Raw genomic sequence first — 71,078 nt, 5'->3', positions numbered from 1 at the left:
AATAATACGGATGAGTGTAAAAGCAAGGAGAAAGATGAATCTAGTGAAGATATTAGTGAGAAAACAGAGAACAAGATATTGGAAGTTAAAGTTGATGGTGAAGGTGATATTGATCAGTTTCTTAAAGTGCCTGTGGAAAAGAATATTATATCAGCAGAGCATTTTGTTTGGGACTAATGATGAAAGCGACTCAGGGAGCATTGTTGGTAGTTCACTAGCAATGGGCATGACCCATCATTTCCCGTCATCCATTGCAGTGATCGTAATGACAAGGGCAGATCGTGTTAAGAAAAAAAAGGCTGAAATGTTTGTTACACCGCCGAGTACAACGCCAAAACGTAGGAGAAACACAGGCAAAGAGGTTTTAGCATCGCTCATTGACACTGTAACGGTGGAATCGGTAAAATACAGTTAATTTATTTGTTTGTTGCTAACCATGTTTCTATTTTTTTTCTTATGTTCCTAAATCTATTTCCCATGTAGGAAGACACCAGCACAACTAAAATATGAAGGAATGCTGTTGAGGATATGATGAATGAATTTAGAGAAAAAGTAGATTTTTGTGGAAATAAAGAAGCAACAGATGAAGAGCGAAAGATGTTAACAGAGTATCTTTCTCGAGATAAGTTGGAGTATGTTAATCTTATATGTGGTTACTTTTTTTTGAAATATTATTCATTTCTAGTGTAATATAAAATAAATTTTCGTATTTTGTAGTGTTGTTGTGTGGGAGGAAGATCATGTGGTACTCGGTGGGCTCGAATTATGTGGTTTTTTATTTCGTAATCCAGTTAGAGGGGAAATTATTGATTGTTACATGAGAATAATGAAAAAGCAAAGTCACAAGAAAGGATTTGAAATTTTCTGCATGGACACTGGTGTTCAGGTTTTTGTTATTCTTTGACCTTACAATTGATTTATTTAATTTTTAAGAATTATGACTCTATTTCTACATGTAGAGAGAAGTGCTTGATAAACTGGAACGACACAGGAACAATCGAACACTGCGAAATGGTGAGTATGAGGATTTTGTTGGAAAACTGGCTTCTGTAACAAGAAACCAACTGCAAGATCTGAATGAAAATTTATTTAAAAGATGCAAATATATTATTTTTCCCTTGAACTATGGATGGTACTGGTTTCTGTTAATCTATTCAGCTATAGAAGGTCAATTCAAGGTGATGAACCCAAAGCCTCATCCATCTTCTTTTGGGACAACAAAAATTTATGTGAGTTTCATCATTTGTATTTCAATAGCTGATAAAATTTAAATTTTAAAGCATAACCTATATTTGCAGGCATGATTTTTAGCTGGATACATGATGCATTTCTTGGGTTTCAACATTGGTGTCGTCACGGTAACTAAGAAAAAGTGTCGTCATCAAGGTGAGACCCTCGACTGTGGTGTTTACACCTGTTTGTGGATTGAGTGTCTGGCGCATGACGATGATGAAATGTGGAATTATGAAAGAGAAGTGAAAATGGACACTTATCGGGCACACATGGCAGCCGTTATTTTGTCGGGTGAAAATGGAATTATAAAAAGTAGTCTTCGCTAATTTATCCCATGTGATTATGGTTGTTGGTGGAAAACATGTTTAGGTTGTGAGTTGGTGTATCTGTGGATATTTTGACTTTGATAAACTTTGTTTGCTATTTAAGTGTGTATGCTTATTATTTTGGAAAGTGGATGTTTTTGTTGTTGAAATCTGGAAAATAGGTAATGTTGGTTATATATGATATGTAGTCATAAGTGGTTTTGAATTATTTTGAGTTAATTTAGTTTGAAACCTGGAAAAATGCTGATATGAATATAATTTATTTTTCATAATAGAAATAGTGCATAACTTACATAGGGTGTCTTTGAAATGAAACATTTTATGGTGCATACATGCATTATCAAATGAATATATAAGTATAGGGAGACTTATAGCCAAGTTATTCACAAATAATACAATCTTGAGTATAATTTTTGATAAATTGAGCGTCTAGTACATAATAGGTTGTGTATGAACTTATGAAGCAACCACACATTTAGTTTACCGTTTAGTTAGTAAGTAGGTAGGAAAATAAGTTGCTATTATATTTCACTACCAAGGAGATGCCAAGAGCAAGTATATTATTGGTACAAAATAATAAAATTTTAGTATATATTGTAAAATTTTAAGTATGAATTTTTTAGATTGAATATTATTTTAAGAAAATTTAAGTACAAAGATCCGGTGGCACCTCCTTCATGATCTTGATGCAAATTTACATGTAATTAGAAACTAAGTAGGAAAATAAATTGCTACCATTACTATTTCACTATAAATTGCAACTAAAGTATACTATTATTATCTCACTACTAAGGAAATGCCAAGAGCAAGCAGATTATTAGTACAAAATAGTAAACTTTCAGTATACATTGTAAAAAATTAAGTATGAATTACCTTAGATTAAATATTATCTTAAGCAATTTGAGTATAAAGTAATGGCGGCACCTCCTTTATGATCTTGATGCAAACTCACATGTAATCAAGCAGCAAAGTAGGAGAATAAGTTGTTACCATTACTTTTTCACTAATAAGAAAATGCCAAGAGCAAGCGTATTATTGGTACAAAATAGTAAAAATTCAGTATATATTATGAAAATTTAAGTATGAATTATTTTAGATTGAATATTACTTAAGAAATTTGAGTATAAAGCTACAATGACACCTCATTCATGATCTTAATGCAAACTCACATGTAATCGAGCACCTAAGTAGGAAAATAAGCTGCTACCATTAATATTTCACTACCAAGAAAATGCCAAGAGCAAGCGGATTATTAGTATAAAATAGTAACATTTCAGTATACATTGTGAAAATGTAAGTATGAATTGTTTCAGATTGAGTATTTATTTTAAGAAATTTGATTATAAAGTTCAATTGACACCTCCTTCATGATCTTGATGCAAACTCACATGTAATCTAGCAACTAAGTAGGAAAACAAGTTACTACTATTACATATTTCACTACCAAGAAAATGTCAAGAGCAAGCGGATTATTAGTATAAAATAGTAACATTTTAGTATACATTGTGAAAATGTAAGTATGAATTATTTCAGATTGAGTATTATTTTAAGAAATTTGAGTATAAAGTTCAATTAACACCTCTTTCATGATCTTGATGTAAATTCACATATAATTAGTAACTAAGTAGGAACATAAGTTGCTACCATTATTATCTAACTACCAAGGAAATGCTAAGAGCAAGTAGATTATTAGTACAAAATAGTAAAATTTTAGCATACATTGTAAAAATTTAATTATGAATTATTTTAGATTAAGTATTATTTCAAGAAATTTGAGTAAAAGGTGGCACCTCCTTCATGATTTTAATGCAAAGTCACATGTAATTAAGCAACCAAGTAGAAAAACAAGTTGATATTATTACTATTTTACTATCAAGAAAATGTCAAAAGCAAGCGAATTATTGGTACACAATGATATTATTTTAGTATACATTGTGAAAATTCAAGTATGAATTGTTTTAGATTTAGTATTATTTTAAGAAAGTTTACTATAATATTCCAGTGGCGTCTCCTTCATCATGTCGACTCAACCTCACATGTAATTAACAACCAATAGGAAAATAAGTTGTTACCATTACTATTTCACTATTATGAAATGCCAAAGGCAAGCAGATTATTAGTATAAAATACTAATATTTCAGTATACATTGTGAAAATTTAAGTTTGAATTATTTTAGATTGAGTATTATTTTAAGAAATTTGAGTATAAGGTTCCAATGACACCTTCTTCATGATCTTAATACAAACTCACATGTAATCGAGCAACTAAGTAGGAAAATAAGTTGCTACAATTTCTATTTCACTGCCAAGAAAATACCAAGAGCAAGCGGATTATTAAAACCAAAATAGTATAATTTCAGTATACATTGTGTAAATTTAATTATGAATTGTTTAAGATTGAGTATTATTTTAAGAAATTCGAGTATAATGTTCCTGTGGCGTCTCTTTCATCATTTGTTTTAGATTGAGTATTATTTTAAAAAATTTAAGTATAAAGTTCCGGTGTCACCTCTTTTATGATCTTGATGCAAACTCAATTATGAATATAAGTATAAAATAGTAAAATTTCAGTATATAATGTGAAAATATAAGTATGAATTATTTTAGATTGAGTATTATTTCAAGGAATTTGAGTATAAAGTTCCAGTGGCGTCTCCTTCATCATCTCGAGTCAACCTCATATGTAATTTAGCAACTAAGTAAGAAAATAAGTTGCTACCATTACTATTTCACTACGAAGAAATTGTCAAAAGCAAGTGGATTATTGGTATAAAATAGTAAAATTTCAATATACATTGTGACCATTTAAGTACGAATTATTTTAGATCGTGTATTATTTTAAGAAATTCGAGTATAATATTCTAGAGGCTTCTCCTTCATCATCTAGCAGCAACCTCACATGTAATTAGTAACTAAGTAGGAAAATAAGTTATTACCATAATAATTTTACTACCATCATTATGCCAAGGGCAAGTAAATTATTGGTACAGAATAGTAAATTTTTAGTATACATTGTGAAAAATTGAGTATGAATTGTTTTAGATTGTGTATTATTTTAAGAAATTTAAGTATAAAGTTCTAGTGGCACCTCCATCATGATCTTGTTGCAACCTCACATATAATTAGTAACTAAGTAGCAAAACAAGTTGCTACCATTATTATTTCACTATCATTATTTACTGATGAAATTTTGACAAGATCCTATTACACATGTTACTATATCCACAAATGACTTGGAAATAAAGAGTATACTAAACATTTAATTTCATGACTGAACTAGAAAATACACCGACACAACAACAATAAATACAAGTCACTTACTAAAAGTATGAAATATAGATATCACACCATTCTCAAACATCAACTACTAATAAGCTCACCTTTCATAAATAGTACGTAGGAGTCACTGACTTAATAGAATACAATAACAAAAAAGGACCATCAACGCAACAACCGACCACGAATACTATCGCTAGATCGAGTACACCTTCTTGTCGATGCATCCTCGCTTCTTCTTTGTTCTATCATCCCCCTTTTCTTGTACATTGGAAAACATATTAGTTGTTTTTAGAACAACCATAATCTTTAGTTCAAATATATGAGTACATGCTCCTTAAAGAAATTTCAGCAATTTACTTGTAAATCAAACAGTTTCACACTATTTCACAAAACAAAAGCAGAGTTAGTTAATGGCTTCTTTACAACTGCGTCGGTTATGGCCTCGCCTGTAACGACCACCCTTCTTACTACTACTCTCTAAGGGTGACCGTTACTTAACTACTAACTCTACTTAACCGGTATGATCGAAATCATGAGGAGTCTCTATCGAAAAATTTCGGCAGCATCTCCCCTGTACCGGTGACCATAAACTGAGGTATATATATAGTATACATCATCTCTCCCATAGTCCTGACATCACACACCATCCACGCCACCTTGTCGCCTTCCTTTGCTATATCTTTTCCTTTCTTTTATTTGTAGTAAGATGAAATGCAAACTATAAGTAAAATTGCTTAGTAAGCGCTATCTAACTCACAAAACTCGAATATGCATGTAACTGGAAGAAGTCTAAAACTGAATGCTCAGAAAGAAATACTACTCATACTCATCTAACAGCAAAGGAAACAAAGCATACTGGAATGCTAAACATGTAAAGCAAATCTAAACAAACATGCTAGTATAAAATAAAACTAAACTTGCTGGATTTTAAACTTATGTGAAGCTTGTTTTACTTGTTTAAAAACTTACACTTTAATACTTCGAAATAATAAGTTTAACTGAACTGATACATAAGTTGAGTTAAACTGATGCTAGGCTAATGCTGAATCTGAACTGTATTCGCGTAACTGATTTGTGAAGTTTTGAAAACTATTTTCATAATAGATAAAAATAATAATCAAATTGCTGATGGGCCTAGCAACTGTACTTGCTATGTGCGCATCCCTAACTAGACCCGAGGTAGCTAGTCCCCAATCTAGTAGGGTTTACTAGGTTATCTAAGCCTAGGGACGACTATGGGAGCCCAACCCAAGGACAACTGAGAGTCCAGCATACTAGGTTATCTAAACCTAGGGACGACTATGGGAGCCCAACCCAAGGACAACTGAGAGTCCAACACAGTGCCACTGATAAAAGTAAAATACTGATTTATAAGCTGATTTATCTTATCTTGCTCTTGCTAGGTTATCTGAACCTAGAGCTAGGTTATCTGAACCTAGGGGCGACTATGAGAGCCCACCCATTGGACCGTAGTCCCATATAAACTGAAGCAAAACTAAGCATGCTATATATAAGAATTGTAGATTAATTAAAAAGAGAAAATCTGCACTATAAGCTTAATTAAAATCTATAAATCTAATTAAGCTACTAGAGATCTAATTGGATCTTCCAATGCTAAACCATCAAAATTTGCAATGCTAAACAAATCAAAATCTGTAATGCTACACATAGCTATTCTACCCTAAGAATTTGTTAAAGCTTGATACCTATGTAAAGCTTATACTTTTATAGAGCAATAGCGATCCTTAAGCATGTTACAACATGATCTACACTGGAATACTAAGCCAAAATCACAAACTGAAAACTAAATCTGCATACTATGCTACACAATCAAAGTCCTGTATACATGACTCGTTATATCAAGGATTAACTCTACCATAATTTGTCCGAACCTTTAGAAAACTTTAGCTATTTAATGATACGGAAATATCAAGGATTGACTCTACCATAATCTGTCCGAACCTTTATTGCATCAAGAGAAAACAAATTCAATCAACATTGATGCCACTACCTTAGCCTTCCACAGAAATGGATCATAAACCATCAAAGAACAGATCAGGATCACATAGAAAACCGCCGAACCACAATTGAACGGAGAAAAGCAGAGCTCGTCAAATTGACTCAATCAATACCATCACAATTCCAAAGAGAAAGATCAAAACTACAAATCCTAAATCCTGATTTGAAGTACCAGCCACACCAGAAAGATCAACCCAACTTCTGCACTTAACCCGTATCCCATAACAGTTCAGGAAAACAAAACCAACCTAGTAAATCAAAACTGAATCCATCCAACCGAAACAAAATCATTATGGGCAACTAGACATCTGGTAAGAGGAATCACAACTAGATCAATTCTATTCAACATTTTCCATGAACAACAGAAGAATGAGGCATCTTTTATCACAGCTTAAAACCCATCGTTCTGTTCAAACCTTCAAAAATAGGAGGAAGAAGCAAAACTCCGTCAAAACTAGCCGTATCTACTAAGTGTTAGGACCTTCGGATGGCTAGAGAGGGGGGGTGTGAATAGCCTCCTCTAAAAAACTCAATTAATCTCCTCACAAAAGTTTGTTAGCACAGCGGAAATAAGCAAAAGGAAAACTGATGCAAGGAAAAGAAACAACCCACACTAACACAACAAGGATGTACGAGGTTCGGGGATAACTTGCCCCTACTCCTCGGCGTATCCGTAAGGTGGATGATCCCTTGATCTTTCGGTATATCACACCTCGGATAGATTCTGGCTAAGTATTTCTCCTTCTCGGTGGAGTAACCTCTCCACAAAGTCTTAGAAAAGATTTGAAACGAAGCACAAGACTTACAGAGTTTAGTGGCTAAAAGGAATGAACAATAAACTTACAGTCACGATGAAAGCAAAGCGCAAAGACAGAAGAAGTTCCTCAGCAAAGAGCTCAAAAACACAGCACTCTTGCTTGATCGACAAAGAGTTTTTTTTTTTGAAAATCCTCACTCAAACCTCTCTTCTTCTTCTTATTCCTCTGCTTTCTCACTGTCTTCAGCCAGAACCGAATCACTGTCACCTGTATCGAATCACTGCGACCAACTCAGGCGTCGCCAATCACTCTTCCTCCTCATCTGGTTCTCTGAACTCACACCAATATCATCCATGGTCTTCACTGGTGTCTCTGAGCTCGAACCAATAAGCAAGAGTCAAGCTGTTGCCAACTGATCGCAGCCAGTGAACGTTGACGCTCCAATTGCACCATTTGCAGCGAAACACAGCAGAAAGAGCACTTGGTCTTATTCTTCTGATGGAGCTTAATTTGAATTTAAGCATTGGCACGACACCTGCAACTTGTAACTCAAAAATCTTACAGCAGATGGTTAGATCAGATGAATCAGAAATCGCAGAGAAACAGCAGAAGACAAACGACATCGTTGTGGATCGGTCAACAGACCGATCCATAGCCCTCTGGACCGATCAGGACACATCCTGATCGGTCTGGGATGATGCTGATCAGTCTGTGGACCGATCAGCCTATAGGTGGATCGGTCCACAGACCGATCCCCTATTGTCCTGAATCCCATCGCTTCTTACTGATCGGTCACCAGACCGATCAGATAACCCACAGAGAGCTACTGTGTGGTTACTGATCGGTCACGAGACCGATCAGATAACTAAGGTATCACTGGATCGGTCGACAGACCGATCCAGACAGCCAAAGTATCACTGGATCGGTCAACAGACCGATCCAATGCCTCTGTTGATTTTAGAGCTTCCCAGCCCTAAACCCTAACGTCTTCCTGGTCCAGAGAACGAGTTACCGAGCCCTCTCTGACCTAGTCTGGAGAACAAGCTACCGAGCCCTCTCCGACTTCCACGTCCGGGTCAGAGAACGAGCTACCGAGCCCTCTCTGACCTAGTTTGGAGAACGAGCTGCCGAGCCCTCTCCAACTTCGTCCGGTCCAGAGAACGAGCTACCGAGCCCTCTCTGACCTAGTCCAGAGAACGAGCTGTCGAGCCCTCTCCGACTTGGTCCGGTCCAGAGAACGAGCTACCGAGCCCTCACTAACCTAGTCCGGAGAACGAACTGCCGAGCCCTCTCCGACTTCATCCGGTCCAGAGAACGAGCTACCGAGCCCTCTCTGACCTAGTCCGGAGAACGAGCTACCGAGCCCTCTCCGACTTCGCGTGCCAAGTATCCGTACTTGGACTTTTCCTCTCCACATGATCAACCTTGATCATTAATTAGTCTGAGTTTAATTAATATCTGATACAAACTTAAATCAGTGTCAACATCAAAACAATAACCAGGTCAGACTGTATTAACAATCTCCCCCTTTTTGTTTTTTGACAACACGATTTAAGTTTAGATAAGAAATGTTCATATTTCCCTAATTTTAGGGGAATCAAGATCCTCCCCCTAAGACAGATACAACACCATGTAAGGATAGGGGAATCAAGATCCTCCCCCTAAAACCAAACTTTCATTTATCTCTAAACTTAGTTATCTTCTCCCCCTTTGTCAAACACCGAAAAGGTGCGAATTAGGTAAGAAAACGTTAAAGGACTCCCCCTTAACCCATACTGTCTTTTTCTTAATCCACCTAGAATGCCCTCTAAGTGTATTATAAGACAGTGAAAAAGAAATAAGAGACATACAAGACATGACATATGAACAACATATTAATAGCCAATAGGAAGTGAAACATAAATAAAAACAAGAAAATGAGCAGCATAAATATATGAAATCAGCAAGTATCCAGGTTAGACATAAGTATCCAACAAAAAACATCCAAAACATAGATAATCAGAATGACAGCATAGAACAATGTGTATCAATCAACCTTCTCATCATGAGGAGCATCAGCATCATCAGCTGGAGGAGTGGGTCCCTGAGGTGGCATGTCGCTGCTCGAGGATGGATAGCCCGGGAAATACTGCGGAGGTGGGTATCTGGCCATCCATCCCATAATCGCCTGATGTGTCGCCAACTGCTGACTGCGTAGATCATCGTAGCGCTGGTCAATCCGAATGCGCAACCCGTGGAGCTCAGCAATCAGCAGCTCATCGTGCTGATCAATGCGGCTCTCCAGCTCGGAGATCTGCCAGCGCAGATCAGGATCTGCCTCTCCATCGTCAGCAGCAGCAGGAGGAGGAGCAGCAACAGGAGCAGCCGCAACCTGTCGTGGAGGTGCCCATGGTAACTCACCTAGTGCTCTCCCATCCTTCCACCGAACCTCCCCATTCTGTCCTATGATGCCAGATTGGGAAAATGCCCGTTTCCCAAGTCTGCAGTCCTGCCTAACCATCTTGACTATTCTACCCTTGGAGACATCAATCTGAAGGGTCTCGAGCCAATCTATAATTATATGCCCATAAGGCATATAAACAGTGAAACTGTTTGACTCACTATAGGAGATGATCGAAGAATAGATGCTAGACATGATGTCAAAGTCGAGACGCCGACGCAATCCATAAAGCATCAGGCAATGATATGGTCGAATCTCAGACAAGGGTTTAGATGTGATTGACAGAAGGCAGTTTGTGACAATCTTAAAGAGAATGTAATCTGGGGTAGATAATCTCAAGGCTGCAAAAGTAAGAAAATCAATATCTAACTCATCTAGTCCACCCGGCCTAGGATGTCCAAAGAAATACTCATAAATGGAGTCAGATGAGATATCAAAGGGAGAAGGTAAGGGGTCTGGTAAGTCAGGATATATGGAAAAGACATTTCCTGAACACCTACGGCAAGCTAGATAATCAAAGAAGGTTGAGAAATTGAAATCAAGAGTCTGCTTAGCAACTTTTGTTTTATAACTTACATCATTAGTTTGATGAAGATTGTTATAAAACTCAGATACTAAGTCATAATTGATATCTCGTTCTAAATAGACAAGTGAATCAAGTTTGTAATAGGCAATGATTTCTGACACAGATGGACAGAATTCATCTATGAATTTTCGATCCACAGACCTACAAGGAAGCAGTTTAAAGGTTCTTTGTTTAAAGGCTTGCTCAAAGTGATGATTTGGAAATCTTCCAGAAACAGATGGTTGAGGTCGGGAGGGAGCCTTAGATTTAGACTTCTCAGCTGATGACTTAGAAGTTCCCTCACCAACTTGTTTCTTCCTAAGGTTTAACAATGTGATACAATGGGGCAAATAAGTGAGCACTGGAGCCACCAACAACCGAAAGCCAAAACAACATGCACAGATACGGTGAGAAATGAAACTGAAATGCCAAGGTGAGTAGTTCTAGGGAAGTATGGAGTTACCTTGGTGCCATTGAAGTATCTTTTTGCTAGGGCTTCGGCGTGCAAAGAGAAGAGAAGAGTTGAGGTGTAGGAAAGTGTTGGCTAGGGCTTCAGCGTGAAAGGAGAAGAGAAAGGATCGGGAAGATTTAAGAGAGATCGGCTAGGGTCCAGGTGTTGAAGTGATCGGACGGTTGTCCGATCAGGAGATATCAGAACCTTCCTGATCGGTCACCAGTCCGATCAGGGAACCTCCTGATCGGTCTCTGGACCGATCAGGGAACCTCCTGATCGGTCTGTAGACCGATCAAAAAATGATCAGTAGCCCTATCTACGTACCAGACTGACCTGATTGGTCCCCGGACCGCTCAGGGAACTCCTGATCGGTCTGTAGACCGATCAGTAGGCTTCCTGGCGTACAAAACGAACCTGATCGGTCCCTGGACCGATCAGATTACAAACAGAAGGGTTTGGAGAGATTTTTAGATCGGTCGACAAACCGATCCACCTTCTCCTGATCGGGATGTAGACCGATCAGTGTCTGATACTGAAGTTTCTCCAGTAATTTCAATAACTGAAATTCGTAGAGGTGTTCGATAATTCGTAGAAGTTTCTCCAGTAAAACTTCCAAATTTAGTACCTAGAACCTGAAGAATCTACAAGTATAACTATTTCCTAAAGATTATGGTCTGAAATTGTTTATAGCATGAAAGTTTCAGACATTTAGAAAAACAGATAACTCAAGGCTTGAAAACTGAAATTTTCGACCTTGTTATGTTCAGTTTCAAGTTTGTCAAAATATAACCAAAATGCTATCATTATTTCAAGTACTTGTCCTAGTTTCAATCAAAATCATGAAAAGTATCGATCAAAGGTATCAAACAATCCATCAACCAAAGTTACATAATTTCTAGGTAAAGGTCCAACCAAGTTTCCTTGGTTGGAATATATGAGTAAGATCTAGGAACTAAATACACATGAATTATGTAATGGTCTTCCCCATACTCAATTTATGTCTCTTCAACTTAATTATTCAAGGGATGCATGATACATTTTGAATAATTCGGCTGATCCTAGCATCTCACCTCATTTCTAGCAAACAAAAATAATTTGTTAAACCTTATAGTTTGTGTGAGATGTTCCCAAGTTGCCCAAATTAATTTCCCTTTTTTTTTTCTTATCGTTTTAATTGTCCTTATTGATCACGACGTGGTCCTAATGACCTATTGAGCCAAACACATTCCCAATTCTCTCCTCAAATGACTAAATTCATTTTCCGGAAGAGGTTTGGTGAAAATATCGGCTAGGTTTGACTTTGACTCAACATATGTGAGTGCAATGTCTCCCCTAGTTACGTGATCTCTAATGAAGTGATGACGCACTTCAATATGTTTGGTCCTTGAATGATGGACTGAATTTTTTGTTAGGTTTATTGTGCTGATGTTATCACACAACACTTGCACTCCCTTATATGAAAGCCCATAATCTTCTAGGGTGTGGATCATCCACAACAATTGTGATACACTCTCTCCCATGACAATGTATTCAGCCTCGGTTGTGGAGAGAGCAACGCAATGTTGCTTCCGACTTGACCAACTAACCAATGATGAACCTAAAAATTGGCAACCCCCACTAGTGCTTTTCCGATCCAATTTGCACCCAGCATAATCGGAGTCGGTATAACCTATCAAATCAAAAGACTCAGTACGAGGGTACCAGAGACCTACTCTAATTGTGCCCTTAAGGTATCTCAGAATTCTCTTAACTGCAATTAAATGAGATTCCTTGGCACATACTTGATATCTAGCGCACATGCCCACAGCAAAAAGTATGTCCGATCGACTAGCTGTGAGATATAGAAGACTACCGATCATGCTTCTGTATTGCGTTAGATCAACTGGTTTTCCATTTTCATCATTGTCAAGGCGAGTGTTCGTCGCCATTGGAGTGGATACTTCCTTAGAGTCACTCATTTTGAATTTCTTGAGCATCTCTTGAGTGTATTTTGTTTGATGGACATAAATACTATCTCGAGTTTGTTTGATTTCAAATCCAAGGAAGAATGTCAATTCTCCCACCAGACTCATCTCAAACTCACTTTCCATGTGAGTGATAAATTCATTCAAATAGTCCTTATTATTTGAGCCACAAATTATGTCATCGACATACACCTGGGCTACAAATATGTTTTCACCATCTCTACGCAGAAATAGTGTTGAGTCTATTTGACCTCTTACAAAACCCTTTTCTAGTAAGTAAGTTGACAACCTTTCGTACCATGCTCGAGGTGCTTGTTTAAGCCCATAAAGAGCTTTCTTGAGCTTGTACACGTGGTTTGGAGCTTCGGTATTCACAAACATTGGTGGTTGTTCAACATAGACCTCTTCTTTAATGAAACCATTTAAGAAGGCCGATTTAACGTCCATTTGATAGAGCTTGAAGCCTCTATGTGCAGCAAAATCTATCATTAAGCGAATGGACTCTAATCGAGCCATGGGAGCATAAGTCTCATCATAATCGAGGCCTTCGACTTGACTATAGCCCTTGGCTACAAGTCTTGCCTTGTTTCTTACGACTTCTCCCTTTTGGTTTAACTTATTTTTGAAGACCCATTTGGTTCCAATAATGGTGGTCTTCTTAGGTCTAGGAACTAAGTCCCACACTTGACTCCTTTCAAATTGACCTAACTCATCTTGCATAGCTATGATCCAATCAGGATAGTGCAATGCCTCATCAACTAATTTTGGTTCGATTTCTGAGATCAAGGTGACCTCATTAGACTCATTTCTAAAGAATGATCTAGTCCTAACCCCTTGTTGAATGTCTCCCACAATCTGGTCTTGGGGATGACTAGAGGCTATCCTAGATTGCCTTGGTGTAGGCGGTGCCTCATGAGTGGTCTCACTAGACACAGGCAAGGGCTCAGTATCAGGCAAAGGATCAGACTGAGCCCTCTCTTGCCTTTGCTCATCATCATCGGAGTCAATTTCGACTCTTTCTATGTTTTGATCATTTAAACTTAGTTTTCTAAGTTCAAATTGAATTTCTCCTACATCCCTTGATTGATCATTTGATTTAGGAATTTCTTCAAATGCTACATCCGAGGACTCTTCAATCAATTTAGTCCTATTGTTGTAGACTCGATAGGCTTTGCTGATGAGAGAGTACCCGACTAGTATCCCTTCGTCAGCCTTAGCCGTGAACTTTCCAAGATGATCCTTGGTGTTCAAGATAAACACCTTACAACCAAACACCCTAAGATGTTTAATTGTAGGGGGTCTCCCAAACCAAAGTTCATGGGGAGTCTTTCCTAAAAACCTATGTATCAAGACTCGGTTTTGCACATAGCAAGCGGTATTTACAGCTTCAACCCATAAGTAGCTCGGTAGTGAGTACTCATTGAGCATGCTTCGTGCAGCCTCTTGCAAGACTCGGTTCTTTCTCTCCACAACCCCATTTTGTTGTGGGGTCCTTGGAGTAGAGAACTCATGCCTATATCCTTTTTCTTAACAAAATTCTAAAAATCTATGGTTTTGAAATTCTCCACCATGATCACTTCTAATTGTTTTAATTGTTGTTGATTTTTCATTTTCAGTTCTTCTACAAAAAGAAACAAAAACATCTATGGTTTGATCCTTATTTTTCAAAAAGAAAGTCCATGTATATCTAGTAAAATCATCAATGATCACTAAGCAGTATCTACTTCCATTCAATGAAATAACATTACTGCAATCAAACAAATCTATATGCAATAAATCTAAAGCAGTAGATGTACTTACAGCGCTTTTACCTTTATGAGACGCTTTTGTATGCTTACCCTTTTGACATGCATCACATAATTTTGTCTTTTGGTACTTGATGCTTGGTAAGTCTCGCACTAATCCTTTGTTGGCCAGCTTTCGAATATTCTTCATGTTTACGTGGGCCAACCTCCTATGCCACAGCCATGATTCTTCTTCTTTTGACATGAAACACTTAGTAGAGGCATTAGTAGCACTTTTAAAAAATACTTGATAAATGTTATCTACTCTTGTGCCTACTAGTACCGTGTCAAGTGTGTCAATGTGTTTGACCAGACATTGACTTGAATGAAACTCAATTGTGTAACCTGTATCACACAATTGGCTGACACTTAGGAGATTAAAGGTCATCCCCTTGACTAGAAGGACATTTTTGATTTGGAGACATTCAGATATATGAATATCTCCAACTCCTATAACCTTAAGGCTACCATTATTACCAAAAGACACATTACCTCTATTTTTATTTTGAAGGGTAGTAAAGAGTGACTTGTCCTCGGTCATGTGCTTGGAGCATCCACTATCAACAAACCAAGTTGATAGATGCTCCCCCTTGACAAATGCCTACAAGACACGAAAGATAGATGTTTTAGGTACCTAAATCTTGGGACCTAATGCATCTACAATGAAAGACCTAGGAACCCATGCCTTGGTCACACCCTTCCTAGTCTCATGAACCGTAGAAGCATATGATCTATGAAATTGGCTTCTAGACACTAGGGAAATGAAACTAGACTCCTTAGGTTGATATCCTAACCCATCCTTGTTGTAGACCGCCCTTTGGGCATTTAGAATCATATCTAAGGTCTTAGAGCTAGTTGAGAATTTCTCAAGCATTTTCTTGAGTTTCTCAACTTCACTCTTTAAGGCTTTATTTTCATCCTCAAGAAGCTCTTGATGTAGGTCATCAACCTCATCTTCCCTAAGAGTCTTCAAGTGTTCTACTTCATCTTTTAATGATTTGATTTCAGTTTTTGATTTCTTAAGCAAAGTAGATAAATGTGCAATAGTTTTATAGAATTTTTCTAAGTGAGGAGAAGTTACCTCTTCATCATCCGAAGATGATGAAGCCGCGGCTGATGTATCACTTCCGGAATCCGATTCCGCCCTTGCCATGAGCGCTAATTGACGAGTGCTTTTCTCCTTCTTCTCTTCCTCCGATGAGCTTGAGGAGGATTCATCCCAAGTAGCTTTGAGAGCTTTCTTCTTCTTGGCCCTTTCCTCCTTCTTCTTGAGTTTTGGACACTCGCTCCGATAGTATCCTTTCTTGCTACACTCATAATACGTAACATTAGTCTTATCAACATTTTGATCAATAGATTTACCTTTCCCTTTGTATCTCCGGCTCCTTCTCATGATTCTCCTTACGAAGTTGGCCATCTCGCTTGATGATGATCCACCTTCATCATCAGACTCGGAGGAGGATAAGGATGTAGGAATCTCTTTCTCCTTCTTCTTTTCTTTCTTCCTTCTTCCATCCTTGCTCTTTTCTCCTACAACTAAGTCAATACCTTTTTCTTTTTGACCCTTGTTAGCAAGTTCATGAAGTTCCATTTCACAAAAGAATTCATCTAATTTAACAATTGAAAGGTCCTTGGAGACCTTGTAGGCATCTACCATAGATGACCACAAGGCATTCCTCGGAAAGGCTTTGAGAGCGTACCTTACAAGATCACGATTCTCTACGCGTTCATCTACGGAATGAAGACCATTGATGATCTCTTTGAACCTTCCGTGTAGTTCACTTACCGTTTCGTTCTCCTTCATGGTGAGATTTTGTAGTTGGTTTAGGAACAAGTCTCTCTTGGCGATCCGAGAGTCTCGGGTTCCATCTTGGAGCTCGATGAGCTTGTTCCACAAATCTCTTGCGCTCACAAATGGACCTACCTTGACAAGTTGATCTTTGGCTATCCCACATTGTAGAGTGACCATCGCCTTGGCATCGGCTTGTCCTTTGCGAGTTTGCTCGGCGGACCACCTTGACGACTCTAGTTCCTTACCTTCTTCGTCCTTCGGAGGTGTGAACTCTTCCTTGACCGAGAACCACATGGAGATGTCGATCTTGAGATAATACTCCATACGACTCTTCCAATATTGGAAGTCCGCTCCGTCGAAGTAGGGTGGACGATTGGTGCTAAAACCTTCCTTCATAGCCATCTTCTTGCTCTTTATGGTGTTAATCCGGATGAAGAGCGCCTTGCTCTGATACCACTTGTTAGGACCTTCGGATGGCTAGAGAGGGGGGGTGTGAATAGCCTCCTCTAAAAAACTCAATTAATCTCCTCACAAAAGTTTGTTAACACAGCGGAAATAAGCAAAAGGAAAACTGATGCAAGGAAAAGAAACAACCCACCACTAACACAACAAGGATGTACGAGGTTCGGGGATAACTTGCCCCTACTCCTCGGCGTATCCGTAAGGTGGATGATCCCTTGATCTTTAGGTAGATCACACACCGGACAGATTCCTGCTAAGTATTTCTCCTTCTCGGTGGAGTAACCTCTCCACAAAGTCTCAGAAAAGATTTAAAATGAAGCACAAGACTTACAGAGTTTAGTGGCTAAAAGGAATGAACAATAAACTTACAGTCACGATGAAAGCAAAGCGCAAAGACAGAAGAAGTTCCTCAGCAAAGAGCTCAAAAACACAGCACTCTTGCTTGATCGACAGAGAGTTTTTTTTTTGAAAATCCTCACTCAAACCTCTCTTCTTCCTTCTTCTTATTCCTCTGCTTTCTCACTGTCTTCAGCCAGAGCCGAATCACTGTCACCTGTATCGAATCACTGCGACCAACTCAGGCGTCGCCAATCACTCTTCCTCCTCATCTGGTTCTCTGAACTCACACCAATACCATCCATGGTCTTCACTGGTGTCTCTGAGCTCGAACCAATAAGCAAGAGTCAAGCTGTTGCCAACTGATCGCAGCCAGTGAACGTTGACGCTCCAATTGCACCATTTGCAGCGAAACACAGCAGAAAGAGCACTTGGTCTTATTCTTCTGATGGAGCTTAATTTGAATTTAAGCATTGGCACGACACCTGCAACCTGTAACTCAAAAAGCTTACAGCAGATGGTTAGATCAGATGAATCAGAAATCGCAGAGAAACAGCAGAAGACAAACGACATCGTTGTGGATCGGTCAACAGACCGATCCATAGCCCTTTGGACCGATCTGGACACATCCTGATCGGTCTGGGATGATACTGATCGGTCTGTGGACCGATCAGCCTATAGGTGGATCGGTCCACAGACTGATCCTCCTATTGTTCTGAATCACATCGCTTCTTACTGATCGGTCACCAGACCGATCAGATAACCCACAGAGAGCTACTGTGTGGTTACTGATCGGTCACGAGACCGATCAGATAACTAAGGTATCACTGGATCGGTCGACAGACCGATCCAGACAGCCAAAGTATCACTGGATCGGTCAACAGACCGATCCAATGCCTCTGTTGATTTTAGAGCTTCCCAGCCCTAAACCCTAACGTCTTCCTGGTCCAGAGAACGAGCTACCGAGCCCTCTCTGACCTAGTCTGGAGAACAAGCTACCGAGCCCTCTCCAACTTCCACGTCCGGGTCAGAGAACGAGCTACCGAGCCCTCTCTGACCTAGTCTGGAGAACGAGCTGCCGATCCCTCTCCAACTTCGTCCGGTCCAGAGAACGAGCTACCGAGCCCTCTCTGACCTTGTCCGGAGAACGAGCTGCCGAGCCCTCTCCGACTTCGTCCGGTCCAGAGAACGAGCTACCGAGCCATCTCTGACCTAGTCCGGAGAACGAGCTACCGAGCCCTCATCGACTTCGCGTGCCAAGTATCCGTACTTGGACTTTTCCTCTCCACATGATCAACCTTGATCATTAATCAGTCTGAGTTTAATTAATATCTGATACAAACTTAAATCAGTGTCAATATCAAAATAATAGCCAGGTCAGACTGTATTAACACTAAGAACTTAGGTCTAAAATCCTGAAGTTCATTAAGCAAAGGAAGAACATTACCATCAAGAAACCCCGTCCAGAAAACTTGCCACCTAAAGCCGAACAGTGCAACAAATCGATCAAACACAAATGCCCAAATCTAAACATGTCTAAATCTGATGTACTTAATCATAAAGGTGAAAGAGTTCAAACTACATGCTCAAGCTTATACAAATCATCCCCTTTCTCCCTTTGAAATACCCGGCAGCAAGCACACTGTTGCCTACCTCATGCTTAACAAACAAACAAACCTTAATTCCCCTCTTTGAGGTGCACGACAACATCAATTCAACCAGAAATAACTAAACTACATGCTCAAAGTTTATTTAAAACCTCTTCTCATCTCCCTGATGAATTCGACGGCAGAAACAAAAAGGAATTGCTACTGGAAACCCAAAATCTGAATTGTTTCTCATGCTCATTGCCTAGAACAGCAAAATCCGAAGCAAGCAACCACAAGATAAACAAACAAGCAAACCCTATTTCCTTTCATTGAAGCACACGGCAGAAATCTCAAGACTAAAAATTTACAACATACATCGAATTCAAGAGAACAAGATCCGAAACCACTCCTACCGCAGGTGAGAAGCAACTTACCTTGCGTTCTTGGGTTTACTACCGAAGGAGAAAGGTAGCTCTAGGGTTTCGGGTAACTCAAGCTCTCGGTCCCTTCTTATGCTCACGGCCTCTCCTCGATGAGAGGACCACCACCTCGTGAAGAAACCCTCGGAGAACACCCTCGCCGGCCGCTGGAGACGTGCTTGCTTGCTGCTGCGGTTTCGCCCGAGAACAGCCGTCGCGCGCGCACGAGAGGGAGAAAGGAATTCGGTTTCCGGCAAATCAAGCCCTAAGTTCCCCTTTTATAACTTCAATATTCTGTTAACTACCTTAAATAAATTTGCTACCCTCTTCTAAACAGATCCGGTCGCTTGGATTCTTGGTCAGCCGTGCTTTGACCGGGTCAGAGGTCGCGGGTTTGATTCCTCAACCGAACCCTTTTTCTCCTATTTAATTCCTATTTACTAACCACTGCTTAAATAATTTTTTCTCCTTCTTTAATTAGCAATGCTCGCTGGAACACTTCGTCAGCCGAATTCGCTTAAGGCTTGGCTCGGGCGGAGGTGTCGGGTTCGAATCTCGGCTTGAATATTTTTTTGTTGAAACTTCTTTCGTTTAGTAAAAATACCAAACGACCTCCAAAAATTGTATAAAAATACTCTAAAAATTTCTAAAAATCTCTAGAATATTTTTATAGCATTTTCAAATATTTTTAACCACTATTAGAACTCGTAATGAGGAATTTTGGATCGTTACATCGCCCATGACATCGACCACACTTTGTCACACGTTTTTTGACTTGTGAAGGTATCCTTTGAGTTCTTCTTCTGCCTGGTTGGCTTCGAACATCAGGAGCATTGATTACAAATGGGTGCTCGGGATTAGACTCATACATGTGACATGTAGGGATTGGATTTAAGATTCCTCTGTAGCTTTAACGATACAACTCTATCTTAAAGTATTTGTCACAGAAATCATATAATGACAATGACTTTGACTCTATTGCTGCACATGCATGTTTGCATGGAAACCTATTAACCTGCCATGCTCTGCACGAACAAGTCATAGCAGACAAATCAATAGCAAATGATTTATCCCCATCCACAACCTCAAAACTCCAGCCACATGCCTTACGTAGTTTTAAGCTGCGAGATTCAACATATGTTTTTGCAAGAGCATTCTCCTTTGATGGACTCAATCTTTTAACCATCCCCATTGTTGCTTCACGTCGTCTGTGCATCATGTCCATAATTTGACTGCGTATATGGTCCACCATGGGCACAATAGGAAGAAACCGTGCTATTTTAACCCAATTATTCCAAGATTTGGCTATGTTATTATTCATGACACCCCAACGATTTCCTAGAAAACATGCATTTGCCCAACTTTCTGGACACGAAGATACTATGAAATCTTTAGCAAGTGGCATTGACCGTATTATATTGTTAATATGTTCTTGAAACTCTTATCTCGATAGGGCATATGCAGCTTTCTTGAAAAGAGATGACCAATATTTTTTGTTATGAAGTGGGTAGCTTCGCATGACCTACATTCAAATAAAAAAAAAGAATATAAACTAGTATGCACAAAGTAATATCTAAAAAGTAATGTTTCCTAACAGAAGTATACCATTAGACAAACCTGCTTCAGAAATTATCTACCAAATGCCTTAAACAGTAGGCATGATGACTGCCTGGGAATACTAACTGAATAGCCTTGATTATCCCAGGATGTCTGTCAGAGAAAAAGGTAAACTCATGGAACCCAATAAAGCGATGTGAAAACAGAGCACTTTTAAGTTGGAAACAAAACCATCCCCAATTATCATCATTTTCAGCATCTACAACTGAGTATGCTAATGTGAAAAGATCATCATTAGCATCCTTTTCCACAACAACCAAAATACATCCCTTGTATTTATTCTTTATGTGAGTGCCATCCAAGAAAACCAAGGGCCTACATCCATTGATAAAACCAGTTGCACATGCGTTGAAACAGATGAATAATCGTTTAAAGTTATTACTACAATGATCAATTTCACACTCGACAAAACTTCCAGGATTAGTTTCTTTGATAGCACTACAATACCATCTTAATCTATCATACGCCCCCTCCTCTACACCATGAATGTCATGCATTGTCAATTCCTTCCCTTTCCAAACCTTGTTGTAATTAAGCTCGACCCCATAATCTCTATGAATATCTTTCAACATCATGCATGGTCGATGCGAGGGCTCTCCCCTCAATCTGTCCATCACAATATTAGAAACCCAGGCAACATCAGCTTTAGGATGTCCTCTACTACGAAGATTGTCATCTCCACAAGTATGAATTAGATTGCATTTTCTAATGCCAAAAAGTTTGTCAGCTTTATGTCTTGAAGCATATATTCTCCAAGAACAGTTGCTTGTGCTACAGACAAGAATAACTTTCTTATTATCATTCTTTTTATACAAAAATGACCGTTTCGTAGCAACTGCATAATTTTTAGCACATTTTCAAAATTCTGCAGCATCCTTGAATATTTGGCCCTCTCCACGGATGCAATGACTCCAAACGTCTATGGAATTTCTTACCAAACCCACTTCAAGATGGTCATCATTACTAGTCTGTGTCTCTTCTTCAGTTTCAAACCTTATCAATTTAACAGTGAGTATAATATCATTGTACGCATAAAACAATTTTAGTTAACCTACTATCTATATACCAAAACACACAGCATTAAATTCTTAAATAATTATCAAAGACTTATTAATGAAACTGAAATGTGTACAATACAACATGTGGATGCGTATGAAATCTAAACAATAGGATATCATTTTTTAACTATTTTAAGTAGTTCAATATTTTGTTGATCTCTCATTTTTCACCTTTTAATAAATTATTAATGCAACGTAAATGGAATATAGTCATGTTCTATTTAATAGTTCAAATGATCCAATGTCTTCAAAACTAAAACTCACGCATGATCAAGATTCACAAGAAGCACACCCATAACATATCTCCATGAAACATATGATAAAAAAATGATAAATAACTAAACAAGATATCATCAGCAATTGCAACCTACAAATGAAATATCAAGCAAAGCAAAAAAAAAAAAATAATAAATTTCATCATCATCAATATCAACCCAATTCCTATGGAAAAAAAAATCAAGGTAGAAATTTTTTACCTTTCAAGATTGTGGGAACCCATATCATCTTTTTTCACTGCTCTCATATTAATTATTGTCAATCTCATAGACGTGTAAAGATGTGTCATAATACGGACGTCATCATCTTCATTCAATGTCACATACATATTCTGATGTGGAGCTAGATATTGCAAGATCACATTTTGTGGAGCAATCTCCTCACATTTTCTTCCAAGATTAAGAAACAACTCCATTAGACTGAAGCCATTAAAAATTGAAATCATATAGAGGTCTTCTTTATACTTGCAACTACCCAGAAATGAAAAATTCGAAGATCCTGATCCAGATTCCATTTCTCCAAGAAATTGAACAAAAACCTGCGTCACCTAAGTGGTTGAGAAATTGCATTAGAAAACATTATACAATTTCATAATCAAATCATAACATAATATCAATTACAAAATAAATTGAGAAATGATATACAATTTCATAACACATCATAAATGAGGAACAATATACTCATTCAAATATTATCGGCCTTTATTCTTATATAACATTAGAAAATTGTCTTTAGGAAGTGGAACACACAATGTAATTTCTCAAATTCTATAACCTCTATTAGTTGGTTCTATATGCTTGCTCTCTCTAAAATAAAAATCTCCAATACAAAGTGTTCCATATTTTGGAAAAAGAATCTATTTAATATACCCATTGCAGTATCACATTCTTGCTAAGTATCCCTTTGCCCAACCTCCCAAAGTGGTTATCCTCATGCAAATTCCTTCCAGCAAGAAAGCACTGAATAATGATTAAAAAAATATAATAAATCAAAGTGGTTTGCATAGATTCTTAATCCAAAACATGTCATCATTAATTTAGTGGGCACCAAAATATAATAAATCATCACCAATAGCACAAAATTTTGCACAAATAGTACAATGACATGTTGAAAATCGAGAAGCCAACAAATTCGAACAATAACTTACATCAAACAAATAATGAACTGTGGATATCAAACAAAATGCGACTAATCAATCAAAAAATTATAAAAAGTGAAGAATCAAGGTGACTAGTTGGAAGCAACGAGATCGGACTAATAAGAGGCTTAATGCAAGGTGAAGAAACTTCGACTATCTGTTTCGGCGCCTGCTTCAGTCTCCTCATCGGAGTGTTTGGTCGGTCACTGAATCTCAGTGTTTAGGATTTTGCATGATCGCGGATTTTCTATGGATTTGTTTGGTTAGGGTTTTTCGAATGGAGATCATGTTTGAAGAAGAAATAGGGGAGAGGTAAAGTAATTAATGGGGGTAAATTTGTAAATTGATATATCATGGAGTGAAACTAATTTCTTACATAAAGTTAATCTCTCTTAAAACATTTATTATTCAGTTGAAGAATTTATAGGTTCATAATAGTTAGATACCTCATTTATCTATAAAAAGGATACTAAAATGTAAAAAATTACCACCAAATAGCACGAAAATATTGTACAAATCACACAATGACCTGCTAAAAATCGAGAAGCCAAAAAATTTGAACAATAACCAACAACAAACAAATAATGTAATGTGAAAATCGAACAAAATAAGATTAATCGATCAAAAACTACAAATAGCGAAGAAACCTACTATTTTTTGAGGTGATTGACTGACTTCAACTTTGTTTCTTTCGTCGTTTGCTTCAGTCTCCTCGTCGTTTTCTTTACATTGTCATCGGTGGGATTGGCAGACAAATGACTTTGTTTGGTTAGAGTTAGAGCTTTTCCTTCATAGAGATGGACTGATAGATGTGGTTGGGAAAATGGGGGAGAGGTGAGGATTGACGTGCTTGGTTAGGGTTAGGGCTTTTCTTTTGTTATGTCCGATGGATGTGGCTGGTAAAGAAATGGGGAAGAGGAAAAGAATTAATGAGGGGGTAAATTTGTAAATCCATGTATTAAGGAGTTAAAAAAAATTTGGGGAGTGTAAAATAAATTTTGTTTAAAGAGGGAGTGGACATAAAGAAACATTCATGAGGGTAAATGAAGAGTGTAAATTCATTTATCTATAGTTTACCCTTTTTTTAATCTGTTATGTAAAATTTTTTTTATCCTAGTTGATTGCTACACAATCAATAAGGGTAAATGAAGAGGGTAAAATAGATATGTGATTAGATCATTTTTAAAAATTAAAAACATGATTTGTTTAATTAACAAAATTATATACTAAAACTTTAGGGGTTAGCCTGTGATATCTTCCTCTTTTAAAAAAAAATTGTTTGATTTCTGAATTCAAGAGGGTAAAAATTCAAATCTACAAGACTAAAAATTTCATATCAATTTTTACATTTTTTTTTTGAAAAAATGAATCTTATAAAAAAGCACAATTCTTTCATTTGAATTCCAATTCATTTTTTTAAAAAAAATTACAAATCGTGTAGAGGCGAAATTAGCGTAGAAGTTAATAAAGGATCCCCTTTATTATTCATTTAAAAAAAAAATGCAGAAACCCTTTCAGTACTATTAAAAACTAGAACTGCATAAAATCCTTCTTAGCATCTTCGATTGTTTATCATCTATTGCGAAATACCACTTTATAAATAGGAAAAATGTTCTTTTTTCTTTATCTGAAAACGGTCACAACTAATCCCATACGATCGACCCTACGACTAACTATCTGTACGGGAAATCAAACAGGCGCCGGTGAAAAGTATCCTTTTTCTTCTAGAATTGAGAAGATGGATTCTTACAAAGTCCTGTGCCATAATTGACTTCTTTCTATCTGCTTCCATGTCAGTGCCATCGCCTTAGCTTCCACGCCCACCATCTTTCTCTAAAAACAATGTCTTAAACTTGATGCTCGGATTAATGACCACTTTAAAAGGACTTCTTAGAAGTAAATTTGACAATTGCAGCCTCTTTTGTTCCGGTCAAACTTTTCCTTTCAACTTCGCTTGATTCTTATCTGTCACTCTTCTAGAGAGTGGCTCGTTCATCAGTAACATTGGTCAACATTTCTTCTTTTTTCTAAAATTCATCCATCAGAAACCAGGGAAAAAAAAACGACCACTAACCGTTGCTAGAGTTGCCCACAGCTACTACTTGATATGATTGTAGTCAGTGGATCGGGAAAAAAATAGTCTGGAAGAAACTTTTACAGTAGGATCTTTTGAATAACTCTTTTATATGAGCAGAATAGATCTTGGATATTAATTAATTAGTAATTAAGTTTTTTTTCTTTAACTATACTTTGATCCAATAACTATCTATAAATGAGACTTTCACAGAAAAATATAATATAAACCTCCTTTGTAGCAAATTTTAGACCGTCACAATCCGTTCCAACTGCAATGCCCATGGGATGGAAAAATGAGTTGGCAAAGAGAACAAAAACAAGAATTATCATTGTTTTCGCTTTCTTTTAAAATTGTTTTACTTCTCATCTTCCCTTTTCTCTCTTTCTTTTCTCTACGATCTCCCCATAATCTGAATACCCATAGCAAGCGGGACAATTCCCACTAGACACTTCCCCAACTAAAATACTATTTCAAATCGCACTTTTGTATTAATTTTGTCTTTGATAAACAAGGAACAGATGAATACACATAATGTTGTGTTAATTAATTTGGCCGGTATACATTTTCTAATTGTTTTAATAATTTATAAATTCATCATTGTAATTAATTATATCTCCCTCTAATACTTCTTTTCTAAAATTGTACAAAAAAAAAGGAAAAATCTTTAGGTTTCCCATATTTTAATAATAAACCGTGGCCAACTGTTCCAGACAGAGCCCATGGGATGCACAAGATCCTGCTAGCCACTAACCAATATTCCAAGATGATAACCTTGGTTCCGTGATTCTTTAATAAGAACAATATCTATAATTAATTAATTTGAAAGGGAATGCTTAAATTATGTTGATAGATATTATCCAAACTGTCCTTTTTGTCATCACAAAGTCTGGTGGAGCTTCTTCCTCACCATCTAGATCCAATCTCCCCCATCACAAGTTCTCCTTATGATTTCAACTATTGTGATTATTCCCACTTGTCACTAAGGGATGACCCTTTGAAAACAATAAAATGATATATTTATTAATATAACATCCAATATGCTACTTTTAGGTACATTATTCTTATTTAAAAGGATCAAAAAATAACATGTTAAATTTTGTTGCGTCACCTTTATAGACTAAAATTTAAAATGATAAATAAAATAATGTAATGGTAAAATATGTGTGCTATATTAAATGGTGATGCTTAGCTAATCCAACTAACCCACCCAACGTTTCTTTATTTGTTTCACTTTTGTAGTTTTTAAATATGCGTTTGATGTTGAAATAATTTGAAGGTGAATTAGGTCCTTGGTGGTTCAGTTCCACTAACAATTTTCCCACCACAATTATGGCTTCCACATGGACTTGTCCATTGTCCACACCTAATGTTTTCCTCTACCAAACTTTCACTTTATCTTTTGAACTTTGAAGGTATTCTATTTTCTAAAATTCCTTGATAGAATTTCAAAATCATTACATGATTATTATGTTAAGTGAATGGTTCTAATACTAAAGTGATTTAATATTGTAGTTTTAATTGAGACCTAGTCATCATATTTTATGTCCTTTATCTATTTATCGAAATGATTTAAATAAATAATTCTTACGATTCATCTCACCAGTGGCCGAGTCACTGAATCAAGTAGCTTCCTGAGGCAATTCCCTGAAAAGTAAAAAATAAATAAATAAATAACATAGGATAAATCGAGTAGGCACACGCATAAAAAAAAATAAATATGTTATAAATGACGGAAATTTTTTAAAAATAAACAACAATTTACCTCGCAGATGACGGAACGTACCGGCGAGCGATGAGAACTTGACGGCGACGCAATCCAAACTTGAAGCACAACGGGAACGTAACGGAGCGAGGGAACGTTACTCCCATTACTGCAGTCAACAAACCACAAGCACAATCTCACATTCAGTCCATTACCAATCAATGAATGAGTTAGTGAAGATTAATTGATATGGTAGATGTAAGTTAGTTTTGAACAAATTGGATGGTTTTAATTTTTCTCGAAAGTGTTCTTGTCGGTTCAATTCTGGTATTTGTTCCATTGGCGTTGTAACAACGCCGGCCAAATAAGTGTATGTACAAATCAGATGGCCGAGATCAGTTCGCCGCCGAACTCCAGCCCTCATACAATGACTTCCGAAAACAGCAAAATAATTGCTCCGATCGGGATCCGATGACCCGGCGAATCTGGCGGTGTTGATGAGGAAAGAGAGGCGAGATTTTGTTTTTTTTTTTGGTGTGTTTATACAAACCTGATTCTAGATCGGTGGATCGGACGACGGAGATTTAGGATCGGCAGCGTTGGACATCCGAGAGAGGCGGCTAGGGCGGGGTTGGAAGGCTCCCCGCCGACGCTGTTGGTGGGAGGAGGGACGGATGAGCGCCGAGAGCGCGCGCTTCACCCACTCGCCCTCCACGGCCCCGATCCGGACCAGCGAGTTCGCCATCGCGGACCTCCGCGCATTGAGCCTGTTCGACGGCGAGGAAGCGGCCGCGGATCCACAGCCGTTGAGGCCCTTGTGGAGGTGGCAGCGGAAGGATCCAGGGTGAGTGGAAGGAGAGCAGAGGCAGGTGCGCCGGGCCGGGGCGGGAGATGATCGGCTGTCGGACGCAGCGATGGAGCGTCCGGGGGAGGCAGATCGGTTGAGGGAGAAGCGAACGGAGGAAGATCCGGAAGACCCAGCGCCGGTCAGGTGGACGCGGGTAGGGGAGGCCGATCGGTGATGCAAGAAGGGAGCAGAGAGGCTGGCAGACGAGGAGGCGAAACCGCCCGCCGGAGAGACAGATCTCCGAAAAGGGAGCACCGGTCTGCCAGATCTCTTGGAAGACGACGCCATTTCCTTCGAAGTCAAAACAAAAGGGACCTCAACTCTCTAATCCGTCAAACTTTGATCAACTCCGGCGTGGTATTTATAGCAAACTCCAAAAGGGGGCACGATCGTAATAATACCGAAAGTCTCTGGGCATGGTCGACCATCTATCGGATAGGAATCAACCGACAAGTTGAAAAAAGTTTCCCAAAACGAAACCACGTGCCTACGTCAATAAAAGAACCTCTCTCTTCTAGAAAATGACGAAAATGCCACCTACTTGTTCAACACGAAAAACGCTCTCGAAGCTTCTACGCCAAACAACGAGATCCGACGACGGAGATTACGCCAACGAAGCGCGAGTTGCCATTTAAAACAAGAGTTTCGAAGATGATTAGCTTAATTTTGTCTTAATCATGCTCCAGATTCGTAATTGTATGTGTCCTAATTTTTATATTACATCGTGTGAAATGAAGTCCGAATACGTGAGCTGTTACAGTTGGTCGAATGCGGTATCGGTCGGAGTCGGCGGCACATATGCAGAAGATTATAACACGTGGTAGTTGCTAATTGGCTCACCGACAAATACACGCTCCCTATGTCTTTCAATATCGGGAAGTCCGTCGAAGTGGTACGCAGAGTTGAAGTGGAACTATAATTTTTACCGATCTTCGGCTCAAAAAAATTAATTTTAACAAAATATCTTAGTGAAAAATTAGCTTCAGTCAATTAAATTGTTTTAAAATTTCAAATTTCGTCATCTAATTTAAAACTATTTGACATTAAACTTCAAAATGCAATTTCGGTACAGTTTGAGCAAGCTGTGATTGACATTTTCCACATTTTTCTACAAATTAAAGTTGAAAATAAATGCCTTTTAATATTATCTCGGCATCCATCTCTGGCAAAAATAATTTCGCAAAAATGATTAAAAAAAAAAGGTATTTCTACATTTATTTTAATCGTAAAAGTATTATTATCTCCGCTTAAAGTCTGAAATGATGAACCTCCAGTTCTCCACCGTATAAGTCTCCTTCTTTGTTACCCGAGATTAGGTTAATCGGAGTAGAATTGGGATGCAGGAGGTGAAAGCCGGAAGCCGGCCGCCGTGGGTGGGCCTGGCGGCGGCGGTGTGGGTGCAGGTGGCAGCGGGGGCGGCGTACACCTTCCCGCTCTACTCGCCATCGCTGAAGGCGGTGCTGGGCCTCGGCCAGCAGCAGCTCGCGCTGCTCGGCGTCGCCAACGATGTCGGCGAGAACTTCGGCCTCGTCGCCGGCCTCGTCAGCGCACGGTTCAGGACATGGGTCGTGCTGCTCGCCGGTGCCGCCTGCTGCTTCGTCGGGTTCGGCGTACTCTGGCTCGCCCTCTCCCGAACCATCACCGGACTGCCCTTTTGGCTCGTGAGCACAATCTTATTTCCCCCTTCATTTTCTCCTATTAATCGCTTCTACTCTTGATCTTATTCTTACCTTACATTTTACTTCACTAAACTCTTAACCAGCTACTTTCCAATAAAAATGGGGGACAAAAAAAGGAAAAAAGAATCTCTTGAGTTAATATTGACTTGAACCAACAAAATGAAAGGATGATTTTAATGGTTAATTATTAATTTATCAAATATACTCTTATTGATAGTTGTTTGACTTTGATGTAAGCAAGTTAGATTTGTAGGACTTTCAGGCAAAGATTAAAGATTTGAATATGTATAATGAAACTATTGATAGGCCTAAACTATTGATCTGAATTGAAAACACCTGGTGGTCATCAAAGATAAAAAAAAAAGTACTTTGAATCTCAATAGAGACGAATATTTTGGCTTCTGAGTGTGTATAAGTTGTGCTCCTGATTATTTTCTCATGGTATGATAATGTGTCATGTACCGAAGCCTTATTGAATTCTTTAGAGATTGAATATGCCATGTGTTAGGATTCACCTTGTTCTTTCAGTTATGGATTGCTCTATGCATTGGCACCAACAGCAGCGCATGGCTGATCACTGGGGTGCTAGTGACCAACATGAGGAACTTTCCTGTGAGTCGTGGTACCGTATCTGGCATCCTCAAAGGCTACGTTGGCCTTAGCGGTTCGATCTTCACTGGACTCTATGCCAGTGTGCTTGGTAGCTCACCCAATAATCTCATACTCTTCCTCTCCATTGGTCTGCCGGCCATTTGCCTTGCAATGATGAGCCTTGTTCGTCCTTGCACACCGTCGACTGTAGAAAACTCAACTGAGAGTTGCCATTTTGTGGTCATTCAAGTCCTGAGCATAATTCTCGGCCTCTACCTTCTTGTTTTCACATTCCTCAACAGCTATTATTCCCTAAATGATGTCGGTGCTGGTGCTTTCTTTGGTGGGATCGTGCTCCTGCTCCTCGCGCCGCTTGCCATCCCGATCAAGATGACTATTTTCAAGCCTAAGCGTGAACACGCTAGTGTCACTGTGTCGATGGTACCTTCCGTTGATGACTTGGAAGACGATACGGCTACAAAGCCATTACTAGATGCAGCAGACTTACTGAACTTGCAAGAGTTCTCTGATGATGTATCATATGCGGATATGCTGTTGGCAGTGGGGGAAGGAGCTGTGAAGGAGAAGAAGAGGCCGAGAAGAGGAGATGACTTCGAGGTGCATGAAGCTTTTGTTAAAGCTGATTTCTGGCTTCTGTTTCTGGCCTTCTTCATTGGGGCTGGAACAGGAGTAACTGTGTTGAACAATTTGGCACAGATAGGATCTGCTGCCGGAGTTGATGATCCAACCATCTTGTTGTGTCTCTTCAGCTTTGGTAATTTCCTCGGTCGTCTTGGTGGTGGTGCTGTTTCTGAACATTTCGTAAGGTGATGATGTTTTCTTCCTTTCTCATTGAAAATCTCATTCTCAATTTTGAACTGGATAAAAGAGCGGGAAGGAATCTTATACTTATAAGACTCGATCATTAAATTATATGTTCTACGAAAGGAATGAATTCAACATTTTTATTGCAGGACAAGGATGCTTCCAAGGCCATTTTGGATGATGTGCACGCAGATCACCATGGTGATCGCCTACCTTTTCTATGCTTGGGGTCTCAGGCTCACTCTCAACGTTTCAACTGCTCTGCTTGGCGTCTGCTATGGAGCGCAAACTGCTGTGATGATTCCAACCACATCAGAGCTGTTCGGACTAAACAACTTCGGGACCTTCTTCAACTTCATGCTGCTAGGGAACCCCCTTGGTGCAACTTTATTCTCGAGCTTGCTTGCGGGGTACTTGTATGATCAAGAAGCTGCAAGGCAGCATTCCGTGTTTTTGCACGAAGACAGCTCTTCGTGTTATGGACCGCATTGTTTTCGGCTAACGTTCTTCATCCTGGCGGCAGTGTGCAGTTTAGGGACTCTGCTGTGCATCATTCTGACTGAGAGAATAAGGCCAGTGTATCAGATGTTGTATGCAAGTGGGTCATTTAGGCATCCCAAAGCTTCATCTTCTCTGCACTGATGATACTGTGTGAATGCTTCTAGAGCATTTTTGTTTAAACACGTATTCTTACACGTCGGTTTGGGGAATTTGAGAGGTTTCTTTTGTTGTATGCAGTTATTTGATGTGATATGTGTATTGACTGATTCCTGGAGGGAAATAGTGAGGGATGGTTTACAAGGATTGAAGGTGGATTGTGGCAAGGAAGAATGTACTTGAAATATCAATTTCCATCTAGTTATTTCTTGAATAACGATTACACTCTCATATCTCTATCAATTCCAGTCCAAGAACCACACGTAACATAATGACCATACCCCTGCAACATGTGCCTCTGTATAGGTAATCCAAGCATTAAGAGCAATTCAACTACAGCTCATTCTAACTCCCAAAAAGAACTCACTTCAGTATACTTCAAAACATTTGCATAATCATTTATATACATTACAGACAGCAAAACAGCTAAGCAAATTGTTTTGTTTTTGTTCTTCCTGTACATAGTCGATTTCTGGCCAGCAATGGAAAGCAGCAAGACCAGTAGTCTCGGGAATCAATTTTGAATGTGCAAATTGATGCTAATTGATGCTGAAACAAACCAGACACTTGTTTTCCCCAATTTATGTACATATATTTACAAATAATCATTGTTCAGGTGAAGAAGAACGCTTGCATCAATTATAAAATGGAGGAAACACCATTTTCATCTTTCTTGTGGTTCCATTTGCTGCTCCAACATCACCCTTAGATTAAACTAAATCAGACCAGTTCTAGACACCCATATATACAGTTCTATAGAAATCCAGTCTCCGTTGCTAGGCCAAATATTCAACGATCACATGCTGCTGTCTGTACAGTGGAGGATTATTTACATGCAGGGGTGGCTTCCAAACAAACTTGGCTTACTCAGGTCGAACGCTGAGCAGGTTTGGAAGAGAAGACAACTGTAGTTTCTTCATTTCATTGGCAGACACTTTGCATGACTCGAGTGTGAGTGATTGCAGGTTCTTCAATGGCTTCAGGTGCTGGAGTCCAGCATTTGTTATGCGAGAGTTTGATACGTTAAGAGAGGTTAATCCAGTTAATCCTGTAATCAGGAGAAAGTTGTAAAGATAAAAAATCTCAATGTAGATGCTCAAGAAGAGTTTGTTTTTCAAGATTGAGAAGTGTACCTGAAATCAGTTCCAGGGTTTTGTCGGTGAGGTGACTATTTTGAGACAGATTCAATTGTGTAAGAGATTTGAGGTCCTTGATGTTCTTCACTCCAGCATCAGTTATTGAGCCTCCGCAGAGCTCAAGGGACTGAAGGTTCTTGAAATCTGACCAAATTTTAAGATAGTGTCACTGCCTTTGGACCAATCGGAAGATCACTTTCAGGAATATGCTCTTTCGTCTATTAGAAACATCAGATGAATCCAAAGACCAAACCCTTTTGTCTATTGGAAACATCAGATAAAGGGGAAGACTAAGCTGAAAATAATAATGCAAAAGATTTTACTTGGAAAAGAGCCCAATGGCCATGCCACACTATATGGAAACCTAATTACTAGGCATAAGGGTTGACAACATATCAAGAAGTAATGAGTCAACTTGTGCATTGAAATTCAAGCTTGAAGAATGGATATAATTTATTCCAGAGTTCTTTCCATTTCATCTACTTTTTTTTCTGATTCAAATCTAGATGACTGCCTACTTCAATGCTAATGACCTTTGAAATCACCAACCTTTCTTTTATGCCAAAGCACAAATATGCCAGTAAGAGAGGTACCCCACAGCTATCAATCATTTTGTTCCAGGCTAAAGAAGTTTTAGATGATAATCCTCTAAAAGATTAGAGTTTCTGATTTGAATAATAGTTAAATATTTATGAGCCTAATGAGGGCCCATAAGACAACATATTATGATAGACAACTATAGTTCTACAATCATATACCTAGAATTAAATGAAGTAAATGGAACATACACCTCGCAAGTACATTCTTCTACAAATTTTATCGCATACATATGCATTATAAATTCCTTCCAAAGAAAAAGAGAATCATATCTAGAGTAAGCCCGAAGAAATCTCCGTTACAAAAGCAAGCAAGATTCCAACAACTATTTATCTATTATTGTCATTTTTTCCATCAATAAACTATTTCATTAATTAATTTCAGTTGCTTGAAGTTTCTTTTATGAAGGGTAAGTAGGAGCCATGAATTTGAACTGAGTGAAAACAAAGTATCAAAACGGGCGATATTCAAACAAGGAAAGAAAAAAGAGACATCTCAGATGTTTGTTAATTCACGTACATTTTAAGCAGTTCGTGCCAAAGTCAGAGATACGAGCACCAAAAAGATCCAAGTGGGTCAATCCAGTAAGACCTGCATGATATGAAACAACAAAATTTATATTACTGAGAATATATGATTATTAGAATGGACTTCATTGATAGTGCACCTAGGGAAAACTTACATATAAATCAATAACAAACATATAAAGAGCACTTAGTTGAAATTAATTGCACTCACAAACATGACTGATGTGCTTTCATGGTCATGCAACAAACAGTTTTGATTTATCGATTCTAAAAATTTATCTTTCTCTTGCTCAGATTAAGGCATCAAGCATCAAGCATCAACCAAATTCATGACTGTTCTATTTCTCCTGCACAAGTATTCTTCCAAATTCTTTCACAAAATACTAAAACTAACAGGGATTATACTTCCACACTCAAGCTTCTACAATATTCTCCTACACTTTAATTTCATCAAAGTAAAAACTAAAATGTTGCTTTTGAATTTTGGCCAAGAGGTAATTTATACAAGCTAGGAAATAGCAGATAAAGATAATTATTGCATACATATGCACAAGTTTATGACCACCTCAGCTGCGAAGCAAGTAACAGAAAAGGGAACAAAGTGACAATGTTTCAAATTTAAAAGAATCTTTTTGTTGGAGAAAGCTAGCTACATTTCAGGTGACAGTGCGCAAATAAGCATTGTTTATTTGCTTATCACTCGTTCGAGTAATTACATTGCTTATAAAAGTCAACATAAGCAAGCAAATCACCCCTTTTTATAGAGAAACAAGCTATAGAGCATAAGTTGAGATCCTCAATAACATACATAATCATAATTCATAACTTCCAAAATATTAATGTACACAATGAATAAAAAAGTATCATATTAGGAAATAATGCAAGCCTGTTAAAAGTCTTACTTGTTATTGCGGCTAACCCTGAATCTGTTATCTGGCGAGAATCCAAATTAAGTGATTTGATAGAAGTTAATCCAGACAATTTCCTCAAGCCACCATCAGTTACTGATGTGAATGACAGATTTAAACTTTCCAGATTGGACAATCCTGAAAGTGAATAGATAATAACTTTACTGAGTTCTATATTGATGGGGTGTGGCCTTTGATAATAACTTTACTGAGTTCTATATTGTTGACAGTTACTCCAGCAACTCTTAGTGTGATTTTCCACTAAGAGTTCTGCTCTCATACAACTTGAAGTCTATTTCCTTTTCTCTAATGAATGAATTTGTTAATAGAATGGACTATATAAAAAAGGCATTTCTCTTCAACTAGCAATCTTAGCCCCAAACAGTTCTGATTTTCCACATACACACACAAAATGAACAAAAGCACTATAAAATACTAAAACTAAACTAATTTAGGAAATCATAGGAGCAGCACAAGAGAACAGGGTTAATACCTAAAAGGTAAATTAATATTAATATCTTTCAAGATTCATGCATAACTATGGATTAAATTGAAATCATCCCAAAAAACATAGTTTTCCATACACAGATTACTAAACGAGGAATCCACTGTGATTTATCAAAACTACCAAAGACTAAGCATATGCCTTTCTAGTGTTAGCTGGAAGATTTAGCAAGCAAACGTTACTGAGAACTCATGTTTGCATACAAATAAGCAATGATATTAATTTAACTCAAGATAAAGTCCACGTACAATTGTTTCTACAACATTATCCTATATAACCCAACAGCAATACCATGCTTAAGTTACAATCATACCAGAGAGGTGGTTCAGTCCATTGTTACCAACTCCAGTGTCAGACAGCTCCAAACTTTTTAATTGCAGCAGGCCTAAAAATACAATAGGGAGTTGATAGAAATCTCAGGTACAAGAAGGTTTCATGCCTTGAATTTAGATGAGAAAATTTGACATAGATTTTACATTCTACACTCCTAGTGGAATGATCGATCATAGTTAAAATAAATCTTTTCACAATATTAAAGAAGATGAAGATTCTTAGAGAAGAAACATAATGAAAAATAGCATAAGAAAGTTGCTTATGTATCATGATGTTGGTGAATGCATGTAACAACTTGAATTAATTAGAAAACTAAGGCATACCTTTCAGGTTTAGTAATCCTTCATCGCTGATCCTACAAGAATCAAAGTTCAAGCTCTCCAAATTGAACAAATCTACAATTCACCAACAACTATGCAAAGCTCAGTAGAATGATATATCTCTTAGGTCACACTCACAGTAATGATGTCCAGAAGTCGGTGACTAAAAAATTGCTAAGTGCTGATAAAATTCTTCTAACATATTAAGAAAGGAAAAAAGCAATAACAAATCAAGGAATTCAAGATAAGTAAAACCATGAGAATAAGAGACAATGATGGTTAAAATACATAAAGCAAAATACTGCTTAATTTGGCCCACAATCCAACATTAAAGAGATAACAGGCAAAGAGAGTTCTATACCAAAACTGGAGCATGAAAAATATACAAGGACAGACAAATTTTTTAATTCCATTAACCACGAAAACCATATTATGTTTCCTTGCTAAAACATCTGAGACAATGCAATGTAGATAGGAGTCCAAAAGACATGTAAAAGGTCAGGTGGCAATGCCAAAGCTTTTACCTTTAAGATGCACCAAACATACATCACTGATGTTGTTGAATCCCAAGTTCAGAACTTTCAACTTCTGAAGTGCTGCATTACAATAATTGTCAAAAAGGGTGAACATAGAGGGAAAAAATAGACCAGAACAATATTAAATCTTCTCCAAAACTAATACAGGATGGACAAGGCAAGAAGCAGCATTGTCAGGTGAAACATTCAGAGTGACTACTAAGGCTACAAATTCTTAATATATACCAGTTGAATGATTTGCACATTGCATGCATAACTTATCTAACACGAATGAAGACTGATCCATTACATCAATTGTAGAAAGACTGATCCATTACATCAAACACCATATTACTCATGCAACCTAATGTATATAATATCACAAAAGCTTCACAGAATATCTACTGTACAGAAAGAAATAGGTAGATGACTTGAACTTGAAAACCTTCGGCAATTGATCAATCATAGCGAATAAAGCCATTCAGAAGAAAAATGCTGCAAATTTATATACTTAGTAGACTAACACACCCTTTCTAGTGGGTTTAATTTCCAAGAAATATACAAATGCTTGAAAGTAAATAGTAACAACTAGAAAAATGCATCATAATAACTAGAAAATGAAAAAAAAAATACATTTAGGACATAGTTATAACATAATTGGTACCGATTTCACATTGTTGCTAAATCTGTAATATTCACTTTCAGTATCATGGAACCTTAATAACATTGAAAAGATTTTTAAAAAAGGCCATTTTTTACATGCTTAAAAGCTATCTACATTTTCAATCACGTATTAAAAACTCACCAGAAAAGCTCTTGCTTCCATCATCAGACACACCACAACGGCTAAGATTCAGAAACACTAACAACGCAAAACCTATGAAAGAACATCAAGAAAACTATAATTTTCACACTTACTCAAGTCAGGATGAAAGTCAATAGAACAAAAGAGAAGCATTTGAAAACATAGAACACTGCATTTAAATACTTTTAAATATGGATTTCATGAATCAGTATTCTCTCAGATCATTGTTAAAATAACAGGATTTTAGTTACAAGTGGAACAGATCTTACATAGTTCACAAGCTAGACAGTAATCAAAATTATTAGAAGCAAATACATCAACAACATTAACCAAGCCTTGTCCCACTAGATGGGGTCGGCTATATGAATCCTTTTGTCATTGGATTCTATACCCAACTATATGATCATCTATATTTGAATAAATTTTATTTTATTTTATCGTTGCTAACCAATCTTTTTTTATCTTCCTCTTCCTCATTTGATGTGCATATTTGTCATAATTTTACACGCCCGACTTTGGTCGCAAAATTATTAGAAGCAAATCTTAAAAATAATATGATTATTTAAGCAGTGGACTAACTAAATCTCTGCTCTCAAGAATTCAACAAGCTGTGTGATTTGAACATAGAAAATAGGAAGGTCCCCATAGAAGATACTACTACTTTATTCATAAAGAATTATTTGATTATTATCAGGTTGGAAGAAAAGAAAAACCTGATATAACTTTCAAGCAAGCAGAAGTAAGTGGACAACCCTCCAAATCCAGGTGAGCTATTTTGGATAAACCTGTACAAAATGCAAAAGTACAGTGAAATAGGTTACCATTGAAAAGCAGTGCCAAAAGTGGATGATAGAAGTCATTAAACAGAGAGCATAGGAAAAAATCAAGTCCGTAAGTACTGAAAGGTATCCAATCCGCAATACCTTTCAAATGTGTGATGCCTGCATCTGTAACTTTACAACATGAAACTTGCAGCTCTTTTAAGTTCGTAAGACCTAGTACAATGAACAGGCATGATCATTCATAGTACTTTTTTCTGATAAGACTTGATAAAGTAACAATATTATAGTAAGTCAAATAGCAATAAGAAAAAAGGATGAAGGGAGGGGAAATGATAGTGGCCTCCTCTTTATGAAATAACACAGTGTGCTAATTAGGATGTATTATCCAACCACAGAAGAAAAAACATGGTACATGATAGGAAGTAATCTCTATAACATACTTTTGTCCTTTGCAACTTTTATATAACATTTCAATAGCCAAGTCTAAATGCCTAAGAGTAGTTATTGATGGAATGAAGGAACGAATATGCCAAGCTGAATTGCAAATGTGCCAAATAAAAAGCTGCATAACACTTGAATGAGGGTTACACACATGCATAAACATGTATAAAGACATATCCATCAGAAGAAGATGCATATCTATACAGACATCACATTTCTAAATTCTAGTACTGAACACAGATGGCAGCATGTAAATGTCTATACTGTTGGTACCCCAAGATAGTTTTGATGAGATCAAACAAGTTAAGTTAAGTCCTGTTGTGTTTAACCGTATGTCTAAGTGTGCAAGAACTTAGGAGCACAAGGAGTTGAGCAAAAGACGCAGCTAGCGAGAAGGACGACACGAGAGAGAGCCGACGGGCTCGGTGCGTCTGAGGGACGAGGTGTTGCGGAAGAGTACGCAGGCGGACGAGAAAGAGGCGCGCGACGTTTCCGAGGGACGAGAAGCCGGAGCAGAAGGTTGCTCGAGGAGAAGGCCGGAAGTTGGGTTCGGATGAACCCTATTCCGAATGGCCGAAATCACCCAAGCGAACGGAGCCACAGCGGAAGGCCCGGATTGGAAAAGTCAACATGGTTGACTTTCATGGTCCGAGCACTCGGAATTGAATTCTATCTGGATCGCGTTTGACCGCGATCCATTGCGAAGGGGATAAAGTTTTATCCCCCTCCAGGCGCCTGGAACCCTTCCAGGCACCCCGACCAAAGCTATAAATAAAGCATTGGTCCAAGAACCTAAAAATAACAAGCATTTTAAAAAACAACACTTGTACGCTTCCAATTTTCCATTTAGTTTTTTGTTTTTGTGCGATCATTGTTGTAAAGAGGCTTCTCCGCCTGAAGGAGATATTAGTGCGCTATACTTCCTTGGATTAACAACCTCCCCGGTTGTAACCAAGTAAAAACTTCTGTACCTCTATCTTTTTGATTTCCTTATCATTTTTTATGCAAGTGTTCTTTAATTAAGTTAGTTGTCCGAGAAAGGTTGTTCTTTTGTTTTATTTGTGCAGGGGCTATTCACCCCCTCTAGCCAGCCGCCAATGGTTCTACAATTGGTATCAGAGCTAGGACGCCTCAGAAGAACTAACCACCGACTGAAACAACGAGATGGCCGGCGCTAACATCTACCCACCAACGTTCGAGGGGGAGTTCGCGTTTTGGAAGCGACGAATGGAGGTATTTCTTAAAACTGATTTTAATATTTTATTAATAATGAAATATAGTTATGAAGCTCCAAAGAACACAAACGGAAAAGAAATTGAAAAACACCTCTGGACCAAAAAGCAGCGCGACGACTTTACGTCTAACGGTAAGGTTGAATATCATCTAATAAGCATACTACCGGTGGAGGATCTCGACAGAATCGGCTTTCGTACTTTGGGAAAAGTTCTTGAAGCTCCACGAAGAACCAATTGAATCCAAATCCAACTCCTCGATGGACACCGAGTCATCGTCAGAAGAATCCGAGACCGAAGAAATTGCCGAGACAGCCCTTATAGCCGAATTCCTTCCTGAGGGCACAGAAAGTTCATCCCAGATGAGCATCGATAAGGGGGAGAGTCTTCGGAGGAAAGTAGCTCTACAGGGGGAGCATCAAAAGTCGACAAGATAAGTCAGGTACGGTCTCTATCTCCTAACCAAATGTTTAAACTTATAAAAATATTGTCGAAAGATGCTTGCAGATTAGAAATTGAAAATAAAAAATTATTAACAGAGAATACTGAGTTAAAAGGAACTTTAACAGCTTGTCGATTAGAGGATTTCAACAAATTAAAAATAGAAAATGAAATGTTAAAAGAACAAATATAAATTTTAAAAGTTTCTGCATGTTCAAAATTCTCTGCTTTAAATTTTAGAAATTATAATAGACTAAATTGGAAATTTAAATTTCACAATGGGCAGATTAAAAATTTGTCAAGAAAGCATGTACCTAAAAAAAAAATTTTCTTTGAGTTATTTAAATACAAATATTCAAATATTAAGAATATTCAAAATTATAAATTTTGAAAATATATATATGTTTTTTTTTCTAAATGAATGCTTAGTGGACTTACTGATAAAACAATCAACTGCATTAAATATTTGTCAAAAATTTAATTAGATTTTTTCACTTAGATAAATATAATTACTTTATATAATTGCTTTAAATGTTTATCTAAATGCAATTTTTTATAAATCTTGAAAATATATTTTCTTCTGTCAAAATGCATGCTCTATTTTTTCAAAAACTATTTCAAGGCTTCCAAATTTATTTTTTTTTTAAATTATTCACTTAGACTTGTATTTAAGATTCACAAATTTTTCAAGTCATTTTTTGATAAATTCAAAGTTTCTTTTAAAACTTTAAACTTTCTTACTTTTTGAAAAATTATCCTTAGATTTTTTTGGTACTCCATTTTTTATGTAATCAAATGGGGAGAAGGGAAAATTAAGTCTAGGGGAAGATAGTTTAAACTTTTCAATTTTCAATTTTCAATTTTTGCACTTTATTGCAAAAATTTATTACTTTTAATTTATGTTGGTTTACCCTAACTTAACTTGGGTTGCTCACATCAAAAAGGGGGAAATTGTTAGTACCCCAAGGTAATTTTGATGTGATCAAACAAGTTAAGTTAGGTCCTGTTGTATTTAACTCTGTGTCTAAGTGTGCAGTAACTTAGGAGCACAGAGAGTCGAGCAAAAGACGCACCTAGCGAGAAGGACGGCACAGGAGAGAGCCGACGGGCTCGGTGCGTCTGAGGGACAAGGTGTTGTGGAAGAGTACACGGGCGGACGAGAAGAAGGCGCGCGACATTTCCGAGGGGTGAGAAGCCAGAGCGGAAGGTTGCTCGAGGAGAAGGCCAGAAGTTGAGTTCGGGTGAGCCCTATTCCGGATGACTGAAATCACCCAAGCGAGCGAAGCCGCAGACGAAGGTCCGGACTGGAAAAAGTCACGTACGTGATTGACTTTCCTGATCTGGGCGCCCGAATTTGAATTCTATCTGGATCGCGTTTAACAGCAATCCATTGCGAAGGGGATAAAGTTTTATCCCCCTCCAGACGCCTGGAACCCTTTCAAGCGCCCCTACTAAGGCTATAAATACAGCCTTGGTCCAAGAAACTAAAAACAACAAGCATTTTGAGAAACAACACTTGTACGCTTCCAATTTTCCATTTAGCTTTCTGTTTTTGTGCGATCATTGCTATAAAGAGGCTTCTCCGCCTGAAGGAGATATTAGTGCGCTCTACTTCCTTCCTTGGATTAACAACCTCCCCAGTTGTCTGTGCCTCTATCTTTTTGATTTCCTTACCATTTCTTATGCAAGTGTTCTTTAATTAAGTTAGTTGTCCGAGAAAGATTGTTCTTTTGTTTTATTTGTGCAGGGACTATTCACCCCCCTCTAGCTTGCTGTAAGTGGTACTACATATACTACACCTGCTAAATTGTAGAGCACCGGAATGCCTTTGAACAAATGATACATGGAAATCCTTTTCCTAAAACATAATTTCTCTTTGGATATCCTTACTGAGAAAACTGTACTGAAACTAAAACATTTGAATGGAGAAAAAATAAGGTACCTGAAATAGACTCAATATCTGCATCCGTTATACAATTGCAGTATCTGATGTTAAGAGATTCGAGCTTCTTTAAATCTGCATAAAAGATCATAGTAAAGATAGGATTCCGCTCTTATCCAATAGATACATGCAGTTTGTAAAAGAAGAAATAGCAGCAACGAGATCTTGAGTCACAAACATGCAAAATCATAGAGAAATTTTTTACAATTCTAAATTATTTATAATGTTAATATCTTCATTGGACAGAAGTAGGAGACTGAAACATTGCATGCTGGTCAAATTCGCTTAGATGACTTTGTTGCATGATGTCAGAGAATTGTATCCTTAATTTTTTAATATAATTTTTTTATATTATATAAAGAGACTATTTAACCTTCACAGTATAAGAGAAGAGAATCTTAAAATGTTCAATCTTTTTTATCAAAATGCAACAGCTATTAAACTACAAGAAAAAAATCCACTTGACTTGAAATAATCATTGAATTGTATTGTTAATTTGTTTAACACCAATCAATCAAATTCTCTTTTAATCCATACCTAGATTTTATTGTAAAAAAAAACTTGTTTATTGAGATAACAACATATAACATAAAATCAACATGAGAACAAAGGTCATCATAAGGAAACTCTAACCTTTTATATGAACAAGACCACCATTGATCTTTAAGCATCTCTCGAGGTCCAAATTTACCAAGTTAACTAAATTGGTAAAAGCTCTCATTCCGTCAGCAGTGATACAATTGCTCTTCTTGAAACTCAAGGAAGTCAAGTTTGAAAGTCCTGAAAAAGAAGCATATTATGATGGGAAAATGCAACATAAACACAAACCATTAAGACAATTAATTTATTAAAACAAAACAATAAGTGAAAAGTTTTCTTAATTATTGAAGCAAGATGAATATTCACATTTCAATGAATGAGATAAGCAAGAGATGCTGATTAATTATATATAGGTGATGTTCAATGAATGTCATGCCACAAAAATTGAAGATAATAGATAAAAAAAACTGGCTTTCAAGATTGTAGCAGAACACACAGCAACTGAGGACCTATGCAGTGAAAGGGTATACTCTTGAACTATAGCATTTCTTCTTTTAACAGATCTAGAGAGTGCCTTCGTATTCTTATTCGTACGACAGTATGGTGAAGAGATCCTGACTTTCCCTTATAGAGATCAATGTCTCATCTTCAGGTATCTAGCAGTATCCTCATCTGAGAATCACTCATTAGTGCCTGCTTCTGTCCACTTCGGACTCCTCCTTAGAGGAAGGGAGGACAAACACATCAAGTTGGCAATCACTCCCTTGATGCTTCAAAAAATTCAACACCAACCCAAGCTTGTTCGGTCAATTTGTTACTATTATAATCATTATCTAGAAAGCACAAAGCACGAGCCTGAAAAGGGAAACTCTAACCAACGCAGGCAGTTGTCACTGGTACAAACTAAAGAGGTCTTAGTGCATAAGTTAATGTGTCATAAATTGTTACTCGTGACATGGTTATTTTAAGTTTGCAATCCACAGTACAAAATGACAGAGTCCACATTGACTCTTTTTTCAAACAGTGAGCCAATGAAACCGTTAAACATTGATGTTGAAAGATGACTTAATGATACTAAAACAACTGAGTATTGTTCTTTCGAGTGTCATTGTCTCCCTCTTTACAAATAAACAAATTTAGTTAGAGATAATATTACAGCTTTAGCACTTAATCATCAAGTTAGGAATGAAAACAATGTGGGTGATACATTCTTATCTAAAACCTATGTGCATCAATAGATGTTTATGTACATACACGACCTCAACCATAGGCCCAGCTATGTTAATCGCAACCGTTCTATTGATTGAAACTCAAGCATGCATACTTCACAATCTACATTTTAATGAAAATACAGAAATATGTCTTCCTTGTAAGCAGTATAAACAAATTCCAAAAGACGCACAAAAACAGAAAAATATAGCAAGAAATGGACAAGAAGGTTGAAGATACCAGATAAGTGCCCTAGGCCATTGTCTGAGATTTGGTCACAATAGTTACATTTCAAGCTCTGGATACTGGGGCACTTCTTAAGGAGAGACAAGCCAGTATCTGTAACATCAGAGCAAGAAATATCAAGCGATAGAAGTGATTCCCCTTGAGAAGAAACTATGTCCATCCAGCCATCTTTGACTGCTGGATATTCTCCAACACGCATATCCTGATGAAAGAGCAACCAATGGGGATTATCAATGATACGAAACGTGATCTGCAATTCGTAAGAGCAGCATCACCTAAAACACAAATTCATAGGTTGATCTAGGAGGAAACTTGCCAAAGTTGTTGAAGAAAGTGGATCTAGTGTAACATAAAATTATATACTTGGTGTATTTAACAGCATAGGAACTCTAAATAATCTTGCTGAATTTGAAAGGAAGTAAACACATGACATGGAACAAATCACAAATTAAGATACAAGTAAAAGGAGTTTCCATATAGTAGAGGATTCTAAATAGAGGAATAAGGCTTCCCTCCAAAAAACAGGACCACAATCTTGCCAATGTATAATGATAAAGCTTTTTTTTTTTGGATATTATGTTACTCAAACCTGTAAAACACTGACAATTTGGAAAAAAAAAAAAAAAAAAAAGAATGTCAACCTGAAGAGCACAATCCCGAAAGGCTTCAAGAGACCCATCATTGAGGGAATGAGATGCCACCAACTCGTTGAAGATCAGCTGGCTTATGTCTCTTGGAAGCATGGAAAAACTGCTATGTTTTTTGATGTCCTGTTTTAGCAACATACTTCAATGCGTTAACTGAAGTTCAACAAAAACAAAAGTACAAATCCTATAAATATTATTTCAACAATTATGATGGCTACCTCACGAACTTTAGCCACGCACAAGTCCATGAGGGATGGACACTTCCCTTGCTCGCGAACTGAGACATTCGTATTGCAACGGGGGAGTGTAAGCAGCAACCACTTTGAGCTGCCACTCTTAGAGTATCTTCCCGACCTGTGCAAATCATCTCCGTCTAGAAGTTCTCTCTTCCTGGAACAAGCTCCTCCCATTGGAGAATTAGTAAATAATAAACGCTGATTTCTTTATCTCTCTTTTTTCTTGTGGTTCTTCTGCTGTTCCTTGAGCGGTAAAATTTTTCTTCATTCTAGAATAACCTCCTTTGATCGTACTACTCCATTCTAGAATAAGATTTTCAGCCAGCACAAGCCATACCTCTTCAAAATAAGCTCCATAAAAATGAAATGGAATTCCAATTCCAAATAAAACTTTCAAAAGCACTCCTTGTGAGTAAAAAACATCAGAAATATATATTTTTTTACATCGAACTCTAGATTCTACTCCATGAGTTCAACTTCATGAGTCGAAAGTTGTCGAGACTGCAGGGATTCAGCAGGCGAACGATGATCGAATAAATATTTCACACCATAAGCGTAATCATCAATCCATAAATTGCAAGTTCAGAAACAAAGAGCCGAAACTCGAAAAAAGGACGAAAGCGACGGCGACGATCAAAAACTCCAAGAAAAGGCACCAAAAACCTATCGATCGAATCTCCGAAGGCCGTATTCTTACCTTAACGGGATAAGAAACCGGGTGAGGGACGATCAAAGCTAGGGTTTAGTGGATAACGGGGACGGTGAGAGAGGGATAGAGAAGGGAGGGAGGCCGAAGCGGCACGAAAGGGAGGGAGAAGAAAAAGAAAGAGCTGAGCGTGCGGGCCCCTCGTGGTATCCAACGGACGCCTGACGCGTGTCGGTATCGGCATGGCGAATTCGGCTCTTCACGGGAGCGGGAGGGGCCGATCCGCTATCGGGGTGCGACACGAAACCTGGTTGACTGCACACGTGCCGTGTCAGCTTGGTGATAAGAAGGAAAAAAAAAAAAGAAATTAGTTTTTTTTGTTTAAAAAAACTTAATATAGTTTTGTTATCAGGAATAGTAACTTCGATTATGAATGTTAGTTACTGGTAAATATTTAACTTTTCTTTTTAAATTTCAAATTTTCAAAAAAAAAATAACTACGTAACAATTTCACAGCCTTACCTTCCTATAAATATTGGTCTCAACTCCCAACTGACCACTGAACAGGCATTTGCCTTTCTAAATGGTGGCTCGTGCCCGGGACAGCACAGCGGAGCGACCTTAAGTGGGTCCACGAGTCTTGAATGCTTGCGCGACACGCTTTGCATCGCTTTGCTGAACAAACCAGACAAAAAAAAAATACGAGTAGTTACTTAAAAAATGGTGCTGGCCCACCATTATTAAAGTTTTCCACATTGATTCGTGGTTTAATCACCAAAACAAGGGAGAAAATTTTCATTTTATTTCCAAAATTTATTTCCTTTGCAGAGTAAATACGTATTCTGTCAATTAAAGAGTGATTAGTTCCATGAAAATTTCTTACCATAAATCGGATGACAGCTCATTATATTCATCGAGATTGGAAATTTAAGAAAACTTACCAAACGAAGAGCACATACGCATACAAGCTTCAACATGGCCCGGTGGGGGCGGCCCGGCCCAAATACACTGGCCGCCTATAAAGTTCTCGCTATTTCTTTTCCTTTCGCCACCTCCTCAAAACCCTTGCAGCGATGAACTCCACGCCGCAGCGGTTCGCCTCTCTCTCCCTTCCGCCTTCCCCGCCGCGGCGGTTCCACCACAAACTGCCGTCCTACGGCCCAAAGTCCGCTCTTTTCTTCCCCGCTGTCTTTCTCCCCCCTCGGTCGTGTCCAGGCCGGGGAAGCCGTCGCGGTCGTGGCGGCCCCGCGCGAGCGCTCGACGCCGCTCAGTCGTTCGACTACGAGTCCCGAGCGTTGGAAGATCTGGAGAACAGATCGCGCCTCAAAATCGCGATCGTCGGCTTCGGCAACTTCGGGCAGTTCCTGGCACGCACATTCGCAAAGCAGGGCCACGCGCTCCTTGCTTATTCTCGCTCCGACCACTCCGTCGCCGCCCGTTCCATCGGGGTGGATTTCTACGGCGATCCGCATGACCTGTGCGAGCAGCATCCCGACGTGGTGATCCTCTGTTCCTCCATCCTTTCCTCGGATGCCGTCCTCCGCTCCCTCCCCTTCCAACGCCTCCGTCGCAGCACCCTCTTCGTCGACGTTCTCTCCGTAAAGGAGTTCCCCAAGAACCTTTTCCTCCGCACCCTCCCTCCGCACTTCGACATCCTATGCACGCACCCCATGTTCGGCCCGGAGAGCGGCAAGCACGGCTGGGCGGACCTCCCTTTCGTCTACGAAAAGGTCCGCATCATCGACACCGAGGAGCGCGTCGACCGATGCCGCCGCTTCCTTGACATCTTCGCCCGAGAGGGCTGCCGTATGGTCGAGATGTCTTGTGCCGAGCACGACGAGAACTCCGCCGAGAGCCAGTTCCTCACCCATACAATCGGCCGCATCCTGTCCAAGGTCCAACTCAAGCCCACCACCATCGCCACCAAGGGCTACGAGACCCTGCTTCAGATTGTGGAGAACACCTGCAGCGACAGCTTTGACCTCTACAATGGTCTCTTCATGTACAATTACAACTCAACCGAACTGTTAGAACGCCTAGACATGGCCTTCGACTCTGTGAAGAAGGAGCTCTTCGGTAGATTGCATGATAGAGTGCGTAAGCAGCTCTTTGAGAGTCCTCACGACGACGAGCGCATGGCCAAGGACAGTTGAAGAAATCCCTTCTTCCAAGTGAGAGTGGTCTTTGGATGTTACATCAATATTTAGAATAATACTATTAAGTAGGAACGCAATGTAGTTCTGGAATTTCTTTGTTGCTTTTGGAGTTTGATCGTAAGGTCCTTGTTGAACTTTATGGGCAAGATAAATGTCTAGCCAACTTAAGTTGAGTTGTTGATCACACGGTGCTGAAGAAGCTGCCAAAACTGTGGAACACCTTACAAATTCACTTCAGAAATGAGGTCATTGATCCAAAAATGTTGTAGCGTGCTTTAGTTAACTTGTGGACCTGAGAATCAGTTTCCGCCCGCCCTATTCCATCCAATTAGCTACAATAATAATCACTTTAAGAAAGTCAGTATATGATCTAGGAAGGTAAACTCATGAAAACACGGGACACATCACTTCTCATACGCTAAAATTAGCGTCTACTGGCAGTGGATACAATCGTCATCATCCAACAAAGACAGTCATGTCATCGACGCAGAATTTTGACAAAATAAGAGGGGCCTAAAAGACAAAATAACAACGTCGCAATTACTGATAAATAGTGAGGTTTGATGGAAGATTTCAGCACTCTAAAGAACTAGCTTCCTTCAAGTGTCTTCTCTTCCCTTAGTTGAAGATCTTGAACAAGAGGCCTCCGTGTGTTGCAAAGAATGGTGCGAATACGAGAGATTCAACGGCCATCAGCTTTATGAGGATGTTGAGTGAAGGCCCTGATGTGTCCTTGAGTGGGTCGCCAATTGTGTCCCCGATGACAGCAGCCTTGTGAGGGTCAGATCCTTTGGGGCCGAGGGTTCGAGCGTGCTCTGATGCACCAGCCTGAGAAAACCATGTACGACCGTCAGCAAATCACAGTGATACAAAGAAAGACTAGCATAACTCGTGTTGATTCACACGCCACTTCCGATGGCGCAAGAACTTACCTTCATCATGCATCACAGGTTATTTCACTTAACATGAAGAGAATCTGAGACTAGGAAGATAGCTATACCTCAATGTACTTCTTTGCATTGTCCCATGCACCACCAGTATTCGATGCGGAGATGGCAATCTGTGGCACCAGAAACCATTTTGCTGAGTAATATAACTTTACTAGTAACCTTTAGCGAGCAGATTTTTGCGTACCTGAACCCCAGAAACCAGAGAACCAGCTAGAACTCCGGATAGAGTTTCAACACCAAATAAGGTTCCGACAATGAGTGGAGTAAGCATCACTAGTGCACCAGGAGGAATCATCTCCTTGATGGAGGCATCTGTGGAGATCTTAACACAGGTGGCATAATCAGGCCTTGCAGTACCTTCCATAATACCTGGGATATTGTTGAACTGCCGGCGGACCTCCTCCACCATCTTCAGAGCTGCACTACCTACACTCTTCATGGTCATGGCAGAGAACCAGTACGGAAGCATTGCACCAACAATTAGCCCAATGAACACCTTTGGTGTCAGAACATCGACTGTGGAGATAGCTGCCCGGCTCACAAATGCACCAAAAAGTGCAAGGGAGACTAAGGCAGCAGAACCAATGGCGAAGCCCTGGAGAAAAGAAAGTACCATATAAATCACATTTGCATTCGGATCCAACGTACGCAAACACTGCAAGTAATTGTTCTGGAGGACTGAAACACTTGATAACTAAGGACACTTGGAAGTAAAATATTAATAAGGATCAATGAACAAGTTAAAGTAGTGTAGATGAGTAGAAAAACAATTTAGCCAGGAAGCAAAAACATTACTAGTGGTACTTTCCAACTGGCTAAAATGCAATGACTAAACTATGAATGCCAAGCTAATAACAAATTAATCAAAGTCGATATGCAGAAGAAACTACTCAAGCAACAAGTATACCTTTCCAATAGCTGCAGTGGTGTTGCCAGCAGCATCAAGTGCATCAGTCCTCTCCCGAATTCTGTGACTCATTCCAGCCATCTCAGCAATACCTCCAGCATTGTCACTGATGGGTCCATAAGCATCAATTGCTAGGCCAGTAGCAATAGTGCTCAACATGCCTAATGCAGCAACAGCTATACCATACATGGCAGCAAGACTGAAGCTAACAAATATGCTGATAGCGATTGCAAAAATGGGAATGATGACAGATTTGTATCCGAGAGCAAGCCCGAAGATAACATTGGTGGCAGCTCCAGTTCGACATGAATCAGCAACATCTTGAACGGGACTGTAAAATGAGAATAAGTACAAGGCATTATGTGTGAACTCTAAACAACGCCGAGCATTTAACCAACAAAAGCACCCTTGGTATTGGTGTTTACCAAAAAGTGCAGGAAAGAGTATTATGGAGATTAAAAAATAGACGTGCATCATCATATGGTAAAAAAAAAGAAACTTATAAAGCATGTTTTGATAAGTATCAATTTTGAAGGATGTCTTTTTGGTAGAATGTCCAATAATGTCGATACATGAATAGAGGAACGGGAACATTTTTTTTTTTTACCTATAGGCGTTGCTTGTGTAGTATTCAGTGACAAATCCAATAACCAGGCCAGCCCATAACCCAATTGCCACACAGAAAAACAGCTGCCTGTTCATCTCCAATAATTAGTATATTGAGAAACATAAAACGTATCATCTGATCGACAAATGGAATAGAAAGCTTACCAGTTCTTAACCTGTTTCTGCTCACCAAAGTTGAAAATAGTGAAAGATGATGGGAGGGCCACCCAAGTAACAATGGCAATGCCAATAGTCATGAGTGCAGTGGAGATGATGAGCTGTTTCTTCAAAGCAGGCTCAATCTCTTCTACAGCCTTTATCTCAAAGAAGTCAGTTGCGAAGAGAGTAGTTATCAGGCAAACTATGATACCCATAGAGCTAATGAGCAAAGGATAGCACATTGCAGTGAAATCAAGGTTGACCCCAAATGAAGAAATAGAGGCAACCACTAGTGCAGCACATGATGATTCGGCATATGAACCAAAAAGGTCAGATCCCATACCGGCAATGTCACCAACATTGTCTCCAACATTGTCTGCTATCACCTGTAAGATGTACAAAGTAAGGAGAAAGGATTAGAATGGGCATTTAGTAGCAAAACTGCTCTTACAGGACAATGTGTTGCGCAAACTCATGTGAAACATTTTGTGCATCAAACACAAGGGTTAGCATGAGAAGCAAGAAAAAAATCGAAAATCCTACAAGCAAAGATTTAAAACTTACAGCTGGATTTCTAGGGTCATCTTCGGGGATGTTCCTTTCGACCTTACCGACAAGATCAGCACCAACATCGGCAGCTTTTGTGTAAATACCACCACCCACTCTACCAAAAAGAGCCATGGAAGAGCCACCCAGACCATAACCAGTAATGGACTCAAAAAGCCCTTCCCAGTCATCACCATAGTACAATTTAAACAAGTTGATTGCGATGTAGAGAACCACCAGTCCATTGGCTGCAAGCAAAAATCCCATGACTGCACCTGATCGGAAAGCAGTTATGAAAGCTTTCCCAACACCCTTTCGAGCTTCTAGAGTTGTTCTGGCATTGGCATAAGTTGCAATTTTCATCCCAAGAAAACCAGATACCAGTGAGGTTATTGCTCCAAGCAAGAAGGCTACAGTACTAAAGACTGCATTAGCAAGTGCTGGTTTGCAATACTTATCCTTGCCATAAGTGCAAGGCTGGGATTTTGTGCTGAAGCCTTCAACTGAGCCAAGAAAGAGGAAGATCAAGACTGCAAAAGCAACCATGAATATTCCAACATACTGGTATTCAGTGAAAAGGAAAGAAGTTGCTCCTGTTTACAAGAAAGAAGTTTCATATTAGATCAAAGATCAGGAATAATCATGATAAAGTTTTAACAGTGAACAATATTGAAAGTTGAAACAGGAAAGGCACGAGGTCAACGTACAGCATCCAAATTTCCATTGAGAACAATAAAAAAAATTCAGATATTGTCATGGAAGGCTAATAGTTAAGTATCTGAATCCTTTACAATTTATAATTTTGATATTATAAAAATAAATTTAATATGCTGGCTCTGCTACTCTTCTATTAATATTATGAATGTATTATTTTCGAACAGAGCAAATTAATTAAAAATGAGTAGTAACAAAACAATAAACTAAAGAAAACATCGAGAACACCAAATGGAACCAGTTCAAATTGAGTATCAACAAAACAAAACAAATAAGATAAAGACAACTTCACGAGAACACCAAAAGGAACCAGTTAAAAATTAGTATTGACAAAACAAAATAAAACAAATAAACTAAAGGCAACATCACGAGAACACTAAAAAGGAGCCAGTTCAAAGCAAAAATTCTTGCCGAATAATAAAGCAAAAATTGTCGAAGACAAGAAAGCTACGCAACTAAAAGAACATGAACATATTCCTACAGTACAGAGCACATCTTATAAAGAAAAAGGCAGCATAATCTCTTCATCCACTCAGAGACAACAAATGGAAATCAACAAATCTTTCGATAGTAGATTGAATACAAATTAAAGACAGTTTAACACCGAAATTTGGCAAACCTTTTATCAAAATAAATAAATTCAAAAGAGGCAGGATTTTTTTTTAAAAAAAATGAAGAATAAGTACTTGTTTTTCTAAAAAAATAAAAAGTAGATCCGAAAATATATATTTTTGCCCGAACAAAGAAATATGAGCACAAAAATCAGCCAAAAAACCACAGATCTTTAAAATTTTTGAAGGAAAAAAACATCTAGTTGAATAATCACACCTTAGTGTCAAATTTCACAGTTCTAGAATAAAAGCTAAACATTAAACCTAAACTAACTAGTCTACAGAAAAAACTTAAGCAAGGTCGAAGCGAAGATCATAATCCTACGAAAACCAGACGCCCAAATCAAAAGATTCTTGCCTTCGGAGATGGCGTTCTGGATCTCGGCGCACTTCACGACGACGTTGTGGTCGTTGAGCCCTTCTTCCTCCTCGATCAGGAAGTCGGAGACGCCGTCCTTGCTGCTCCCCGTCTTTCCCGGGGTGAGCTTGACCTTGGAGACCAGCAGCCACTGCGCGAGCGCGAAGACAATCCCGACGACGGCCGCCACCGGGATCAGGATCTCGGTGGCGAGTAAGGGGAGTATGGTGGCCTCCATTTAGTGTAGTCCTCACCGGACGACGGCGGCGGCGGCGAACGGCGGAGCGAGGGTTGCAAGGGTTTCGTGGGCCACTTCGCTTGGGTATTTATACTGCGATAGGACGCCGTCTCCGTTTGCTCAACTTCGACTTACAGTGACACATGTGGAGATAGAGAGAGAAGGAGAGATAATGAATTATTAAAAAAGTAAAGGAATTTTGACACTTTTGTAATTATAATCCATCTTAATTACACATTGTTTCAAGTAATGTGATTTAAAAAGTAAAATAAAATTATGTTTAGAGTGGTAAAATGAAATTTTGTTGTTAAAGAACAATAAATAATTATCATAAAATACCTCCTTTTTTAAAATTTAATTAGGATAAACTTTCTAATATTTTGATATAGTAACAGTTAATTTTGTTGTGGGAAACATTTTACTTTATTCCAATTCCAATCTTAAAGGTTTGGTGGAATTAGGATAAAATTTCCAGCCTCGATAAGATCGAATTAGATTCCAATTCGCCGAATTTCAAATTTCCATTTTTTGTTTTTGCGTTTTTATTTACTTTACCAAAAACGCTTTATTTTTTTCCCTTTTTTGACTTTTTTAATTTGACCCCTAAATTTCGAAAAATTAATAATTTAACCTCGGGCAACGTTTATACCCGAACCAAAAGGAGCGGAATTGAAAATTGGGCAGGCAAGTTCTAACTATATAACTTCGATATTCTTAATATCAATTTTCAACCAGTATAAAATATTTACTGATGTTTCTTAATATCAATTTTTCATTTAAAAAATCTTTGTGCTAGGATAAAATGTCTCACTCTCAGGAGTGATATCTATCATCTTTTGTTTAATATTATACATTTATGCAAATTTACATAAACTAGAGTAGTTTTCTGCAAAAATTGAATGAAAATACATTTTGTGCAATTTTTTTAATGCTATTTCCATCTTTGTACACGAGCGTAGGATACACATGTAGTGGTTCAACAAATTCTAAACTATTTTTTTTTTGAAAAAAAATAAATATTTTTTAGATTTAATACTCTACCCTAATTCCTAAAATCAAAATCTTACCTAGTTAAACCCTAAACTTATGTAATGTATTGATAGGGGCTCAAGCAATCCCTTTTGGTTGGATAGACCTTTTTGTTTGTTCCTATCCATGTCTTATTTATTTCTATTTTATTTAATATTATCTTATCTATACCAAACAACTAGAAATGGAGCGAGTGAAGGGAGGAGGAGGAGGATATTTGGTGATACATTTCTCACCTCTCAACCCTCATCTTTTAGTGCATGGACAAAAATATTTTTCTTTTGCATTTTAATTTTAAAAGCAATCAAAAAAATGTTAGTGAAAATATTAATAAACCTTTTTTTTCTCTTATTCCTTTTTAATTTTTAAAAAATAAGAAGAAGAAGGGTGCTATCTTCCATTATGTATTATCTACAAATTTAATGTTAGTTTACCAACTTATTTATAAAACATCCTTAAGAATTCTCTTGACAACTATTTCTAACCTACTTTCCATTATATATATATATATATATATATATATATATATATAATTCTCTTTCAACTTTTTATGTATTAAGAATAGGGAAGATTTTGGATTATTGTGAGGAGATGAGATATTGGCTAAGATTGAGGCACGACAACCTGAAAGGCATAGGGAGGGTGACTAAGAAGCCTCACCAACAACTCTGTGTGGTGTCTTATAGGAATGGGAATGGATGCCACAAGATATCCAAATATTTGATCCTTCAAATCGAATTTAGATATTTAATTATATTTAATAATGGAATTCAGAATTTGTTTGTTTTTAATTTAAGTTTATTAAGTGAATTTATTATTTAATTGGATGTAAGTTTGAGAAGTAGTGAAAATATATATGTATAAAATTCAATTAATCTTATTGACTAATCCTGAGATGACTGATTCAATTTTATGAAAAATTTCTATCAGTTATCAAGATAAATAAAAAAGTGATTGTAGTGGATAATCTAGAAGCTCAGTATCTTTTAATTATATGAGAAGTAGTGAAAATATAGATACCTAACATGCTAATAATTAGAGTCGGATCCATCAATCTCATGAAGTTATTACTTCAGTGCCTAAGATTAGAGGGGGCTCAAAAAAAAATAGATATAGTATTATATATGTAGATGTAAAATATGTGATAAAGTTTATTGGGTTAGAAAAATAAAATAAAAAAAGCCCAAACCCAAATTAAAAAGAAATTAAAAAAACAAAATAAAAATCACACGACATATACCATACAGACTAAACTCACGTAGATTTAAATTATATCTCATATTTAGGGGGTTTACGTTTTCTTAATTTCTTCTATTTAACCATAAGCGAGGGTGAGATTGGGAAAGATGGCGATAGAAATAGTAATGTCTGATGGCAAAAACAAAAGTAAAAGGTGATCAATAGTTTCAATTTTAAGTTTTGGCACTAATTTGAAAACTCTTTAATTTATATTATGAATCAATATCTTCTTTCTATAGTTTTTCTTATTTTCATGTTTCAATCAAATCTTATCCGAATTAAAACTTTAAAAAATATGAATAAATCTTAAAAGAATATTTAATATTTCTTTTAAGAACTTGATTTTTTTAAGATTTATTATTATCTTAATTGTTGGATATACCTCATCTTGATTATTGATGGATAACTAAGTACAAATTTAAACATTCTAATTTATTTTTAAGGATCGGGACTCTCAGATAGATTTTAGATACCCAAATTTATACTCGGTCATCATGAATTTAGATACCCAAATTTATACTCAGTCATCATGAATGTACAAAGTATATATATAGGAAATAGGAAATTTTAAGCAATTATAAATTTATAATCACACTAATATTTTAAATGTTCTAATTTATTTTAGGTATTAGATACAACTCCTAAACATATTTATCTGACTATTAAAAATAGAAGAAAAAAACAAATAGAGAAGTATTAATTCAAAGTCAAACGAAAAATATTAATAAATATTTTTCTATTAACAAGACAATGCAGAAAAAACAATTGATAAGGAATCTTTCATGATTAACTATTTTTTTTAATTGATCATGCTTATGCTTCACTACAAATCCAGTTTATGCAATTTAAAAAGTATGAAGAAATATTTAGATTTTATTGGACTTAGAGAAATTAAAATGGGTTGATGATAATAATTTATTGAGTTCTTATAAAACTCTTGAATGTTGTTTGAGGCACAATATATAGACATGATTTATTTATAGTGTTGATCTTAAAGTATTCTTTAATTATTGAAGCAAAAAGACTCAATGATGTGTTGAATTATTTAATAAAAATGGATGGTTGTTATCCTAATGCATCTATGTTAGTATTTCAAATTAATTTTGATGTGATCAACTAAGTTATGTTAGGTTCTTTTAGTTTTTAACCCTTGTGTCTAAATGTGCACGAACTTATGAGCACAGAAAGTCGAGCGAAAGACGTAGCTAGCGAGAAAGACAATACAGGAGAGAGCCGACGGATTCAGTACGTCCGAAGGACAAGGTACAGCGGAAGAGTATGCAGACGGACGAGAAGGAGGCGTGCGATGTTTCTGAGGGATGAGAAATCAGAACGGAAGACTGCTCGAAGGCCGAAAAATGGATTCGAGTGAGCCCTATTACGGATGGCCGAAATCACCCAAGCAAGCGGAGCTGGAGCAAAAGACCCGGACCCAAGCGAGCGGAGCCGGAGCAAGAACCTGGACCAAACAAGTTAACATAAGGTTAACTTTGGTCTGGGTGCCTGGAGACCATGAAAATTATCCAGATCGCGTCAAACGTGATCCGTTGCGATGTGGATACAATTTTATCCCCTTCCACGAATCTGAAACCCTTTCAGGCGCCCAGACCAGGGCTAGAAATACAGTCCTGGTCTCAGAAACTTAGACAGAACACATGTAAATAATTTCCTTTGTTTAGCTTTGCATTTTAAGTGTTTTAACTGTTGTAAGAGGCTTCTCCACCTAAAGGAGACTTTGATAGTGAGCTTCAACTTCCTTGGATTAACAACCTCTCCGGTTGTAACCAAGTAAACATAGTTGTGCCTCTTCTTTCTAGTTTCTTGTTTAATTTATGCAAGTGTTAGTTTAATTAAGCTATAATGTTCAAGGAAGGTTCATGTTATTTTTGCAAGACTATTTCACCCCACTTGAGTCGGTCGCCAAGGGTCCTACAATTGGTATCAGAGCGGATTCACTTCAAGAGGACTAACCGCCAAACGAATCACACGAAATGTCTGGACTAAGTATCAATCTACTGAAGTTCGAGGGGGAATTCGTGAGCTGGAAGAAAAAGATGGAGATATTTTTAAAATAGATTTTGAATTATTAATAATTATGAAATATGATTTTGTAGTCTCGAAAGATAAAGAATAATATCAGTGGACGAAGAAGGAGCAAGCCAACTTTATGGCAAACGAAAAAACAGGGTTTTATCTGCTTAGCGTTATACCACCCCAAGAAGTCAATCATATCGGAGCTTACAAGTCAGCCAACGAGCTCTAGGAGAAATTCCTGGAACTACACAAAGGGACCTCGGAGGCAAAACTAGCGAGACGAGACCTGCTCCGGAACCAGATTAGCAACCTCCAATTAGAAGAAGGCGAAGTCGTCGCACACCTCCACTCAAGAATCAAGGAACGCATCACCGAACTCACAATCTCGAGAAAAAGGTAAACAACTGAGATTTGCTAAGGTAGCGCTTAACGCATTTTCTAGAACTGCTGAATGGGCATCATTAGTAGATGCTTATTATATATCTAAGGATCTAGAATCAAGTACTTTAGAAGAAATATTTTCAACTTTTGAAGTCCATGAAAAGATATGTGCAAATATGAAGAAGGAGCCAAAGCACAATATTACCTTAAAGGCAAAGATGGACAAACGAGATTCTGAATATTCTCTCGAGAACAATGAAATGACATTCATGGTAAGTAGATGCTCTAAATATCCGCGCCGACGAGCTCCGTCGTTAAAGATCAAGAGCCGCGCCGACCGGCTATAAATATCCGCGCCGTCGAGCTCCGACGTTAAAGATCGAGAACCGCGCTGACCGGCTATAAATATCCGCGCCGACGAGCTCCGTCGTTAAAAATCGAGAGCCGCGCCGACCGGCTATAAATATCCGCGCCGTCGAGCTCCGATGTTAAAAATCGAGAGACGAGCCGGCGTCTATAAAAACCGAGCGGAAAATCGACGAGCTCCGTCGTTAAAGATCGAGATTCGGTCCGGCGACTATAAATACCCCGGGCGGACGAACGAATATCAGAGAATAAGAAACCGCGGAAACCACAAGTATTAAAACATTTAGGCCCGCTTGGGCGTTGGTCCTTCGATACTTGGCGTTTGTTGATTTCACACAGGCTAGATACGTGCAGAGCGAGTAGGCCCTCCCGCTCGGACTTTGTTTAATGGGTTAAGCTGATCGGCCGCGTGACGGAGAACACTTAGAGCATGACTGACTCTAAGCATAAACGTTAAGCAAACAGAAGAATATTATGGATAATGATCAGGAAGACGCAAGCAAAGACATAATTGCATTAAAGGGAAAGCATGCCGGACGGCAAGTACAAAAAGTTGCGCTGGGCGTAAGAAACGCAAAAACAAGATAGAGACGAGGAACACTCTTCACTCGGGGTCTTCGAAGTTGAAGAAATCGTCCGGAATGTCGTCTGTCATGGCCGCCAGATCGGAGGCGGGAATGTGCATTCCCGCAGGAAGGTGGCCACCCTTCTTCAAGTAGGCCATAGTGACCTTAACGGCCTCGGCAAAGGTTGAAGAGACGCTGCCGCCAAATTTCGTGCCGAACCTCTCCGATCGGAGGTAATCTTGACGTGCAGCAGCCAGACGACTCGGCTCCTCTTCCTTATACTTTCTGAGCGCCGCCCGGGAGGCAATTAGTGAATCTTGAAGAACTTTCTGGTCCACCTCTGCTTTAGTGCGTTCAGCTGAGCGCCCATCCCGTTCGGTAGTTAGTTGGGCTTCCAGCTCCTTAGATCGCTGATCTAGGGCTCGGACTTCAACTTTCATCTTGTCCAGATCAGCAATCGCCCGCTTCTTCCGGCTACTGGCGCGCTTCACATCTTCGTCGCGCTTCTTCACCAAGCCTTCAAGTCGAGCCACCTCTGTAGCCAGGTCGGCGGCCTTCTTCTGTTCGGCCTCGCGGGCTTGTTTCTCCCGCTCGGCCGATGGACCCCCCGAGACTTGAAGCTTTTCCATAAGATCCTCCAGCTCGGCCAGCCGATGGCTAGTGGCGATTTGCTCAGCCCAATGCTATAAGAGAAATAATAAAATCAGGAACCGAACAGTAGCATGACACAGGAAGAAAAATGAACCTACCTGAGTGGCCTGCTGCATGTGGTTATCACCGAGCTGCTTGGGCGTCATGAGGGCCACCCGAATCTGGGCGTCCTCGAAAAGTTTGGCGAGCGGACCCGTCAAGGTTATTTCATGAACGGGGCTTGATGGCCGATCGGCAGACAATAAATATTCCTCCGACGGGAATCGAAGGGTAGTCTTGATGGTCGGGTGGCCGGCCGGCACTTCCTCAGCCGCAGTCGCCTGGCCCGAGGACTCCCCTATGGTTGAAGTTTCGCCCAACCGTCGTAAGCGACGACGAGTCCGTGGAGGAGAGCCAGAGGGCTGTGCGGTGGGCGAGGCCACTGGGGTCCTGATCTGCGAAGGCGTGCGATCTGGAGAAGCGATCTCGATCGGCGCCTGCGGTTCGCCCTCTGGGGTCGGCGGAAGGCTGGACTCTCTTCGACGTTTCCGCCGAACTTCCCGTGGTGAATCCCCGGCCTGGGGGACTCCCAGCTCGGCTGGAGCAGAGGAAACAGGATCCGCCTCAACCTCCGTTGAAGCGGGTTGGGTGACTTCTGTTTCAGGGGCGGACTGCGTCCCCCCTCTCCTGCATCTGCCGGACGGCTGGGGATAAGACCCCGCTCGGCGAGTTCTTTTTTGGTAGCCGCCTCAATTTCCACGGCCTTCAATTTCAGATGATCGGTAGCCTTGGAGCGCCACATGACTTCAGCTGCAGTGGAAGAAATTAAAATCAGTTAGACAAAAAAGGCGAAGGGAGTAAAGAGTCCTTACCCATGCGGTAGGGGAGATTGGCCCGAACGGGAGATAATCCAAAAATGTACAACACCCCCTTGAGAAGCAACTGGTATATTTTGTACCATTGACCGGACAAGCAATTTGCCGCATGAAGGTAGGCCGGATTGCTTTTGAATTTGCCGAGCTCCGGCTGGGTCGGCACAGCGGTCTGCCATTTAGTTCTGAATGCTGGCCGCTCGGGAAGTCGTATATAGAAGAAGAACTCCCTCCAGTGCTTGTTGGAGGTCGGCATGTTCTCAAAAAATTTGAAGCCTATTCTACTTTGGAAAATAAAAGTACCCAACTCGGATTGTTTGGGGTAGAAGAATTAGTGGAATATTTTGGGGTCAAGTGGAATACTGTGCAGCCTAAAGAGGACGGCAACCTCGCTCAGTAGCCTAAAGGAATTCGGCACAAGTTGGCCGAGCGGGATGCGGAAATAATTACAAACTTCCAAAATAAATGGATGAGTAGGAAATCTGAGGCCGCCTTGGAATTGGTCCAGAAAAAAACAAATAGTACCGATCGGCGGATTATTGGGCCGGTCGGTCGGGCCGGCTACAACTATTTCATGGTCGTGCGGGATCCCGTAGGTCCTAACAACGCGCCGGGCGCGCTCCTCATCTAACCTACTCTCCATACTCATATACCACGGACCGTGAACCTCGGTAGCGGGTGCAGAAGTGCTCGCCATGATTAAAGAAGGGAAGGAAGCCCAGCAATACTCGGAAACAAGGGGACGAGAGAAGAGAAGAAGCTTACTGAGGGAAGATCAAAGGAAAGAAGCCCAGGAACTCGAAAACCACCGGAAAGCAAGCACGGGGAGTCGTCGGAGTAAGCTAGCAGCAGGCAGCTTCGGCAGAGGACGCGTGATGAAACAGAGAGTGCGGCGTAAAGGCCAGAACGAGGGCTTTATACAAACGAGACCGCTCAGCCTCGTCCGTCGGATGAAGGGCACAAGAGACGAGGTCATCATCTAACCGTTCATTTCAAAACAAAGGTCGTCCCATCGTACGGAGCGTCACCGCCACTAGAGACAAGCCACGTGGCGCTCTGTCACCAAGCGCAATTAATGCGCCCATACCGCGCATGCTTCGGCTTAATGAAAAAGACTTGCGCGATTTTCAAGAGGATTTAGACAAGCAAACATCCACGTTGGGCGCCAAGACATACAAAACGAAGAGCCGAGCGGATAAATTTGGCATGAGGGCCGAACGGCTCAAGGGATATCAGCAGCAGCGATAAGGCGACGACCGCCCGCTCGGACACACAGTCCAGTCAGTCGGACTCAGTGCCTCCTTCGACTAGACTTGGAGGGGAGGCAAGTGATCCGGCGGTAAGAATGGGGGACCCACAGATGGGGTCCCGTCCGAGCGGAACCAGAGATTACCCAGCCAAAGGTTTGGGTTTCCGACGCCAAAGCAGAAGAACCGGAGCTGAGTGGCCGAGCGGAGGTGTCCGCTCGGTCGAGGACAGAATGGCCGAGCGGAGGTGCCCGCTCGGCCGGAATCGTGGCGAGGGAACAGTGATTAGCTGAGCGGCCTATTCGCTCGGCTCGGGATATGATATGTCAGCAAAGGCATGATGATTAGACTGTACGCAAGATGACACTATTAAAGGCCCACCATCATGTCACGGACAGGTTGATACAGTAGCAGTATGGTCTTATGGATGCCCTTCTGACAGGCCCACACCTAGGCATGGTCGAAAGCAGGTGATCGCTTCGATTGGTGTGCCCAGGCTCCTTCGAGAGGTCTATATAAGGTCTCCATTTCTTCAACCGGAGGTACACAAGTCTACATTTTCTGAACCGCTTTCTTATTCCCTCGTCTAACTTGAGCGTCGGAGGGCCGTCGCCGGGACACCCCCCCGGCTCGGTTTTGTTGCAGGTTCGCCGGAGCACTCGAGGATCCAGCAGTGAGCGCCACATCCCCAGCGTCCATTGACCCTGGTTCGGACAGGATCATATGACATACAATGTGCACTGTTAAAAGTTAATATTAACAGCGTGCGAAGCATGCTGTTAATAGTTATTATACATATATAAATAACAGCGTGCAAAATGTATGCTGCGAAAAAATATTACAAAAATTTAACGGCGTACAATGTGTGCTGTTAATAATCCACAAAATTTTCTAAACATATCAAAAATTTTCACACCAAATTTACCTCTGTCGCTAAACATCCTCGCTCACACGCTCGCGAACTTAATCACACATAAAACATCCTCGCGCAAAACCTAAACTCGCGCCACATGTACTCTCTCCGCCGGAACCTCTCCTCACGCAACCTCCTCCTCACGCGAACCCTAAACTCCTCTCCGCCAACAGTGAAGGCCTCTCCGTCGAAGCCCTCCTCCTCAGACGAACTCTCTCCACCGAAGCCCTCTCCACCGAAGCCTCCTCACGCGAACTCCCTCCGCCGAAGCATCCTCACGCGAACTCCCTCCGCCGAGATTAGTTCCTAAGGTCTCTTCTAACTTTTTTCCCTTCCTTTTCCTTTCTTTATTGATGCTGATTTTAGGTTAAAGACATGCCAATCTGAGTAAAAGGGCTTTGTTCAGTATCTTCTCAATGGTTTGCATATGAATGGGTTGTGATCGGAGCTCTTGTGATGTTTTACCTTCGTTGGGTGGTTTCTCTCGGTTTCTTGTAATGGTTTAGGGCATGCGGAATTTAACCGAGTGTTGATCAATTTCTTCTCAATGTGTTGAATTTCTGGACTGGATTTTTTGTGGTTTTGACTAGATTCGCGGTAGGAGAATGTCTCCTTGCTACCTCTACTGCTTTTGAGAATCGAGGAAGATTGGAGATGGTTTTGAATTTAAATGCCAAGGATTGTTTCTTAAAAAGTCTCTGAAGGTCGATGAAGTTTCTAGTGGCATAAATCTTTGTGGGTAGCATTTTTGGTGTTTTGCTACTTTTTATGTTGGTTGCTGGATTTTTTGTGGTTGCCAAGGATTTTTTGTTGGTTGCTGGATTTTTGGACTGAATTGGAGTATTTAAGATGGTTGTTCGATGTGTTCTAGTTTAGGTAACATAAATGGATTTGATACCAAGATTTCTTGTTGATGATTTCCATGTGTGCTAGCTTAACCTTGGTAGTTCGAGTTGGATGATTGTTGTTCTGCTCCGTCTTATAATTTCTGAAATTTCTGGAAATATTTCTAATGGGTTTCCCTATGAGGTTGTGTTGGTTTTCTTGACTGGATTTAGTAGATTGATTTGCTGGAATTTTGTTTTGTTTTTCTCGGAGTCCTCTTGTGATTTCTGGAATTGGGATTGGATGGGAGTTACTGTCGGTTTTCCTTGCAAAGTCGTGATGGTACTCTGGTATAGTTTGTTTGTGCTTTGCCTACATGTGAATAGCATGTCTTATTTCATTATTGGCGTGTCTAATTTTAGTTTGCATATGCAAGTTTCTCTAGCTCATGTGATAAGCTAGGCATACATGGTTTTATTCTACTTATAATATTTGCCCATGTTTTTATTCTACTTATATTAAAATCAGATAATGCAAGCTTTAAATTTAATGGAATTATCTCATTAAATAACACATCAAAAGATGTGTATCTTCAACATAATTAGCTAACTCATCTAGTATTAATATGAAAAAGTAGGAGCTTAAAACTCTAAGATATAATTTTTGTTTTGAGTAAAACTCTAAGACATAATTAGCTAACTCATCTAGTATTAATTATTTATGTTTTTGAGTTGAGCAAAATATGTACGCTGATAATACTCAGATATAATTTTTTTGTTCTGTTGTATATCATTGTTTTTTATAAGTCCATCTTTTCCTAAAATTTGATGGATTAAATATTGTAACACTAAAATTATTTATAAAAATAGGATAGTTTTCTTTTATTTATTTTTTTTTCAGATTATTTTATTAGTATCAAGGACCATTGTTTTCAAAATGGATAAGGAATGGATCCATCTTCCTTCAAGGCTTGTACCCGAGTATGAAGAAGGGGTTCAAAAATTTCTTACACAAGCTAGGAACTATGCCAAAACTCGTGAAGTAATCTTATGTCCTTGCAAACATTGCAAAAATGTACACAAGTCTACATTTTCTGAGCCGCTTTCTTATTCCCTCGCCTAACTTGAGCGTCGGAGGGCCGTCGCCGGGACACCCCCCCCGGCTCGGTTTTGTTGCAGGTTCGCCGGAGCACTCGAGGATCCAGCAGGGAGCGCCACATCCCCAGCGTCCATTGACCCTGGTTCGGACAAGATCATACGACATACAATGTGCACTGTTAAAAGTTAATATTAACAGCGTGCGAAGCATGCTGTTAATAGTTATTATACATATATAAATAACGGCGTGCAAAATGTATGCTGCGAAAAAATATTACAAAAATTTAACGGCGTACAATGTGTGCTATTAATAATCCACAAAATTTTCTAAACATATCAAAAATTTTCACACCAAATTTCCCTCTGTCGCTAAACATCCTCGCTCACACGCTCGCGAACTTAACCACACATAAAACATCCTCGCGTAAAACCTAAACTCGCGCCACACGTACTCTCTCCGCCGGAACCTCTCCTCACGCAACCTCCTCCTCACGCGAACCCTAAACTCCTCTCCGCCAACAGTGAAGGCCTCTCCGTCGAAGCCCTCCTCCTCAGACGAACTCTCTCCACCGAAGCCTCCTCACGCGAACTCCCTCCGCCGAAGCATCCTCACGCGAACTCCCTCCGCCGAGATTAGTTCCTAAGGTCTCTTCTAACTTTTTTCCCTTCCTTTTCCTTTCTTTATTGATGCTGATGCTAGGTTAAAGACATGCCAATCTGAGTAAAAGGGCTTTGTTCAGTATCTTCTCAATGGTTTGCATATGAATGGGTTGTGATCGGAGCTCTTGTGATGTTTTACCTTCGTTGGGTGGTTTCTCTCGGTTCTTGTAATGGTTTAGGGCATGCGGAATTTAACCGAGTGTTGATCAATTTCTTCTCAATGTGTTGAATTTCTGGACTGGATTTTTTGTGGTTTTGACTAGATTCGCGGTAGGAGAATGTCTCCTTGCTACCTCTACTGCTTTTGAGAATCGAGGAAGATTGGAGATGGTTTTGAATTTAAATGCCAAGGATTGTTTCTTAAAAAGTCTCTGAAGGTCGATGAAGTTTCTAGTGGCATAAATCTTGGTGGGTAACATTTTTGGTGTTTTGCTACTTTTTATGTTGGTTGCTGGATTTTTTGTGGTTGCCAAGGATTTTTTGTTGGTTGCTGGATTTTTGGACTGAATTGGAGTATTTAAGATGGTTGTTCGATGTGTTCTAGTTTAGGTAACATAAATGGATTTGATACCAAGATTTCTTGTTGATGATTTCCATGTGTGCTAGCTTAACCTTGGTAGTTCGAGTTGGATGATTGTTGTTCTGCTCCGTCTTATAATTTCTGAAATTTCTGGAAATATTTCTAATGGGTTTCCCTATGAGGTTGTGTTGGTTTTCTTGACTGGATTTAGTAGATTGATTTGCAGGAATTTTGTTTTGTTTTTCTCGGAGTCCTCTTGTGATTTCTGGAATTGGGATTGGATGGGAGTTACTGTCGGTTTTCCTTGCAAAGTCGTGATGGTACTCTGGTATAGTTTGTTTGTGCTTTGCCTACATGTGAATAGCATGTCTTATTTCATTATTGGCGTGTCTAATTTTAGTTTGCATATGCAAGTTTCTCTAGCTCATGTGATAAGCTAGGCATACATGGTTTTATTCTACTTATAATATTTGCCCATGTTTTTATTCTACTTATATTAAAATCAGATAATGCAAGCTTTAAATTTAATGAAATTATCTCATTAAATAACACATCAAAAGATGTGTATCTTCAACATAATTAGCTAACTCATTTAGTATTAATATGAAAAAGTAGGAGCTTAAAACTCTAAGATATAATTTTTGTTTTGAGTAAAACTCTAAGACATAATTAGCTAACTCATCTAGTATTAATTATTTATGTTTTTGAGTTGAGCAAAATATGTAAGCTGATAATACTCAGATATAATTTTTTTGTTCTGTTGTATATCATTGTTTTTTATAAGTCCATCTTTTCCTAAAATTTGATGGATTAAATATTGTAACACTAAAATTATTTATAAAAATAGGATAGTTTTCTTTTATTTATTTTTTTTTCAAATTATTTTATTAGTATCAAGGACCATTGTTTTCAAAATGGATAAGGAATGAATCCATCTTCCTTCAAGGCTTGTACCCGAGTATGAAGAAGGGGTTCAAAAATTTCTTACACAAGCTAGGAACTATGCCAAAACACGTGAAGTAATCTTATGTCCTTGCAAACATTGCAAAAATAAGAAGTATATGAAATTTGACCAAGTGTATGATCACTTAATTATTAACGGGTTCAATCCTTCTTACACAATTTGGGTCTTCCATGGTGAAACTTATACTCCAAATTTTCAAGGTCAAAGTAGTTCAAGAGGAATTCAGGAAGAGGAGGATGAAACTAGAGAGGCTTATAACTTATATAAAGATGTCTTTGCCTCTGATGAAAGGGTTGGCCACACTATGTCTGAGGCAAGAGATTATGAATTTGCTGATTTATTAGTAGATGCAGAAACTCCTCTTTTCCCTAGTTGTACAACTTACACGAAGTTGTCAGCAATCATTACATTATACAATTATAAGTCTACAAATGGTCACACAGACAATAGTTTCAATGAGCTCCTTAAGATCTTAGGTGACACGCTTCCAGAAAAAAACACACTTCCAAAGGATGTTTACTCAATGAGAAAGTTGTTAAAACCATTTGATTTAGGATATGAGAAGATTCATGCATGCCCAAATGACTGTTGTCTATTTAGAAAGGAGCTTAAAGATTTGGACTCATGTCCAAAGTGTGGTTCTTCAAGATGGAAGGTAGACAAAGTCACCACCAAAGTTTGTAAAGGAGTTCCTGAAAAGGTGCTACGGTATTTTCCTGTGATACCAAGATTGAAAAGGATGTTTAAATCAGAACAAAAGGCCGAAGACTTGATTTGGCATTCCAACCATAAAAGTCATGATCATATGATGCGTCATCCAGTTGATTCAATAGCTTGGGATACGATAAATCATAAGTGGCCAGCTTTTGCATCAGATCCTAGAAATCTCCGGCTTGGTCTTGCAACAGATGGATTCAACCCTTTTGGTGATCTTAGTTCTAGATATAGTTGTTGGCCAGTTATTTTGGTAAATTACAACCTTCCTCCGTTGATGTGCATGGCGAAGGAAAATCTTATGTTGACATTATTGATTCCAGGCCTGAAGCAACCAGGAAATGATATAGATGTATACTTGGAACCCCTAGTGGAGGATTTGAAGGAGTTATGGGACATTGGTGTGGAGATGTATGATGCATTTAGCAAGTCAGTGTTCAATATGAAGGCTATTTTGATGTGGACAATCAATGATTTTCCAGCTTATGGAAACTTAGCTGGATGTGCCACAAAAGGAAAATTTGGTTGCCCAATATGTGGTGAAGGCATATCTTCTATGTGGCTTAAGTATAGTAGAAAGTTTGCATATTTAGGGCATAGGAGATTTCTTGCTCCTAATCATCCATTCCGTCAGAAGAAGAAGTGGTTTGATGGGAATAAAGAGACAAAAGGAAAACCTAGGCCTCTGAATGGATTAGAAATTCTTAATGTATTGAAAGACATTGAAAATGACTCGGGTAAAAAAAAAAAATGGGTAAAGATATCAATAATACAAAGAAAAAGAGGAAGGAGCGTGATGGTTCAAAAAAAATTCAAAAACCAGTTCAAATGTGGAAGAAGAAGTCAATATTTTTCAATTTGTCATACTGGAGTGTAAGTTATTTTGCACTCTATTAATTGTATTTTATAAATTTTTTATATTTTATGCACAATTTATTTTGAATCTTGAACTAATATATGAAATGTGTTGATGGTTAAACTTGTAGGGGCTCCTGCTACGTCATAACTTAGATGTTATGCATGTTGAAAAGAATGTTTGCGAGAATATCATAGGTACAATGTTAAACTTAAAGAAAAAAAATCAAAAGATGGTGTTAACACTCGCAAAGATTTGAGGCACTTAAATATTAGAAAAGAATTACATCCTCAAGAAAAAGGAGAAAACATGTATCACTTGCCGGCTGCACCTTACACATTGTCTAAAAAAGAAATGGACGTATTTTGTTCTAGGTTGAAGAAAATAAAGTTACCTGATGGTTATAGCTCAAATATTGGTAACTGTGTTTCTTTAGAAGAACGAAAGTTTATTGGGTTGAAATCTCATGATTGTCATGTTCTTATGCAACAATTGCTTTCAGTAGCATTGAGAAGTCTTTTACCAAAAGGTCCACGTAATGTTATATTTTTGCTTTGTGTATTTTACAATGAGTTATGTCAAAGAGTGTTAGATAGGAACCATCTAGAACAACTCGAAGAGAATATTGCTGAAACTTTATGCATGTTGGAGAGGTACTTTCCACCAGCTTTCTTTACCATCTCTGTTCATTTGACAATTCATTTAGCAAGAGAGGCTCGCCTGTGTGGGCCAGTTCAATTCCGCTGGATGTATCCATTTGAAAGGTAATAAATAATAATCTATCTTTTTACTACTTTAATAATATCATACAACAACTTAGATTTTTCTATCAACATTTATTTCATGTGATTTTTCATTATTTAGATTTATGAAAATGCTTAAAGGCTATGTGAAGAACCGAGCAAGGCCAGAGGGTTGCATATCTGAGTGTTACCTTGCAGAAGAACGAATGCGATTTTGTAGTGCATATATAAAAAAAGCTGCTTGTATTGGTCTCCGATCTAATCGGAATGACGATTTGGAAAATGGAGTAGTGGAAGGTCGCCCCATTTCTCAAGGAAAAGAAATTATTTTAGAAGAACATTTGTTACAAGCAGCACATCGATATGTGTTGTTCAATACTGCAGAAATTGATCCTTACATACAGTGAGTATTAAATTGCAACCCTAATATTCTTGGTGTATTGCATGATTCATATATTTTAACAATCATTTTTCAATGATTTTAAATAGGATGCACATTGAGGAGCTTAAACAAACAGATCGTCGTTTCTCAAGTAATGAAACACTGTTACAAAAACGGCATATGGAAACATTTGCTCAATGGTTATCAAAACATGTTCTTGATAACTCTTCAGATCGGATTCAATGGCTAGCACATGGTCCAAGAAAGCATGTTATATCGTATACAGGTTATATTATAAATGGACATCGGTTCCACACAATTGATGTTGGAAGGTCGACACAAGATAGTGGTGTTTCAGTTGAAGCTGATATTATTTGGCAATCTAGTTCTACTGATTCACATACAGTAGGAAGACTATCGTACTATGGGGTTATACGAGATATTGTGTTACTAGACTATTATTTTTTCAAAGTACCTGTTTTTAGGTGTGATTGGGCTAATCCTGGAACTGGTATCAAAATGGATGATGGTTTTACACTTGTCAACTTACACCAAGGACTAAGGACTTTTGAAAATGATCCTTTCATTTTAGCCTCACAAGCAAAGCAAGTTTTCTATTCTAGGGAAAATGATGAATCAAATTGGTATGTGTTGCTAAAAGCGCCACCTCGAGGTATTCATAACATGAATTTGCTTGAAGAGGATGCATATACATCATCAAAACCTCTTGATGTGTCCAGACTTGAGATTAACATTACTGAGAAAGAACCATATTCTAGAAATGAGTGTGAGGGAATTGATGTTATTGATATCCCATGACTGAACTTTCCAGATGTAGATTTATAGTTATTTATTTCAACAAATAAATGTTTTTTTCAAACTCCACTACTCTTTATTTACTTTTGCAATATATTTTTGTTCTAGTTTACAATATTTCAGTGGTGCATCATGTCATATTACATATTTTATCAGGTCATTATTTAGCATTCAAATGATGAAAAAAATGGGCAAAAAACACAGTAGAGAATCTATAGTTGAAGTTCAGGTGATATATTGTAATCCTTTTTTAATTCTTGGTTTATTTTAATAAGTACACTTATGCATTTCAACATCTCTTTATGCTATTTTGTAGGAAAAAATTGTTAATCAACTATCGAGAATGGACTCTAACACTGTCTCTGATTCTTCACAACCTTTGCATGGTAAAGAATCGGTTGATGACAGTAAAATTGATGGGAAAAAGGGACGAGGTCCATCAAAGTTGATGTTGGTTAGTGGCCAACAAAATCCCAAAGTGCTAGAGCGTAATGAGTTCGGACAACCAATTGGAGATAATTCGGTGAAGTATGCATCTTTTCTTGGTTGTATGGTAAAAGAATTTGTTCCATATACATTGGATGGATGGAATGACGTAGATGAAGATTTGAAATGTAAAATGTGGATTTGTCTTCAGGTAATGTCATGTATCACTGAATTATTATTTTCCAATTCTATAACAAAATTTAGTCATATATTCATGCTTTATATTTTACAGCTACATTTTAATGTTGAGGAGTGGGAAAAGAAAACAATCTTTCAAAAGTTAGGTAAGTTGTGGCGTGATAGAAAGTCCAGGCTGCAGATACTTATACGAGAAGTTAATACTGGCCAAGCAGCTTCACGAGATCTTAGCCTTTTGAAGCCCGAATTTATGGACCAAAATCAGTGGGATATTTTTGTAAAGAAGACACTGTCACTTTCCTTTCAAGTAAGTATTAATTCACTGTTATGGACCAAAATCAGTAAGTAGTATCATATGCTCACTCACTTTAATCATTTGTAGTAATGTTGATTAACTATATATTCTAACCTCTCTTCCATTTGTAGTAATTCTGTTACGAATTTGATTTTGTCCCATTTA

The 71,078-nt window shown here is 38.6% G+C and overlaps 6 protein-coding genes across 13 annotated transcripts; 3 read left to right on the top strand and 3 right to left on the bottom strand.

The window, feature by feature from the left end:
• Nucleotides 1-22,900: 22,900 nt before the first annotated feature.
• On the bottom strand, nt 22,901-28,468 carry LOC122033238. Of its 6 annotated transcripts, none has more exons than XM_042592309.1 (4): nt 27,839-28,468; nt 27,349-27,457; nt 27,187-27,230; nt 22,901-22,918 (listed from the first exon to the last, which is right to left on the bottom strand). In XM_042592309.1, exon 1 carries the CDS (start codon nt 28,421-28,423, stop codon nt 27,845-27,847), a length of 579 nt encoding a protein of 192 aa, XP_042448243.1. In that variant the 5' UTR covers nt 28,424-28,468; the 3' UTR covers nt 22,901-22,918; nt 27,187-27,230; nt 27,349-27,457; nt 27,839-27,844. The 6 variants fall into 6 exon arrangements, with proteins under 6 accessions (XP_042448243.1, XP_042448244.1, XP_042448242.1 ...); XM_042592310.1 differs by lacking the exon at nt 22,901-22,918 and adding an exon at nt 24,389-24,405; XM_042592308.1 differs by lacking the exon at nt 22,901-22,918 and adding an exon at nt 25,062-25,342.
• Nucleotides 28,469-29,395: 927 nt separating this feature from the next.
• Nucleotides 29,396-32,130, top strand: LOC122033222 (protein NUCLEAR FUSION DEFECTIVE 4-like). The gene is made up of 3 exons (XM_042592305.1): nt 29,396-29,796; nt 30,343-31,232; nt 31,380-32,130. Exons 1-3 carry the CDS (start codon nt 29,473-29,475, stop codon nt 31,870-31,872), a joined length of 1,707 nt encoding a protein of 568 aa, XP_042448239.1. The 5' UTR covers nt 29,396-29,472; the 3' UTR covers nt 31,873-32,130.
• Nucleotides 32,131-32,261: 131 nt separating this feature from the next.
• On the bottom strand, nt 32,262-46,086 carry LOC122033186 (EIN3-binding F-box protein 1-like). Of its 3 annotated transcripts, none has more exons than XM_042592303.1 (16): nt 45,947-46,086; nt 45,232-45,552; nt 45,008-45,136; nt 44,361-44,568; nt 43,005-43,151; nt 42,372-42,446; nt 38,457-38,528; nt 38,247-38,318; nt 37,534-37,605; nt 36,738-36,809; nt 36,217-36,288; nt 35,874-35,945; nt 35,050-35,193; nt 34,140-34,211; nt 33,021-33,167; nt 32,262-32,935 (listed from the first exon to the last, which is right to left on the bottom strand). In XM_042592303.1, the coding sequence occupies exons 2-16, from the start codon at nt 45,421-45,423 to the stop codon at nt 32,751-32,753; spliced, it is 1,731 nt and encodes a 576-aa protein (XP_042448237.1). In that variant the 5' UTR covers nt 45,424-45,552; nt 45,947-46,086; the 3' UTR covers nt 32,262-32,750. The 3 variants fall into 3 exon arrangements, with proteins under 3 accessions (XP_042448237.1, XP_042448238.1, XP_042448236.1); XM_042592304.1 differs by having other exon boundaries at nt 45,232-45,588; nt 45,947-46,049; XM_042592302.1 differs by lacking the exon at nt 45,947-46,086 and having other exon boundaries at nt 45,232-45,937.
• Nucleotides 46,087-46,915: 829 nt separating this feature from the next.
• LOC122033170 (arogenate dehydrogenase 2, chloroplastic-like) lies at nt 46,916-48,235 on the top strand. The gene has a single exon (XM_042592301.1). It carries the CDS (start codon nt 46,969-46,971, stop codon nt 48,046-48,048), a length of 1,080 nt encoding a protein of 359 aa, XP_042448235.1. The 5' UTR covers nt 46,916-46,968; the 3' UTR covers nt 48,049-48,235.
• A 195-nt stretch (nt 48,236-48,430) lies between these two features.
• Nucleotides 48,431-53,261, bottom strand: LOC122033154 (pyrophosphate-energized vacuolar membrane proton pump-like). The gene is made up of 8 exons (XM_042592300.1): nt 52,903-53,261; nt 51,238-51,812; nt 50,680-51,059; nt 50,516-50,602; nt 49,909-50,239; nt 49,186-49,596; nt 49,052-49,111; nt 48,431-48,879 (listed from the first exon to the last, which is right to left on the bottom strand). The coding sequence occupies exons 1-8, from the start codon at nt 53,138-53,140 to the stop codon at nt 48,670-48,672; spliced, it is 2,292 nt and encodes a 763-aa protein (XP_042448234.1). The 5' UTR covers nt 53,141-53,261; the 3' UTR covers nt 48,431-48,669.
• Nucleotides 53,262-66,580: 13,319 nt separating this feature from the next.
• Nucleotides 66,581-69,997, top strand: LOC122002891. Its single transcript, XM_042558276.1, has 4 exons — nt 66,581-67,934; nt 68,490-68,817; nt 68,918-69,199; nt 69,286-69,997. Exons 1-4 carry the CDS (start codon nt 66,581-66,583, stop codon nt 69,995-69,997), a joined length of 2,676 nt encoding a protein of 891 aa, XP_042414210.1.
• The last annotated feature ends 1,081 nt before the right edge of the window (nt 69,998-71,078 follow it).

The sequence above is a fragment of the Zingiber officinale genome, chromosome 1A, assembly GCF_018446385.1.
Source record: "Zingiber officinale cultivar Zhangliang chromosome 1A, Zo_v1.1, whole genome shotgun sequence".
NCBI lineage: Eukaryota > Viridiplantae > Streptophyta > Magnoliopsida > Zingiberales > Zingiberaceae > Zingiber > Zingiber officinale.
The sequence above is the reverse complement of the archived record's forward strand: the minus strand, read 5'-3'. Positions and strand labels throughout refer to the sequence as shown.

Bases quoted from the DNA above. Each gene is read 5' to 3' on its own strand.
- LOC122033238 (XM_042592309.1), bottom strand. From the start codon at position 28,423: ATGGCGTCGTCTTCCAAGAGATCTGGCAGACCGGTGCTCCCTTTTCGG.
- LOC122033222 (XM_042592305.1), top strand. From the start codon at position 29,473: ATGCAGGAGGTGAAAGCCGGAAGCCGGCCGCCGTGGGTGGGCCTGGCG. The intron at 29,797-30,342 runs GTGAGCACAATC...TTGTTCTTTCAG, and splicing joins CCGGACTGCCCTTTTGGCTC to TTATGGATTGCTCTATGCAT. The intron at 31,233-31,379 runs GTGATGATGTTT...TTTTTATTGCAG, and splicing joins GTTTCTGAACATTTCGTAAG to GACAAGGATGCTTCCAAGGC.
- LOC122033186 (XM_042592303.1), bottom strand. From the start codon at position 45,423: ATGGGAGGAGCTTGTTCCAGGAAGAGAGAACTTCTAGACGGAGATGAT. The intron at 36,289-36,737 runs GTAAAAGCTTTG...GGTGAATTGTAG, and splicing joins ATGTTTGGTGCATCTTAAAG to ATTTGTTCAATTTGGAGAGC. The intron at 34,212-35,049 runs GTAAGACTTTTA...CATATCATGCAG, and splicing joins AGGGTTAGCCGCAATAACAA to GTCTTACTGGATTGACCCAC.
- LOC122033170 (XM_042592301.1), top strand. From the start codon at position 46,969: ATGAACTCCACGCCGCAGCGGTTCGCCTCTCTCTCCCTTCCGCCTTCC.
- LOC122033154 (XM_042592300.1), bottom strand. From the start codon at position 53,140: ATGGAGGCCACCATACTCCCCTTACTCGCCACCGAGATCCTGATCCCG. The intron at 51,813-52,902 runs GCAAGAATCTTT...TCTTGTAAACAG, and splicing joins CCAGAACGCCATCTCCGAAG to GAGCAACTTCTTTCCTTTTC. The intron at 49,597-49,908 runs GTATACTTGTTG...TCTTTTCTCCAG, and splicing joins CCACTGCAGCTATTGGAAAG to GGCTTCGCCATTGGTTCTGC.
- LOC122002891 (XM_042558276.1), top strand. From the start codon at position 66,581: ATGAAATTTGACCAAGTGTATGATCACTTAATTATTAACGGGTTCAAT. The intron at 67,935-68,489 runs GTAAAAAAAAAA...GTGTTTCTTTAG, and splicing joins AGACATTGAAAATGACTCGG to AAGAACGAAAGTTTATTGGG. The intron at 69,200-69,285 runs GTGAGTATTAAA...GATTTTAAATAG, and splicing joins GAAATTGATCCTTACATACA to GATGCACATTGAGGAGCTTA.